At 34.9% G+C, this 71,310-nt stretch overlaps 7 protein-coding genes across 10 annotated transcripts; 3 read left to right on the top strand and 4 right to left on the bottom strand.

The window, feature by feature from the left end:
* Nucleotides 1–393: 393 nt before the first annotated feature.
* LOC114515641 lies at nt 394–5,673 on the top strand. Its single transcript, XM_028534938.1, has 6 exons — nt 394–775; nt 1,129–1,288; nt 2,899–3,092; nt 3,218–3,362; nt 3,756–3,821; nt 4,814–5,673. Exons 1-6 carry the CDS (start codon nt 617–619, stop codon nt 5,593–5,595), a joined length of 1,506 nt encoding a protein of 501 aa, XP_028390739.1. The 5' UTR covers nt 394–616; the 3' UTR covers nt 5,596–5,673.
* A 3,048-nt stretch (nt 5,674–8,721) lies between these two features.
* LOC114515643 lies at nt 8,722–10,884 on the bottom strand. 2 transcript variants are annotated; one of them, XM_028534941.1, is made up of 6 exons: nt 10,696–10,884; nt 10,481–10,549; nt 10,327–10,396; nt 10,158–10,226; nt 9,895–10,082; nt 8,722–9,475 (listed from the first exon to the last, which is right to left on the bottom strand). In XM_028534941.1, the coding sequence occupies exons 1-6, from the start codon at nt 10,763–10,765 to the stop codon at nt 8,802–8,804; spliced, it is 1,140 nt and encodes a 379-aa protein (XP_028390742.1). In that variant the 5' UTR covers nt 10,766–10,884; the 3' UTR covers nt 8,722–8,801. The 2 variants fall into 2 exon arrangements, with proteins under 2 accessions (XP_028390742.1, XP_028390743.1); XM_028534942.1 differs by having other exon boundaries at nt 9,931–10,082.
* Nucleotides 10,885–10,887: 3 nt separating this feature from the next.
* Nucleotides 10,888–11,711, bottom strand: LOC114544884. The gene is made up of 4 exons (XM_028563380.1): nt 11,624–11,711; nt 11,438–11,546; nt 11,195–11,278; nt 10,888–11,076 (listed from the first exon to the last, which is right to left on the bottom strand). The coding sequence occupies exons 1-4, from the start codon at nt 11,644–11,646 to the stop codon at nt 10,888–10,890; spliced, it is 405 nt and encodes a 134-aa protein (XP_028419181.1). The 5' UTR covers nt 11,647–11,711.
* Nucleotides 11,712–11,932: 221 nt separating this feature from the next.
* On the bottom strand, nt 11,933–14,493 carry LOC114515648. Of its 3 annotated transcripts, XR_003686212.1 has the most exons (6): nt 13,843–14,493; nt 13,608–13,716; nt 13,272–13,497; nt 12,415–12,464; nt 12,118–12,202; nt 11,933–12,039 (listed from the first exon to the last, which is right to left on the bottom strand). XR_003686212.1 is itself a non-coding variant. In XM_028534947.1 (5 exons), exons 1-3 carry the CDS (start codon nt 14,329–14,331, stop codon nt 13,430–13,432), a joined length of 666 nt encoding a protein of 221 aa, XP_028390748.1. In that variant the 5' UTR covers nt 14,332–14,493; the 3' UTR covers nt 11,933–12,039; nt 12,118–12,202; nt 13,272–13,429. The 3 variants fall into 3 exon arrangements, 2 of the variants coding, with proteins under 2 accessions (XP_028390748.1, XP_028390749.1); XM_028534947.1 differs by lacking the exon at nt 12,415–12,464; XM_028534948.1 differs by lacking the exon at nt 12,415–12,464 and having other exon boundaries at nt 13,392–13,497.
* An 8,520-nt stretch (nt 14,494–23,013) lies between these two features.
* Nucleotides 23,014–29,647, top strand: LOC114544874 (dorsal-ventral patterning tolloid-like protein 1). The gene is made up of 5 exons (XM_028563372.1): nt 23,014–23,092; nt 27,624–27,769; nt 28,149–28,353; nt 28,867–29,012; nt 29,398–29,647. Exons 1-5 carry the CDS (start codon nt 23,014–23,016, stop codon nt 29,629–29,631), a joined length of 810 nt encoding a protein of 269 aa, XP_028419173.1. The 3' UTR covers nt 29,632–29,647.
* Nucleotides 29,648–31,674: 2,027 nt separating this feature from the next.
* LOC114544863 (cubilin-like) lies at nt 31,675–44,093 on the top strand. Its single transcript, XM_028563360.1, has 12 exons — nt 31,675–31,723; nt 31,949–32,287; nt 35,199–35,438; nt 36,375–36,485; nt 36,602–36,718; nt 37,181–37,252; nt 39,521–39,760; nt 39,864–39,887; nt 40,229–40,312; nt 43,170–43,315; nt 43,526–43,727; nt 43,960–44,093. The coding sequence occupies exons 1-12, from the start codon at nt 31,675–31,677 to the stop codon at nt 44,091–44,093; spliced, it is 1,758 nt and encodes a 585-aa protein (XP_028419161.1).
* A 24,009-nt stretch (nt 44,094–68,102) lies between these two features.
* LOC114544852 (ATP-dependent DNA helicase PIF6-like) lies at nt 68,103–69,489 on the bottom strand. The gene is made up of 2 exons (XM_028563349.1): nt 68,925–69,489; nt 68,103–68,626 (listed from the first exon to the last, which is right to left on the bottom strand). The coding sequence occupies exons 1-2, from the start codon at nt 69,487–69,489 to the stop codon at nt 68,103–68,105; spliced, it is 1,089 nt and encodes a 362-aa protein (XP_028419150.1).
* Nucleotides 69,490–71,310: the final 1,821 nt, after the last annotated feature.

Raw genomic sequence — 71,310 nt, 5'->3', positions numbered from 1 at the left:
CTGGCTTGAAGAGTTGATAAAGAACAACTAGAATCTTGTAATAAATTGGAAAAAGGTGGAATGGCTTGCGTCTTATTAATATAGTTGTATGATTTCCAGCGTGCGGTATTAAGTATATATTCCAACTTAAATAATGTCATAATGTTCGTACCTTTTTGCGTGTTATTCCAAGCCTATAGAGAGCTCGGCACAGTGTCTCCGGGCCAAATGCAGAGCCAGTAGCATTAATGATATAGCTTGCTATCTCATTCAACTGTATTTGCGGCGTTCGCAGTAAACAGTCCATGATGATATATTCTTCGTGTGGGAATAAAGATACGCTCGCTGTTGGGCGACCCATACGGCGGCTTCACATCACCCGTGTTCCAACACCCGTTCCGCGTGTTCTAAATCACATATATTGAGAATTCTAAGTTTTAGAACATCGGATATATGTGACATGGGATGATCATCTGAGCCATCTAACGCGTTCGCTGTTTGCTGTACTGGGAACGAGTTATTTTGTAAGCGCACAATTAGCATGCATATACGAGCGTGTATACATTCTCACGCGCATTCTTGCCCACTGTATATTGCGCTTACCTCTTGGACTCGTCAAAATTTCTAAATATTGCTGATGGCCACTAATTTTAGAAGCTACAAGAATTTGACGGATGATCAAAAGATCATTCTTAGGGCGTTTTATGACAATGGAATGAACACGACGGCAAAACATATGCAGGAAATAATACTGAGAGCTGCTGAACAAGCTGGGGCAACCTACGACCAAGTAAAGGTATGTACTTCCAAAATACCTTAAAATATATAAATATAGGATGCCTTGTATTGATTGGAACTTGACATGAAGTTCAAAGTATGTATATGAGCCAAAATTGTTATTAGACATTTGCGATTTTGACGTCTAAATAAATAATTTGCATTTTCAAAATGGCGACTGAAAGTTTATAAACTAATAAAGGCTTTATAAAGTTTATAAGGACTGTCACTGTTGTCAGTATTATGTGAACCAAGAGTCAGATACTTTATCTTTGGCGTTTTTAAATTTCCGAGTATTATACATATAGTACCACCTGGGTAGGTGTAAAGTTGTAAACTGTATTTCACAGTTGATACTGAAATTTTGTGTAGAAATGGATTGGAAATGAAAAAAGGAAGAGAAAGCTAGGTGAAAGTAGGACAGAAGAAAACAAGCATGAAGATTCAGATGACAATGTACTAAGAATAGGTCCTCCACTTAAAAGAGTAGCATCTGGCTACAACATATTTTCATCAAGCATGCTAAGTTCAGGTAAATATTAAATGCTTCCTTATCATCAGCAAAAATGTCATATACCCTTATCCATCCTTTATTTAACGCTCCTCCAGCAGTTTCTGCCCTCTAGCAACCCTCCCCTCACAGGCCTCAAAATAATGTTGGTCGTTATTCCATTATGTCTGATTAACTATGTATAAAAGTTACCAGTCGTGAATGCTTTGATAATGCTTTGATCAACTGTTAACATTTTTAAGTTATTACAAAATACTGTTGTTATAAAATTCAAATTACTGTTGTTATAAAATAACAGCTTGTTGCTTTTTGTTAAATGTCATTAATTGCATTATTGTAGGTACCCAGCTAATCTAATACATCTTATATATGAAAAATATTGTTTCTACTACATAGCTTTTTAATCAATTGTTTTTGCTTTTTTACTCTGATCACAAGTATGTCCAGTAAGTGAGTGAATCTGCCAGTGAACCTGCAAAATTTTATCTGTCAATAAACAGTGACTGGTGCCTATTTTTTGGGCCTGCCCTCTCAGAAACCATCAGAAAGATATAAGCCTTAAAGCCCTACAGTACAACATCTACCAGTATTTACCAGTGAAATCTAAGAGTGTCTTATCCAGACCAGAAGTTACAAAGACAGTTGTATAGTACTAAAATCATTCATGCTATTATGATGTTTACAATGAAGAAATGCAGTTTAAAATCACTTGCACTTGATTGAATCACTAGTACAAATTATTAGAGCCTTCAGTTACAAAAGGTTTCTGAATTTGACTTGTGCATGTTCACACTTTGCATCAAATGTTTGTGGAAAGTGATTGAAAATTGGCTGTTCTGTAAATCACTATCCTTGGCTCAATTACAAAAATTCATGTTATATTGCAATTTGTTCTGTATTGCATTCTTTCACTGTTGCCTGATATGAAAAATATCCTTCTGACTTTCAAATTCCAGAAAGGACTCTTCAAATTCCTCTAATGGTTTTGGTAACACATAGCCCCACACTTTAGATATAGTAGGTAGTTAAGGTATGTAATATAGGCCCCTGGGGGCTAAATTGAGAAAATATGGTACCTTGAAATATAGAATGATTCTTGAATAAATGTCATAAATGTTATTTATTATTCAGCAGAACAAGAACCATATGTGCATATTCCTACTCATAGTTTTCTGTGACTTTGTCTGCAATTTTTCATTAACCCCTGGAGGGGACATGGAGGCTTAAACATTTACAGCTTTTTGCAATCAGTTGGAGTACCTTCCTCAACGATTCTCAAACTTTTAATGTTCGGCTAGAATTTGAACCCATGCCACTGGCTTTTGTATAAACAAATTATACACTCCATCACATAAAAAATATGACAAATTTCCTGGAATAACAAGACTAGTATATGCCAAAGTTCAAACACTTTTATTTAATATGATACTCACAGAACATAATTTTATTTGTTATTGAGTTTTGCTTACCAAAATTTAGCAGTCAACTGGCTGTTTTATCTGCCATACAAGGAGTCAGGCTGCAATTCTAAGTATAATCTGTTTTATACCTCTAATTTATGTATGTGTCCCCTGCATCTGTTTAAAATAACAATGAAGTTAATGTATATGTTTAACTGCATTATGTTATAGACTTGTGCAAGGCTATTGATTCAAAATCGGAGAAAATGAGATTTGTTTCGTCACAATGGCAAGCTCTTAGTGCTGAAGAAAAGAATGATTGGAAGAGCAAAGCCAAGCAGGTTGACAGAATACGTCCACTAGAACTGGGAGAAGACGAAAGACGAAAACACATTGCCAAGACAAAAAAAAATCTCATGAAAGAGGTATGTAAAGTAGATGAAGAATAAGGAATATGGTCAATTAATTCACTGCTTGCATTGCTTCTCAAGATGGTGAGGAGACCCAAGTGGTAAATTTCAATTCAATTTATGAAGACTTTTTTTTAAAGATTTCTTATCTGGAAAACCTGGGATGCGAGGTGGCTGTTGTGATGATAGAACCAAGTGGGAACATCAATCAGCATGGTTCAAACAAAGGTGTTCAGTTTCTCATGCAAAACGAAGCAGTGGCAATAAAGTTCATGGAATTCTTTGGTAATTTATTAAAATGTACTGTAGATTAATTTAGCTTATGCCTATCAGACAATAGTGACTCCAAACAAAATAGGCGTTTTACCAATTCAGAAATTCAATTTTATACATAATAATCAATTTTCAATTTTATTAAAATGTTGAAACATTCAAATTCCTACTTTATTAAAAGTTGACATGTAGAAGCCCAGTAATATACGGTAATTTACGGTAATTTATTAAGTTTGTACCTTACAATTTTAAATACAATGCAATGGAGCATTTGGAAAATTGATTGACTATATTACCTGGAGTTTCCAGTGTGTTTTGTTTGTACTACTTTTGTTGATACTGTATTGTTGGTGTCATAGTTGTTGTAGTGTACATGTAGTAAAGTAGTCAACATTAATTCCACAGATCGCCCGGCGGAAGACAAACAACATACCCGTGCCGATGTCCAGAATCTGTTCAACGAGAAATATAGTAAGTGTTTTGTATAAACCACACTTATTTCCAAAATAATGATCGCTTGTGTGAGAGAGGATTGCCTACACGTGTGTACTGCTTGTAGATTGATATCTTACCATGGCTTTTAATTATTTATTTTGTATTGATGAACTAAAATATAGCTAATTTATAATTTATATGTTTAAGGGACTTTTGTTTGGTCATAATGGAGTAGTAAATACAATCATTGACAAAAATATTGTGACGAGCCGTCGCCCCCCCCCCCTCCCTCAACCACACCCTTCCCACACACCTCCCTCACCAACACTTCCAAATCAATGTTGCCTGGATGAAAATGCTAGAGTATATCGCAGGCAAGATGCGCTAAGGCTTCAACATAACAATTCAACATTGATTTGGGGGAGGGGGGTTATTTGAGCAGCAATACTGTCGGCAAAGTTATTTTATATACTGTAAATTACAAGCACTTTTGTTGAACATTACAGCGAAATTTTTCAATGATTGTACATTATATTGTGATGATTTCTTTCACTGCAAAATAACTCACACACTTTGAATTTACATCACATGAACTATCCAATGGTTGAAAGTACATTGGTAGAATTGGTATTATTAATATCCATTATATGGAATGATTGCGGTACAATAACAAGACATTAGTTACATAATTGGAAGTAGAAAGAAACTATGGAAGAATTAAATAAACTAGAAATAAAAACTATACAAAATAATTATTTTAAGGAAAACTGTAAACAATCGATTTGAAGTTCTAGGCCTATTGACTTTGGTAGTTTCTGAACTTTTTACACTTTTAATAACTTTATATAATGATAGATTAATATTTTTTAATTGTAAAAAGCCTTTTGTAAATTTATGATGTAATTTAACCTGTCGGTTACATTATACAGGTAAATCTGTCAGGTACATACATGTACATCATCAACTTGTTAACAGATTGCAATAATCGGAAAGACTTACAAAACCTTCCGTCTCTTATTTTACTTTAGGTGAAGCATGTGGGATTCCTGGCAGTAGAGTTCCTTACAAAAAAGGTGGTTTTACAGTTACTGGACTGCCTGAAGGAATTATTTTTAAGAAGCCGCTCAATTATGGAAGTGATCAGATAAAGAAAGTAATGATGAATGCGGAAGAAATTATCTTTCACATCACACGAGAACGAAACATAAACGATTCAAAACTAACCCATGACCCACTGGCTAGTACATCTGTACCATCAGACATTCAGAACTTGCTTTCTAAAATTATTGAGAAGGAACTGATACCTGAAGTCGTTTCTGGCAAGTATTCAATAGAAGAAAAAGATTTGGAGGTTAAGGATTTGCAAATTACCGAACAAGAATTTCAACATCTCACTACCAGGTTTCGAAAGTACTTCACTGAAGATGGCTGGAATTCCCTGAAAGGAAACTATGAAAGTGCTTGTAACCATGAGGGTTACATAATACCAGTCTATACCGAGTCGGATAAACCGTACTGGCTGTTCTATTATCCTGGAAAAATATCCAATTTGCTAAGTCTGGAACCAAATGCCGAAGTTTGGGGCTACTGGTTGAATCAGACAAAAGAGCAATGGCAGTATGAGTTAATATTTTCAAATAAGAAAATGTCAATCAATGCCATTAACATCATTAGCGTCCAAGAAAATGGTTCATCTGAACCAATTCTTCTCAGACGAAAGATCGTTCTAAAGAGAAGGAGTCAAGTTGTTGTGTGCCAATCATTCCATGATAGAGTCATTGCGTGTTTGGAAAATTATGGATATGTGTGAATAAGTTTTAATAGTTATTGTTGCATTGAAACTATATCTGACTGCGTTCATTCACTCTATTAAAGGCTTATTACGTTACATTTGCATTTGTGTTTGTAATGATTCGTCAACGCACCTTGACCTTGTCATCATCAGTCATCTGGACACATGCATAATGACATGCATTTAATTAAAAGTTCACCTGCAATAGAGCGTATTTTTGAAATGTGAAGTCATCAAATTATTTTGCCTTATCTATTTGAAAGCTGTTACCTCAAAAAGTTTCCGACAAAAATTCTATCACATTGCCCGCTATTTCTTTCGGCTGCTAGAATGTATTAATTTATGTGCAAACCGGACCAAACCAACAACTGCAGTCTAATGAATCCTGGTAGTCGCATTTTCCGTTACCAACTATGAAAGGTGTACATGCATGGTTTGAAAAGGCCCCTTTAGTTTCAAATTAGAACAGATCTCATGTTACACTACGATGTTTATATCCATCTAAAATAGGTTCTTACCCAGGAACTGCCCGCCTGTATTCTAAAAGCTCACTAACACTCAAACTCATTGAGTGGGAGATCTTAATCTTCTCATAACGTTTCAATGGCGGTATTTCCAGCCGAACAGGGGCTTGATTTTCAGTGATTTACCTTATATCTTTCCATCTGTTCAGAAAAAAACTTTCTCATTGATCAGCATTAACGAAATTTATATGTCACACTCGATGAGTATGAGTGTGAGTGAGCTTTTTGAATACAGGCGTAAGTCTCTTCTAGTTCACGTCCAATCATCATGAATTTCTCAATAACTCACAGTTCTTTGCTTTAGTTCTCTATTTGTGCAAAACCATCTCATAATGATGTTCAATTACTGTAGAGAGTTAAAATTTCAGATCAATTGAGAGATTGGAAGTGTACGATGAAAAAATAGGCTTAGCTTTTCTAACTTAGGTGTAATTATAAGGTGTCAGAGCAGATCATGCGTAATTGAATTCAAACTTCACGAAGGAATTACTGCTTGAAACTTTGCACAACTATTTGTATCACAAAAATTCTACACAGTTAAAATTTCAGCTCAATTGAGCGATTGGAAGTAGGCGATGAAAGAATAGGCTCAGCTTTTCTAACTTAGGGGTGTAATTAATATAGGGTGTCAGAGCAGATCATGCGTGCTTGAATTCTAACTTCACGAAGGAATTACTGCTTGAAACTTTGCACAATTATTCGTATCACAAAAATTCTGCACAGTTAAAATTTCAGCTCAATTGAGAGAATGGAAGTGCGCGATGAAAGAATAGGCTCAGCTTTTCTAACTTAGGGGTGTAATTAATATAGGGTGTCAGAGCAGATCATGCGTGCTTGAATTATAACTTCACGAAGGAATTACTGTTTGAAACTTTGCACAATTATTCGTATCACAGAAGATGATACACAGTTAAAATTTCAGATCAATTGAGAGATTGGAAGTGTACGATGAAAAAATAGGCTTAGCTTTTCTAACTTAAGTGTAATTATAGGGTGTCAGAGCAGATCATGCGTGATTGAATTCAAACTTCACGAAGGAATTACTGCTTGAAACTTTGCACAACTATTTGTATCACAAAAAATTCTGAACAGTTAAAATTTCAGCTCAATTGAGAGAATGGAAGTGCGCGATGAAAGAATAGGCTCAGCTTTTCTAACTTAGGGGTGTAATTAATATAGGGTGTCAGAGCAGATCATGCGTGCTTGAATTATAACTTCACGAAGGAATTACTGTTTGAAACTTTGCACAATTATTCGTATCACAGAAGATGATACACAGTTAAAATTTCAGATCAATTGAGAGATTGGAAGTGTACGATGAAAAAATAGGCTTAGCTTTTCTAACTTAAGTGTAATTATAGGGTGTCAGAGCAGATCATGCGTGATTGAATTCAAACTTCACGAAGGAATTACTGCTTGAAACTTTGCACAACTATTTGTATCACAAAAAATTCTGCACAGTTAAAATTTCAGCTCAATTGAGAGAATGGAAGTGCGCGATGAAAGAATAGGCTCAGCTTTTCTAACTTAGGGGTGTAATTAATATAGGGTGTCAGAGCAGATCATGCGTGCTTGAATTATAACTTCACGAAGGAATTACTGCTTGAAACTTTGCACAACTATTTGTATCACAAAAAATTATACACAGTTAAAATTTCAGATCAATTGAGAGAATGGAAGTGCGCGATGAAAAAAATAGGCTTAGCTTTTCTAACTTAGGTGCAATTATAGGGTGTCAGAGCAGATCATGCGTGATTGAACTCAAACTTCACGAAGTAATTATTGTTTGAAACTTTGCACATCTATTCTTATCACCAAAAATGATACACAGTTGAATCAACATAATAATTACTTCAAATTTAATTATAATAACTTGTAGGTACACCACGTAAGTATTAAATACTGCAAAGCTTTCGGTCCGTTAACCCGGACCTTCATCAGTGCAATTACTTGAATACACGTTTGCGCGTCACTTAAATATCATGTTAGTCGTGATTAGTTTGCTCGCGCTATTAATTAAACGGTTTCATTTAATTAAGTTCTAATTAATGCGCGCGCCCTAGACAAGTATTTGACGGTTAACGGACCGAAAGCTTTGCAGTATTTAATACTTACGTGGTGTACCTACAAGTTATTATAATTACTAAAGTCGCCATGCAATCATACAAGAAAATTATTACTTCAAATTTCTTAATTAATTTAACTTGTAGGTACCCCACGTAAGTATTTAACACTGCATTAAACTTGCTGTATTTTAAAAATACTTAGGTGGTGCACTTACACAAGCTAATTTAATTATTGATGTCACCAAGCAAACATACAAGAATATTATTCAAATTTCTTATTTAAAAAAACAACAGAGCTATATTCACCAACAAGAGACTATCACTTCAAACACAGTGAATTTTGAGCAATGAGGATGCAGGAAAAATCAATAGTCACCTGGAAATTTATACTAAAGCGTAATATGCGAGGGACAAATTATTTCAATTGTTTTAATAATTTAATTTAATATTTGTTGTTATATAATTTTTTAATTTTTCTTTTAATAAATTAAAACATGCATGTTTCCACACATTAGACGGAGACTATGCTTGTGCACTAAAAATAAATCAGATTGTATAGACAAGATATATAATTAAAAAACCTATTATGTACATCAAACATCATGCAAAATGATACAGAGAGCTTTGCATTTATTTAGAAATCCATTTCAGATTCATCTTCAACCTCGTCATCTGAACTGTCTAAAATTGACAATATCTCATCGTCCTGTTCTTCACTCTGTTCCCTTTGGTCATCTAGTTGATCCAAGTTCTCGAAAACGTGTTTGGTAGAGGGCATGGTGCTTTCATGACTCCATTCGATTTTTGGAATGGACGATGATACATTATCTGGTAGGTGATTGCCAAACGTTGCACCAAGAACAATTAGTTTGTTTTCCTCTTCCAGAATCTTTCTTTGAAGTATGCACCGAATTCCTCGAATGAGTACGGTTGATGACGAGTCATTGTTGTCCTTCAGCCATTCTAAAAAACTTGACTTTTGGGTTTGGTGATACGTAACAAGCCTACACATTTCAGTTTTCAAATAACTTGTTTCCTCCTTGCATCTTTCGATGAAATTATGCAAATCTATTGCGCTTTTCTTCACAGAATATGGAACTTGATCCTCACTCAAAGTGCTTTCTCTGAAATCCTTATATAGGTCGGATTCTGGATCTTTTACCTTGTCAAACTCTAGCTCTTCTGGCAACCCAGTTACATTGTCTTTCCAAGCAGCAAGGCTAGCGTTGTACTTTTCAACAACTACTTTAGCAGAATTCGTCCTTTGTGTTATCTGCTTAGAAACTTTCTCTGCAATTGCTTGGCCGTCTATTAATCGATAAAAAAACACAAACGAATGAGTCATGTCAAACTTAGAGTGGGAATTCCCATTTTAAATTAAAGCTCATCATTACAAATGAAAGTAATGTCGATTCATAGGATACGGCACACCGTGAATAAACATGTTGAAAACTTAAAACAGTTTTACCATTGCAGTATTAGCATACGAACTTCAACTTCCATTATAACATATGACTACTAAAGGGGTCGTACGCGTCTACGCGACGCAAGCCTTTTTAATGTTTACATTATTTTGTTTTGCCTTCATTTTGAATAAAAGGCAGTTTATATTGAATCACTAGTCCGCTTAATTGATAATTATATGGTGCCAACCTAAACTAAACAACCAAGCATAATTCTTGGATCATCAAACGATCACAATTTGAGTTATAGCAAAAAAAAAATACCTGCATATTTTCGCTTCAAATTTAATAAGAACATACGTTCGACTGCAAGTGAGTATAATTTTTCTAATGCTTGGTTTCGCCTATCCCGAAGAACAGACAATGCTGCCACGTTGAATTTCTCCTCGCCCATTCTCCATCTTGGGTGAACCTTGTAGCTTTTTTCAATTCCCATGACAATTTTTAAAATCCTGAAGTTACATAAAGGTATATATGACTTTTAACACCAAAAACAATTCTATTCGGTCGCTAGTTCCAATACTTACGCTTTCTTCCTCTTTACAAGCTCGTTTATGGTTTCATGATTTTCAGCTTCTGTTGAAGCAATGCCTTGTCTGTAGCATACCATTATAAGTATTAGAAAATATTTTGTTAATTAAAAATAAATGAACAATCAGCCAGGAAATGCACAAAATATATCATTATCAGTCTAACCTCAGTTCCTGCAAGAAAACTAAGTTCTGTACGTATTTAGCCTCCCACGACATGGGCGATGGTTTTCTCTCTACAACATCAACAGTTTATGATAATATTACACATCTTGTTACAAATGAACACGGTATTTCCTTACGTTATAATTGGTACATACTGCCTCTCATTAACAACATATTCTCTTCTGCTTTCATCCAAGAGTTAATTACATCAGTACCATAGGAAACTGAAATTGAAAGACTTTTCTATTATAACGTAATTCGACCTATGACAGCACTATGATACTAACACTTACATTGAAATTTTCCGCATATACAAAAGCCTCATCCAATAACTGTTTAATACTATCAAATGTTAGATAAGATGTTCTACCTTTTAAATCTGAAAAGATCTCCTCCAACTGTACTACTGAGTTTTCCATTAGTTTCTTTGTTTTTTGCATTTTAGACAACAATGCCGGACCTGTGGGGAAAAATCAAGCATTGAATTACAAATATATAGTCGCAAAAAAATTACCAATACTGTAATGATATTGGTGGCATAAATCCACCAAGGCAGAAATATTCAACTAGCCAAACTGTAGAAGACATGTCTTGCATGGTGAAGAAGCGCATCTGTTAATACGTCAACCCTTCGACCAGCTGTCATTTCCTTTGTCATTGATGAAAATCCTCTGAGGTAAGACCAAAGTCTTTCAATTCCTTCACCGTCAGTAAGGCCAAATCCCTCCTTTCTTCTAGGACCAAAAGCAACCTACATTTCGGGAAATTCTGAGATAAATAACAACATGCGACATACTGCATTACTGCACCTAAGAATGACAATTAAATTTTTGATAACAAAACCGACAACTTCTAAACCATATATTGACCTGGCAAGAAGATTTATGTCCATATGCATGGAAAACAGGAATTGCCAAGTCAATGCGTCCAAGAATGGTATGCTCTTCGTTTTTCTATCAAAAATAAAAATATATGCAAATGGATATTGAAATTCATATATAATAAATATTCAATACATGTAAAATTGCACATGAGATTACATCTCCAAATGACAGAACTTTACTTCTTCTTAGAATTTAAACTGTAATCAGGCAGCTATGCCTATACCTTACCTTTAGGTGGGCAGACAAAGTACATGCAATGTCATACATTATTTTAACATCAGTATCCTCATCATAATGACACAGAAGCTTTTTAACCTCATACACTGAATATGCTATCCTAAAATATACAGTATGTTGCACTAAATTACTATCAACATGTACACTTGCACTTTAATTTGATGACTGTTTGCTCACCTTTCTCCATGTTTGATACTCATAAATCCCCTTGGGTATTCATGTCTGCATACTCTACCAAACACTCCCTTCTCGTCAAAAAGCTTATTTCTTCCTTTGATCGTAACATGTTACTAACCTCACCAGATTTAAATTCATTGCAATCCTAGGAAAAACAGTGGATTCTTCTATAATATGATAATATTCAACAAAACTACTTTTTACAGTACAATCACCAGTAACCACTTACAGTAGGGGCTTGCTTTGCCTTCTTTGAGTTGTCATCAACAAAGCTATCGACATCATCCTGATTGGCAAAAAAATGTACCATTGTGTCTGGCAGGTAAAAGATTCGCACCAGCAGACTTTTTTCTCACAAGCCCAAAACATCCATCCATGCACTCAATGGCAACATTCTTGTCAGTATCAGTTTCACTCTACAAAATTATCACAATATGTTAAATACAAAAAGGAGAATGTGACATAAAAGAAAAAATACCTGTGGAGTTCTATACCTGCAAAGGACATAACGGGCAAACATTGTCAGGTTTTTGTTGCAAGACAAATTGTTTCATTGTTTTGAACAAATGTTGGTGATATCTACATAAATAAAAATATTATTGTTGGTATTGTAAATATATATATATATATATATTATATATATATATATATATATATATATATATATATATATATATATATATATATAGAATTGAAGTTTAAAATTTATCATAAAAAGTTGCAAAAACAATAAAATAAAATATTTGACAGAACAGTACTGTGTCATGCAGTTAACCAAAATACGCCCCTACCTAAATTCATCAAAAGAATCATCATTCAATATTTTATAGAGATTCTTAACCTTAGAAAACCAAAAAAATATATAATGTATGAATAAATTTATTTATCTATGGTATATAATTAAAGTGTACCATATATGACATAACATTGATTATTTTATAACACAAAAGAAATCTTTAATATGTTTCACATGTATATATAACTTATTTTCTAGTTTCTCACTTCATTTCATGGTTTGCTAACGAGACATTCCAATTTGTGTGATATGTAAATAAGTGTATATTTGCACGTCCACTAATTATGAAATTTTAAACTTCGCTCGGAACATGAGTATCTGCACTCTGTAGACTTTATAGTTACTGTATACTAGTTAGCTGGCAACCAAACTAACATCATAATTAGTAGGCAAATATAATTTAATGTCTTATATATCAAACAAATTGAAATATCTCATTAAAGCTGGAATCAATAATATGTAATAAATTATAGTTATTTTCTTTATCTATTTAATGCCCATGGCATGACTCTAGTATTTTACTCTGGCTAACCCTATATGATTTTACTTGTCCAATGGAGATTCCAAGCATCAAAGTGTTAATAAAACAGTCAAGTTATTGTCATTTAGAGCATTTAGAGTTTATATAGTTAATCCCATGTCATTTTCACACAGATAAATATTACACAGTATATAATATTTATACTTGGTATGCAGTATGCTATATTATTATTATATTTTAATCAAGAATTGTCTATTTAGAAAATATAAAACATAAAGTATTTGGAAAGGTTAGGTGTCAAGAATTTGTTCTGAATGATGTTGAAATAGCATGGAATTACTCAGCTTCAAATGTATAACAAAATAACATACCCAAACAGGAAGCATATTGGACTTATTGAGGCCCAACACATCACAAAATTTCTTTAACGATACATGGCATTCCAATAGAAGTGTCTCAGCAAGTGTAACCAACTTAAAATGAAATGCAACCTGAGGTCTAACAGCTGATCCTGGCCATAATTGGAACTTTACAAGCTAAGTGTAACTGCAGCATCTTCACAGTTACAAAAGTTGATCCATTTCAAGTGTTGATGCCCTAATAAAAATGCACCAAAGGAGAAACTTACAGAACTTTTCTCACAATTATTTTAGGACTGAAAACAAACTTGAATACAGTTATCAAATCCACAGTACCAATAAACCCACCTTTTTCATCAATACAAATAATGTTTTGTGCTTGTGCAGTTGGACAATTTCTTTGGTGATCAAGAGTCAAAACACCATGATTAACAAATAAAGGAACAAAACAACCATCCTGAGAAAATAAGCAACATTAATTTTTAAACAGTTGGGTCTGGGGTAGGGTCAGTTCTGAATATGTAATATACATATAAAAGATATTGAAATATGTTATATTTTACGCCAAAAACATCACACGCACCTTGAAAATTTCAAGTAGGTGAAAGACGTTGCGTTGTTCGTGGATAGTTTTCGCGCAGTTGATGCAAAACAACTGTCTAGGACCACAATCCACGCAGCGACAAACAGCGAAGTTGTTATGGCACTCGATGCACATTATACTTTCGTCACAAAAAGCTTCTTCCTCAATGCGTGCTTGCAAAAGAGACCCCCTCACATCTTCCCAACTGTGATACTCTTTTACCCGGCGCAAGTGATATCGTGAAAGACTAGAAAAAGCTTGGTCATCACTTTCATGGCTGCTATTTATATCGTCGATATTTGAACCATCAACATGTTCTTCTTCCATTCCCGTTGTGAAAGACTTCTGCTTACTCGAACTTGACTCCTGAGAAATCTTGCAATAGTTCTTTGAATTTAAACGCACATGTCTTGTAGTTTTTTTTCCCTTTGTTGACTGCGTATTAACGCGAATTTTGCATGCCTTAAAACGCTTGCAAGAATCCGCCATTTTGGCGAACTTCTATTTAGAATTTATAATACGCAATAATAACAAATAGCTCGTTCCCAGTACAGCAAACAGCGAACGTGTTAGATGGCTCAGATGATCATCCCATGTCACATATATCCGATGTTCTAAAACTTAGAATTCTCATTATATGTGATTTAGAACACGCGGAACGGGTGGTTCCAAAAGGTGCTGAGAGTACGATAGACGGTTTTTGAACAAACAAATAGCTGTGCTGCAATTTCGTCGATGATTCTTTCGTAGAACAGTCGTTGATAAACCATTCTCCTGCTTAAATCATCCGAATATGGTCTTGGCATTTTCTAATCGTTCACCTTGCTATACTCGAACTCGCAATTAACACGCTTGTACAATCCCACGCGTGTTGATGCATAATAATGTCACGTGATCGATATATACATATACTTGCTCAGGACAACCTTTTTGACAACGACAGTATATATATATATATACATATATATATATATATATATATATATATATATATATATATATATATATATATATATATATATAAATATATATATATATATATATATATATATATATATATATATATATATATATATATATATATATATATATATATATATATATATATATATATATATATATACATATATATACATATTGTACCGGGAAATAAAAAATGTATATAAACATTTTTGTATATATATATATATATATATATATATATATATATATATATATATATATATATATATATATTTATATATATATATATATATATATATATATATATATATATATATATATATATATATATATATATAAAATGTGACTTTGTTCTTAAAATATTATATTAATCATTTCAATAAATAGTGTACTACACTTATACTGTAATAATTAGGAGGAAGTCTAAATACTTACTAATACTTTCAAATTATGCTGATGTTCATCTTTGTGAATACAGAGAAAATTTGATTGGAAACATTTGCATTGTTTTTTTTTATGGTTGAACACAAGGAAATGTAATGTAATACATAATCCTAGCACATTTCTTTCAAGTGAAAAAAACGTAACAAAGCCACCTTAACTGCATTCGCAACTACCAAAGTAATTGTGCCACTAATTATTGTTCTCACAGCAACTCCTTATAAATAAAAATATCTAGGCTTTTCCATTATATCAATAATATTGTTAATACAGGTGCTTCTTCAAACAATATCCTTCGCAAACGAATATTCTTTTTCTTGTTTTACTTTCCTTTTTTCTTTTGTTTCCACTGGAAAAACTTCGGAAGGTAATTTCTGACCTCCGAACAGAAGTGCTTTGGCTACTACGTTGGCTGCATTGTGGGAATAATTGACGAAGTGCTTGCCCAACTGGCATTGCTGAGGATGAAATTTGAAGTGATTCTTCGTTGTTAACACGATTATTTTGTGCCAGAGACGATGCCGCAGTTTGACTGCTGGACGCTGAAGCTATTGAAGCTAAAATTCTACTTACTGCGGCATTTGAAATATCTCGATTATTGCCTGCCATATTTACATAAACGCAAGGCTTTCGCATGACTACAATAACATTAGCAGACTGGTGCGAAGACTGGTGCGAAGTTGGGTCATGTCGCAGTCACTGTATCGCAGTGCACAGAAGCTTTCATCTAATTAGTCCTACGGACCAAAAATTTAGTCTTACTGGCGGGTTTTTGGCCTTACGCGCAGGAAGTCGTACGGAAGTGTTATAGGCGACATATTTAGAAATGGTGCCATGAAGTCTTATACGCCGGAAGTAGAAGTCTTATACCAACAAGCGTGTGATGTTTTAAACGCGTGCATTTTGTTTGATATTAAGAATTTTCTACTTTGTATTGAATTGTTCTCTAGATTCAATGGCTCATCTCTACGCTGATTTTTGTATAAATATTTTACAATTAAAACACGACATGCACAAAGTAAAAAAACCCTCTCGTACAAAATTTCAGTAAAAAAGTTATTTCCCCTTGTGGGTTCGTTTTCACTACGCAAGCGCCATACTTAACAAATTTAACTTCCTTATACTAAATATATCACTTCTCACACACTCCGTTGGTCAACAATCCTAACCCAAAACAGTCATATAACTCAATAATATCAATTAATAAATTGTTACAAAGTTCGATCTTAGTTCACATATCTTCAATCTTTAAAGGTCCTTGATCCATTTCATTGATCGATTTCGATCGCTGCCGCTTTTCTGTGTCTCGCTCTCTTCAATTCTGGGTTGTCGCGCGCCTTGGCTTCGATTGGCGAGCGACTCACTTCCTTTTACTGTAGACCTGATTTCCAAGGGATAAAGTCGCTGTACTGGTCGTTTTATAATGGTTGACCTTCCCTTCTTTGACAACACCCTCACTGCAGCTCCTCTTGTCTGTTCATCAACTCCAGAGATTAAACGTTCGATCCTTCCTAGTCTCCAAAATCCCCTGGGGCGTGATTCTTTGTGGACTACCACAATATCCCCTGGACCGTCTCATTCCCATCCTGTTTCTCGACTCGATGAGATTCTCGTAACTCTAGCTAGCAAGTACTCATTTTTCCTTCTCACCCAGAAATGATTCATAACATTGCTTAAATGTCTCATCCTTCGTGCCAAATCACTGGCATCTAAGTTGATACCAAAATCTGGATCCTTCTCGTCGTAGTTAAGTTCTGGCAAACTCAATAATCTTCGTCCCATTACCAGATGAGCCGGCGTGAGCGGCTTTTCGACGTCCTCTGTGGAGATAGAGGACGTGAATTGAGAATCATTTCGACTTCAGCCTTTGCCGTAAGGAGTTCCTCGTACGTGAGTTTTGCCGTTCCCAGGGTTTTCTTAAGGCATCTCTTCGTTGATTTGACTAGTCTCTCAAAGAAACCTCCCCACCATGGGGCCTTTTCCAAATTGGAATGCCATGTTATGCGTTTTCCAGCAACGAAATTTTTACCTCAGGATGAGTTAAAATGCTTGTATTTTCCTTCGCTGTGGGCTTAAATGTGCTACCATTGTAGTTGATGGTATTCCTCTCCGGGCGGTAAATCTTCTGAAGCTTTTCATGCAATGTTCGTTGCATTTCCCTCATCCACAGAGCGTAGGCTTCATCCATTTCCTTTGCACTTAAACTATCACCTTCGTTGGTGCTACCTTTCTTGCGTTTCACTGCTTTCAAAAATCGTAGAACGTAGGCTGTAACATGAAGGAGCCGTTGCAGAGATCCAAATCGTTCACACTGTATTATCTCGTTGAGAACATGGGCAGAACTGCTCGCCGTAAGGGTTGATAAACTTGGTGGTTTCGTTACCTTTGCATCAGCTAAACACCCTTCCGGTGGTACACATTGCTTGTCACCATCTTCAAATTGTTCAGCATTAGTTTGACTTAGCGAATCTGGACCGCTGCTCCATAGTATGCTCTTTGCTTGCTCCGATGGGTTTCTTCCTCTTGAAGGTATATCGGCAGGGTTATCCTTTCTTTGGCAGTGACGCCAAGACTTAGGTTTTACTAAACTACGAATTTCCACTGCTCGATTCTGTTAACAGTTCTGATCACTAAATGCGCCACCGCGGCGTATGTCATCTTTGATGCATCGCAAAAACCATGGATGGTGGTGGAAATCACATCCTCGCCTATATTATGGAAATAGCAACGGGGAAGGAGGATTCGGTTCATATCCTGTAGCTCTGCTACCAGCTTCTCCAATCTGCTTCTGATTGGATATGGGATCTCATCATCCCAACCAACCTTGCTCTCACATAGCTCTTGGAACATGTGCTTAATTTGGACCGTTATTGGCGACATATGTCCCAATGGATCGTAGAATTTTAAATCGAATGATATTTCGCTTGGTAGGTTCGCAGGTTTTGGCAGCTTCAGCTATACTAGTTAAGTCAAAAACGAGTTCATCCTCAACGAAGTTCCAATTTACACCAACGACTCGTTGTTCACTTTGAGAGGTTGTAGTCTCAGCACCAAGCGTGATCCTTGCATAGGTCTCATCTTCATCGACAACGTTGGGTTGCCCAGAGTTGTTGCTTGCACTAATTTCTTTTTTCAGCTTGCTGGATGACATAGATTCGCTCCGTTCAATCTTCTCCATCAACCCTGGCGAGTTAGTAACAAACTTTCGTAAATTGAAACCCCCTTCCGCTAGCCGATGCTTTGCCTTCTTATACAACATGTAAACAGACTCATCATTCCCTCCACCAGAATTCAGATCGTCGACGTAAATGGCTCTCAAGAACGCCTCCACAAATTCGGGATCTTCGCTCCGGTACCGTTCAATGTGGTGTCTTATGGTAGCGTTGAGTAAAAACGGACTTGATGATACCCCAAACACAACCCCATAAATCTTCGAACCATAAGAACCTGAGGACGTTTCGATCTGCCTTTGCCACTGCTACCATAAGAAATGCCTTCTCAATGCCCCCAGCTAATGCGCCTCTGTGGCTCCGGAATCGTAGAATGAAGTCCAAGATGTTCTGTGTCATTGCAGAACCGGTGTACAAACAATCATTCAGGGATGGACCACTCGTCTTTGCTTAAGAATCATACACTATTCTTAGCCTTGTGGTTTGCTTGTCTCTCCGTATCACCGCATGAAGTAGCGCAGGTAGTAGGGCAGGTAATGGACCTCTCCTATCTCGTCAACATCCTCCTCATCAATGATTTCTACCACACCCTGATTTAAGTGATCTTTGATTACAGCGTCATATTCCTTAAGTACTTCTGGGTTCTTTTTGTAATCGTTGTAGTAAGCTCATTAATCGTCGGCGACTCATCTCAAAATTATCTGGTAAGATTTGTTGCTGTTCCCTCCAGGGAAGATTTACTTCATACTGCCGTCCTTGAATACGACGGTGCTCTCGAATTCGTCGTGAACCGACTTTTCTTGCTTCAATATGCACGGTGTTTCTAAGTCCCAGAAATCTCTCAGATCCTTTTCAATTCCTTGACGTCGGGTTTGAGTAGGGGACGTTGCACATCTTAGGACATGTGTAGTGGCTAAGGTTGCAGTGTGTTTGGAGATTGGCATCTACTCATTATCGACTGGACGAGAGAGAACCCATCCCAATCTAGTATTAACTGCTGTGGGACAACTTTCTCCCCCTCTAACCTCCCTTGTCACGAGGTCCCAATACTGGTCGCATCCGATGAGAACATCGACTTCCAAGTTGGCCATTCCAGTCGCACAATCAGCCAATTCTAGGTCTCGCAAATGATCATAACTTTGTTGGGCTTGAGAAGTGACCTAATTTTGTAGAGGTTCGCATATCGTTGGTACCACATAGGCGGACAGACATATCTCATCTTGGTCATACTGCACTTTTAATACAAACCTTACTGAATCACAGGTTTGAATTCTTTCCTCCTTTGAACCAAATGTTTTTATTGACATCGGTTCTGTTTCCTCTAGGCAAATTCAGCTGATTTCTTACTCGATTTGATATAATTATATAAGCGCTGGCTGGCGCTATCTAGAATGACTCTTACTTTTGCACTGCCCCTTGTTGCATCTTCTTGTGTAATGGTTGCTTGACCTGTCTGTATAGATGGACAGGTGTCTTGGAGCTCACAAACAGATTTGTTCCATTGGTTTGTTGTTTGGGTGGATTAGTCCCCGATCCCGGGTTTGGTTGAGCTTGTACTCCTTGGTCTTTTTGGGTATCCTTCTGATCGTTCATAGAGTAATCAGTCTTTCGCTCATTGTTATCTTTTGTTCAGATTTCGTTTTAGAGTTGCAATCTCGACACAAGCTGTAACATTTGAAACAGTTTGACCACTGTTAGAGGTATAATGACCTTGGCAATAGGTACAAGTACTTGTTGAGCACCCCGTATGTAAGACTGCACCAGCATAGGCAGCCCAGACATGTTTTTGTTCTCGTGGCGCTTGCGCGTGTACACGAGTCTACTTGGTCTATTATTATGACAAGGTTAGCAAGTATTTTTACTAAAATATACTACAACGTTTGCTACGGCCTGAATATCTTGCAAATTACAAATAAAAATAATATAGAAATTACATCGGTTTAAACGCCGGTATTTTGACTACATTCTCCCGACGTTTTAACTTAATAATAATAATATAAAAAGTATTTCTATAGCGCACAACCAAATTGTGTTCTGTTCTAGGCGCTTTACAGTAAAATCTAATATTAAAACTATTAAAATATCTAAATCATTAACAAACCTAATAATATAAATGTTAAGACCAACGTCATACATTATTCAAAAATAAGTTAAAAAGATATGTTTTAAGATTTTTTTTAAAAACAGTAATTGATTTGCACATTCGAAGATTAATGGGTAATTCGTTCCACAATCGTGGTCCCGCGACACAAAATGATCTATCCCCAAATGTTTTCAGTCTAGAACAGGGAATCTGGAGCAATTCACAGTTATTTGATCGAAGTGAACGCTGCGAAGTATGATAATGCAAGAGTTCCTTCAAATACGGTGGAGCAAGGTCGTTCATAGCCTTATACACATGAAGGATAATTTTGAATTGGACACGATATTGGACTGGTAGCCAATGCAATTCAATAAGTACTGGTGTAATATGTTCCGATTTCCTAGTACGAGTTAATAGACGTGCTGCAGTATTTTGGACTTTCTGTAGCCTCTGGAGTAAATATTTTGATACACCATATGGCAGTGAGTTACAGTAATCCAATCTTGAAGTTATAAAAGCATGAATGATTATTTCAAGACAGTCCCGAGACAAATACTTCTTTATTCTTGAAATGTTTCTGATATTGTAAAAAGATGACTTGCAGATACCATTAATATGTTCCTCCAATTTAAAGAACTCATCAAAAATAACCCCCAAATTTCTAGCTGAACCAGTTGGTACAATTCTGTCATCACCCACCATGATATAATTCAAGGGAGGCATAGGGCGATAGCGTGAATGGACTAATATAAGTTCTGTTTTTTCACTATTTAGTTTCAATTTATTCAGCATCAACCAGTTTCTAATTTCAAATATACATTTTTCCATACGAATCTTAGATGAAATCAATTCACCAGGATCATTTGTTTTGAATGCAATGTAAAGTTGTCCATCATCAGCAAAAAAGTGAAAACGGAGATCATGACGCCTAGCCACATCTGCAAGCGGGGCAGTGTACAATGAATATAACAGCGGACCTAATACCGATCCCTGCGGTACACCACATTCAAGATCACGCCCTAGCGAATCTGTTCCCTCAACACGAACAAATTGTTTCCTAGATATAAGATATGAAGTAAACCAATCCAAAACACGACCCTTTATACCAAATCGCTTCCATAATCGTGTTAATAAGATCGAATGATCTACGGTGTCAAACGCTGCTGGCAGATCCAGTAGAACGAGAATGACAGAGTTTCCATTGTCGAGGTCTTGGAGAATATCGCTTTGAACCCTTAATAATGCTGTTTCTGTACTATGACGAGGCTTATAGGCAGACTGGAACTTCTCATGTAGTTTATTCTCGTCAAGATAATTCATTAATTGTACAGCAACTGCTTTCTCAATAGATTTCGAAACAAATTTCAAATTAGATATTGGACGAAAGCTGCAGAATTCTTCATAGGAAAGACCACACTTTTTTAATAACGGTTTAAGAACAGCAATCTTTAGAGAGTCAGGCATTAAACCATTTTCCAAAGATAAATTAAATATCTCGTTATAATGGGCACGATGTCTTTTAGGCAATGTTCCAGCATAACCGCTGGAATAGGATCTAGAACACATGATTTCATTGCAATCTGTTGAATTAAATCGAACATCTCATTGTTACCAACTTCCTTAAAAACACGAAGTTCATGGGGACATGAATCACCATCGGGAAATGGGTTTTCTATATCATTAATTAAGAGGGTGTCATTGATTTCACCTCGTATTTTAACAATTTTCTGCGTGAAAAAATCACAAAATGAGTTTGCTAGTGACATTGGGTCAGGAGATGATGGATATCGGGTAGGCGTATTTTTGTGCAGCAAATTACTTACGGTCTTAAAGAGAGTTCTTTGATCAGATGACCCATCCTTAATTAAGTCAGTATAGTAAGCCGATTTTGAGGAGTAAATCAGTTTATTCACAACATAACATTGTTGTTTATACAGATTCCTATCAGCATTCATCTTTGTTTTACGCCATTTTCTCTCAAGTTGTCTCCGTTTTCGTTTTTGAACATTGATTTCATCAGTATACCAAGGTGCCTTTGGGCGCAATGTAATTTCCCGGAATTTAGCCGGTGCATGTTTATTTAAGATAGTATGGAGACAGTTATCATATTCACGTACCAATGTTTCCAGATCCATAGTCATAAAATCTTTAAGGGAAGAATTTAGAACATCTGCTTTAAATTTACGCATATCAATCGCCCGCAGATTACGAGAAAGCAAACGTTTCTTCGCAAATTTTGGTTTCCTAAACAAGAGATGTAGATGCACAGCAAAATGATCAGAGATCGAAGGATCAACGATGTCACAATGGTTAACAATATTTTCTTCTGATCGCGTTATTACCAAATCCAGGGTATGACCACCAGAGTGCGTCGCTCCAGAAACGTGCTGCTTCAAGTCAAATGAAGCTAAAAGATCTAGAAACTGCTTAGCAAGAGGGTCATTTGAATTATCCAAATGAAAATTGAAATCTCCAACGATCAAAAGTTGTCTGGGTGATGCAATAATTCCTTCCATGAAAGATGAAAACTCTTCAAAGAATAAAGTGGATGTCAGCGAGTTAGCCGATGAAGGTGGCGGTCGATATACCCAACGTTAGTTTTAAGGATGCTAGAACAGCAAATGTGTATCGATATTTTGACAAAATTTTGTCAAGACTATGCTAGTGGCACGTACCTAGTGGTGTCGTCATCATTTTGAATTGCAAACAAGAAACTGACTTTAGATGCGTGCATTTTAGTCATAGGAGAACGATGGCGAAGAATACGCGCAAAATAAGTTTTATTTAAATGAACAGGGAAGTATTTTTGTCCACTATGGCGTTCCATACATTTGGCTGTACAATGCCTAAAGTATATATATACAACATATGGTTGATTTTAAAAATGTCAAAAAACGACCACGGACCTATACCACCCAAATTTGAACAAAATTGTATTTTTTGCACACTACAATAACTGGGGCTTATCATAAAATATAAATTAGTTTGATCGGAAACAGGGCATTTTTTAACTGTATAACTACTGGGGAATTTTCCCCAGTAGGCCCTGTGCCTGCCCCAGTAGTGAACCTTGATTCCCTGATAGAATGGGCCCTTTTGTCACTGTAAAGGGTTGGTAATTTATCAGTGGTAACATATGGGTCGTGAAATTTGTTCGAAGAAATAAACACCTATGTAATTACGTGAGACATCTGTATGTATAATAGACGATTCCCTTTATTGAGATTTAGTAGCGCTTTGCATCATGGTTATAGTAGTATCTTTGATTGCCAAGCCACATGTAAATTTTTTGTCTACACCTGTGCAAGAGCGTTTGGGAAAGTTAGGGCAGGTGTATAAGGAATGACCAACAACAAAATCGTGAGGAAAACATTGAAACATTTAATATTTTCATTCAAAACTGTCTTGAATGTCAGTGATAACACCATAACCATAATGCAAAGCGCTACTAATTCTTAATAAGGGGAATCGTCTATTACATATTTGTCTTGTAATCGTCTATTACATATTTGTCATGGGCCCTAATACACACTTTACCCCACTAGTCAAAATTCCTTAAAAAATGCCCTGATCGGAAACAATTCTGCACTGAATTTTAATGGCTAAACTTAAGGTTTGCATAAAGTCCCTTTTTGACAAAAACGACCTAAATAAAAACCTATGGATTTTTTAGATGAAAATTGTTTATTCAGTAAATTAATTGTTATGGATTTTGTAATATGAACTAAGGAAGGTATCTATATGGCTCAAAGTATCTATATTCAAATTCTACTCAAGAGGCTCACAGCAAAGAATCATTTTCTTATTCTAACTTGTTGCAGGAAATGTTTTCTTCAAACAAGAATTTTTTTGCTAGGGAGAATAGAGAGAAAAAAAATTCTAACTAAGAATTTGTGCAAGAAAATATTTCTCATCATGAGAAAAATAGATTTCTTGTTTTTAGAAAAATATATCTTATAATAAGAAAAGATAAGAAATTTTTTAGCACTCTTTTTCTAGAAATAAGAAATTATAATTTCTTAATTAGATAAAATTAATCCTGAAATAAGAAAATGTTTCTCCTCATATAAGAAAAAAAAATTATTTCAAGAAAAACATCCTTCTTTTAAGAAAAAGTTTCTTCAAATGAGACAATTTTGACAATTAAAAATAGCTGAAATTCCTATTAATATATGCTTTTATATGAGTAATAATATACATGGATAATTTACTTACAAAAGTTTAAAATACATCTTATATGACTTTAACATGCTGATACAAGCTAAACTGATCATGATGTCTTGTGCCACTTGAGTATCTTTGAAAATTATAAATTGTAGGACTGTTAATTCTATTTCATAATGTTTTGGATAGTCAAAGTTCGATCAACAAATAGATTGAAGCCAGGAAGGCAACAACTGCATCAGATATCTTTTCAGCTGCTGCCCACATCAACATGTTTTTCAACAATAAAGTGAAAACTTTCCTGGTCAATCAGGATGATTGGAAGATTTCCAATTCATTTTCCACAAAATGCTTTGGATCTTCACGGTCGACCTATTTATACAATACAAACAAAATAAATGCTCATATTAACAATTTAAGTTCACATTATAAATTATACCTGAAAGCCATTTGTGAGCTAGCATTTATACATGTTATATTGTTTAATACCTCTGTATAGAGTTATATGCAGCTAATTCATGGACTAGCTAATTCAATTATCCCTAATTTTGAGGACTTTTGTCAGGCAATCACAGAAATCTTTTTTAGGAGATATAGCATGTTACAATTAAAAAGCCTCCTGGATGCTTGGGAGATGGTTATGTTATTGATATTATTGTGATTTACAACAAATTGAATTTTACTATGCAACAGGGGAAAAGTATTAGTTTTATAATGCATTAAAAATCAATGTAAAATAAAAAAAATTAATGTTATAGTTAACATTACACTGGTAAAAAACCTGCAACTTTAAAATAGTCTTACTTTCAAGGCTTTTTTTTTTCCATTTCCAGAAAATTTACTAGTATATCTTTGATATACTAGTATATCTTTGATATATAGTATATCTTTGATAGATATACTAGTATATCTTTGAGCAATTCATATTTCATAGCATATATAAAGCCTGCATGCAGATCTTCATCTTCTACCATGCCAGTTCCTATAAAAAATTGAAATATTTACCAGGGTGTACGACTTTTCAATTGCAATATGTGTGGGGAGAGGATCTAGATACCATGACGCCAGGTCACACAGCACAAATATCGGATAATAAACGTTTACATGTTAACAGTATCTGAGTATAAAAACGCAAATAACATACTAAAATATGATTAAGCTAATTATAAGACAGTCTTAACTCTTAAAAGTGCGATATTTCCTATTCGTAAAATGGGACTTATAATTATTTTTCCAGTGGCAGAATTTTGAGTTCAGTTCGTAACGAATTTAGAGTACGTTCGGTTTAGTGTTTACTATTAAATTGTATCAATACTCAACAAAATTAATACCTTCCAATATCTGCCCGCATTCTTCGACCACACTAGCGATTTGTTAGAGCAAACTGGTCGTTTCTTGATCCATATTAAAACAAATGAATTGAAAAAAATCGATAAATTATCAGCCATCAGTGAAAACGCGTTACACAACAGCGAAGAAAATTTGAAAAGGACGCGCTTCTTACCCACAATGCCTTTAGCAGCGCGATATGTCCCGCACACGAGGTTATGTTGCAAAAAATGCTCCTTTCCATGATAATTTATGAAAGGAGGCGGATATTCGTTCATTGTAGTTGATAATAATTCTACTGTATAGTACTTTTTTATTATAACCCATTCAGCTTTTGTTTTCTTATTATCTTATTCCAAGAAATTATTTTCTTGAAACGAGGATCAGATAAGGCAAGCTTTATTAATTTTCTCATATTGAGAATTTCAGAATTTATAATAATCTTTCTTATGTAAAGAAATTATTTTCTCAGTTTAAGAAAAAAAATTCCAATTCATAAGAATATAATTTCTTGTGTTAAAATCGGAAAATGTGTGGGTTGATTACATTCTTATTTTAAGAAATTACTTTCTAAACGAGATTTTATATCCTAGAGTTAGAAAAAAAAATCTCAGTTAAAGAAACATTTTCTTTACACAGGAAAAAAATCTTAAAATAAGATATATTTTCTCGATAAGAAAATAATTTTTTGCCGCAGATAGCTATTCTGCGGATGTCAGGTAAATATGTGCTGCGGTAATTGAAAAATGGCTTTATTTTGAAAATGTCAAAAAACGACCATGGACATACCACCCAAATTTAAATCAAATTATACTTTTTGTAAACTACAATACCCAGGGTGTATTGCAAAATATGAATTAGTTTGCTCGGAAACAGTTTTGGGTTTTTTTTTACATAGGTTTTAGCAATAGACTAACGTTTTAATTTCATGTCAAATCAAGCAAAACCTCAGCAATTATTTTAGGTACATCTAATGCTTGGATTTGAAAACTAATGCATGCTTTTACATGAAATACATCTTTTAATTGCAAAAGAAAATCACGTGCAATACAGAATTTCCGTCTAATATTTAACATATACAGTCAAAAGTCCTGATGGTAATACATTTTTCCAATGGCAATTCCAATATTTAATTCTTTGTAAAATAAGATGGTATATTAATAAGATTAGGCACTAAAAGTTCTACGAAACGGCAATTTTTGAACACTGATATGTCAAAGGATTACATTTTATCTTATTCATTGTGATCACAGGCAGTTACCTAGCTAAAAAAAACAGTAAAATGATAATCATACAATCCTAACTTCTATATGAACTGCACATAGCGAATTATTGTATAACATTCCACCGTCCTTAATTATTTGGCAAACCGTAAATCCATTTCTTTAGATGATCACATGCTTTTTATTTTCTGTTAATTCTCATAACTTTCCGAGAGTTATGGTTGTGAAAAAGGCACTGAAACACTCGTACTATTTGAAATCCGGCCGCCATGTTTACATGGAATTGCTTCTATCAACTTCCCATGCTGACTCCAGCAATCTGTGAGCGCTCAATACGCGAGTTTGTAAAAAATCTCCTCTTAACATTGCCGCATTGTCTTAACTATATAAAATTTTTTTTTCTTGCAGCTCCATGTGGTAAACGCCACCTGTATGATCTTGCTACACTTAAAAGTCCTCTTTATCCCAGTTACTACCCTAACTCTATAGACTGCAACTGGACTATTTCTGGCACCAATGGATCAAGGATTTTGTTAACGTTTACGTCTTTTTCAGTAGGTCATAATTCAGTACATTTTACTTTAATTCGAATGAGGATATAACAGGCCTTTTATCTTGCAGAAATCACAACGTATAAGCATCATCTAGGTTATGAATAATTTCGAATTGAAACGCTCCAGTGCGGATTTTTCCAAATGAAGATCAATAAATATACTTGTTCGTTTACTATGTTAAACATTATCTGCTCTCTCGTGTTAAAAATCTCAATTGATCATGAAAACACTAGTTTTTTTAAGGTTTCAAATGTTATTAATTCTTTTGATATGCACATTCGCGCTGCTTTCTTCTATCGATCAATTCCGCCAGTGGAATTATAATGCTTTTTATGTACTTTGATATATACGGCCAGCAAAGTTTTTTTTTTACTTTTAGCTGGAAAGACATCTAAGTTGTAATTATGATTATTTGGACGTTTATGATGGTGACTCCCCGAATGCATCAAAAATTGACCGATATTGTGGAAACGAATTACCACGAAGTCTGATATCATCTGGATCACACCTCTTTATTGCGTTCCACTCGGATAGTAGTGAACGAAGACCAGGATTTGTTTTGAATTTAATCTCAAATAAATTTCGTAAGTTTACGTACAGCTTTAACTCTAAGATAACATGACGAACATTGAAAATCCATATACATGGAAACTGTCTGATTATCCAATAAAGTTGTATTATATACCATTTATGAACCGAATTTGATGTCCGTTCCAGGAAAATATCAGACCCAGGTCTTGACAGTACGCACCGAGCGATAGCGAGGTCCGTACATAATTATAAAGACCGAAAAAAGAATTTGTCGGGTCGCATTATTTTCTTCTCTTCCATGTGCCCCACTAATTTTTCTGTCTTAGAAAGTAAGCGTAACAAGGCGTACCTTCTTATCAAGATATTTAACATTACGCATTGTATTAACTATATAAAATATAAATCAGGATTATTATTTCTTTTTTTTAAGGGCACCGCTACGTCGTTAACAACTCCAGCTAATTAACACTCCGTATTTTTTATTAAAAAGTAGCTAGCTCATAAAATCAAATCAAACTTGAACAGAAGTTTTCATTGCAATACATGATTTCTTACTTTTGTTGCAGATCCATGTGGCAAAAGCCACCTGTATGCTCCTGCTACACTTAAAAGTCCTCTTTATCCCAGTTACTACCCTAACTCTATAGACTGCAACTGGACTATTTCTGGCACCAATGGATCAAAGATTTTGTTAACGTTTACATCTTTTTCGGTAAGTCCTAATGAGGTATACATATTTACTTTAATTCGAAAGAGGATATAACAGGCCTTTTATCTTGCAGAAATCACAACGCATAAGCATCATCTATAGGTAATGAATAATTTCGGATTAAAACGCTCCAGTGCGAATTTTTCCAAATGAGGAAAAATAAACATATACTTGTTTGTTTAGCCTACTATGTTAAACATTAATTGCTCTCTCGTCTAAAAATCTCAATTGATCCTGAAAACATTAGTTTTTTTAAGGTTTCAAATGCTATTAGTTTTTTCGATATGCACATTCGCGCTGCTTTTTTTTATCGATCAATTCCGCCAGTGGAATAAATGCTTTTTATGTACTTCGATACGGCCAGCAAAGTATTTTTTTTTACTTTTAGCTGGAAATACATTTAAGATGTGATTATGATTATTTGGACGTTTATGATGGTGACTCCTCGAATGCATCAAAAATTGGCCGATATTGTGGAAACCAATTACCACGAAGTCTGACATCATCTGGATCCCACCTGTTTATTGCGTTCCACTCGGATAGTAGTGAACAAAGACCAGGATTTGTTTTGAATTTTTCAAATAAATCTCGTAAGTTTACGTACAGCTTTAAGATAACATGACGAACATTGAAAAGCCATACATAGAAACTGTCTGATTATTCAATAAAGTTGTGTTATATACCACATATTAACTGAATTTGATGTCCGTGCTAGAAAGATATCAGAACAAGGTCTTGACAGTACGGATGTAGCGATAGCGGGGTCCGCACAAAAAAAACGAGGTCCGTTATTTTTTCCAGTACGGACCGAACGTATTCGGTTAAAAGGGGATTTATTAATGGCATACAGTATTTAGTTTATTTATTTATACTATGCGCTGCAGCATTCTTGCCGGCTCTTTCGCCAACCATTCCCCAAGCAAGCACTGAAGTGGCTTCCTAAACTTTGTTTTTTACTCGTTGAATAAGAATGATAGAGTATGCAGTAATATAAACAACAATCAAAGATGAATAAATATAGTATTCACATGTACCCATAAGAAGCCCAGACAAATGAGTTGAAGTTAATAAAAATCCGTAAAACAGGTGAGATATGTTTTAAAAAGAATTAAAGTATGTAATATGCTACAAAACTATTGTTAGCACCATGTATGTAGCGTTCTCCACTGGCGCTGCCATTTGACTATGGAACTAGTGACGTAACTTATTTTATTATTGGGAAGGATGGAAACTCTTGTCTCAATTTTCAACATGCTGACAAATTAAAACACAAATTACTATAGTAAAACGGCACGCCAACTGCTAAATGCCTACCGTAGGTTTAAGTTAAATAATCAAACTATACTTTCATAATAAAAATAATGCTGAATTCAAAGGAAAGCGCTGGAAAAACGTACACAAACTTTGTAAATTTGCCAAAATTTTCGTGAATACATGCGGGATGTAACTACCTGCCCAAAATGGCGGCGGCAGAAGAATCTGATTGGTCGAGAAAAGTAAACAAAGTATGATCGACCAATCAGATTGGTGGAGAAAGGTAAACAAAGAATGATTGACCAATGAGATTCTTCTGCTGCCGCCATTTTAGGTAGGTAGTTATATCCCGCATGTATTCACAAAAATTTCGGCAAATTTACAAAGTTTGTGTACGTTTTTCCAGCGCTTTCCTTTGAATTCAGCATTATTTTTATTATGAAAGTATTGTTTGATTATTCAACCTAAACCTACGGTAGGCATTTAGCAGTCGGCGTGCCGTTTTACTATAGTAATTTGTGTTTTAATTTGTCAACATGTTGAAAATTGAGACGAGAGTTTCCATCTTTCCTAATAATATAGTAAGTTACGTCACTAGTTGCATAGTCAAATGGCAGCGCCACCGGAGCACGGAACATACATGGTTCTAACAGCAGTTTTGTAGCATATTACATACTTTAATTCATTTTAACACATATCTCAAGTGTTTTACGGATTTTTATTAACTTCAACTCATTTGTCTGGGCTTCCTATGATGTACCGAATAATTATTCGTCCATTCTCCATCGATATTTTTCGTGTCAAAAAGAAAAGTGCAAGCTTGTTTTGGCTCAGAAATACGAGACTTGGACCGTTTCTACAGCAACGGTCTAATGCTGGGGGATTACAGACCGGCAAAGAACCAATCAGCACACCCCATTTAGTCACAAGACCACGTGCCATATATAACAAAAGAAAATATTACTACTATCGATGATCCATATCATTGACTATCATTAAACAAATCCATGTGTTTCCATACTCACGGTCATGTCTCTAACCGTCGCTTAACTACTTATACTCTAAATATACTAAGTTAACTTAGTATCCCCCCTTTACACTACATTGGATTTAACTGCCAAAATTTGGCTGTAAAAACATGAGACGATTAATAAAATAGACATTAAAGCTTTTTTTACACTGTGCACTCAATTTATTGGCACGAGGCGGCTAAAATGGGCACCCGTGCATATTTCTTCCGCGCTTAGCCATTGTTTTGGTGGCCTGAGCACTAATAAAATTGGGCACGGATACCCATTTTAGTCGTGCAGTGCAGTTAATGAATAAAAATTATCGTTATAAACGCGTATAAAGAGTATTTTGACGACTCGATAATTTCAAAAAATGTTTAATCGAAATGTGACATGCACTTATGAGGGGTCGGTTGAGAGACGTCGCTATTTTCAAGACAAGTTGTATCGGTTTGTGCTAAATTTTGAAAGGGGAAAGTTGTGATTTATGGGGGTGATTCCTTTTCTTCTTGTGATCCGCTGCTTTTCATCGCAATTCCACTAAATTTTCTTTTTAAATAAATGTTGGTCACAAAATCATTTTAATCACTCAAAACAAAAAGTTATAGAATGTTTAGTATCAATTCTTTACGCTGCACTACTTGCATCAAATTATAGTGTGCTGATACGTTTTAGGTGGAAATCAAACACAATGCAAGAAGCGAATCGACCTTGGATTTCTATTGGACAGTTCTGGCAGTATCGGGCTGACTAATTTTGATAAAACAAAAGCTTTTGTAAAAGACCTTATTGCCTATTTCAAGATTTCGCAAAATAACACAAGAATATCCGTGATATCATATGCGTCAACGTCAATATTGCATTTCTTCTTTTCTCAAAAATTTCTATCGCCACAAGATCTTTATACAGCAATTGATAACATTTCGTACAGTGGTGGAGGAACTAACACCCACGAGGGGTTGATGCTAGCCTATAAAGATATGTTTAATGGCAAGAATGACGTCCAGTCTCCAGGTTTGTAAACTGTCAATATATGAACGAGGTTTATAATACTGCTTATTATATACAGCGCACATTAATCTATTCTGTTTTTATAGTTATAATAATGAACGTTTTAAAACGTGGTTAATTTTTCTATATCGATGATATGTTTTGTATAGAATCTATTATTATAACCTTACATTCATCAGCGCCGCGATCAGTTCTGTCCTTAATTCGCATATTGCGTGGCAATTGTGTAGCGATTCATACTTTCGAATCAACAAAAAAGTTTTTAAATTGTGTTACGAAATGCGAATATATAATGTAATTTAGCATTGTTAAGAAATAGAAGGTCAATATAGATGAGGAAATTACTTGGGAACATGTCACATAAAATGAAGTGTAAAGTAAATATTATTATGACCCTTCGGAATCACAAAATTACTTTTCCTGCCACAAGTGACAGCCCATGGGATTTCCTCCGAAACAATAGTATGTCGTACAAAGTACAAGTGTCACGACTCAAGAACATAAGTTCTAGGCGGATACTAGTTTATGTCAATCATGTCTTTGTTATATATTGCTCGGTTAAGCACTTGAAGCCTTACGTCACTAAAAGCTTAATTCGATGAAATTATTAGTAAAATAGTTTATAAGTTGAGATACGGTTCACAGAGTAATAAGTTGATAATTGTACTTTAAGTTGATGATAAATATTTTAAGTTGTGAACAAGTTTTAACAGTGATCGATTAAGTAAAAGACCAACTTGACTAGTGCGTCACCGGCCTTAAGTAAACAAAGTATGAGAGCTGAACCGAGCTTCTAACGCCAACCCACACTTACAACCTACAACGCTGATTGGATTGTGTGAATCACATCACCTTGCACAGGGCGTCTCCAAGATCCCCTCAAATTTTATTATAAAAGGAGGCGCTCAGCAACAGAACAGTCAGTGGACTAGCGGAGTAAAGATTAACTTATGAAACGTTAAGAAGCTCAACGACAGAACTGACGAAGAAGACAAGAACAGAAAACAACGAGATCCGAAAGGACGAATAATCAGAAGAGAAGAGAAGAACGGAGTCAGAAGAGAACATTAGTGAACTTTAGTAAAAGCTTGTACAAGATCTCCTACCTCGCGTAAATACAAATAAAAGTTACTTAACAATTGCTTTGAAATTATAATGTTTTTCCTACGCTTTCTGTATTTATTAAAACCTTCATTTAAAACAAATGTAACCACTTATGAATGCGCAATATCTTAGCATTTGCCTTCTACTCCCCCCCCCCCCTCCTAGTTCCGTAGGAAGCACGATAATTGGCGTATGAAGCACATATTTATGCTGCCCAAATTTACGTGCTTGCCTTAAAAAAGTCCTAATCTTCACCATCAGAAGGAGCATTGTGAAATGTCTGTTTAAAGTGCCTGTATCACTCGTTGGATCTTTATGCATTTGAAAAGAACGTAAAAAGTTGGCTAACATATTTAAAACGTTTTTTGATTCAGTGCAATAATTTCGAAGATACAAGCCTCTAAACTACCTGCGGTTCCAGAGTCCCAATCTCCTGGGTTTAAACACGGCTATTTAATTTTAAACTGCACATTGTTTACAGGAGCCTGGGACTCAAGAACTGCAGGTTGTTTAAAGGCTAGAATCTTCAAAATTATTACACTATTTCAAAAAACATTTTTAATATATTAACTAATTTTCTACATTCTTTTCAAATTCATAAGAATTCCACGAGTGACATAGGCACTTTGATACAAACGTTGATCAACCACAAAAAGTGGTATGTATTAATTAAACATGAGAAAAAATCAGCTAGTGGTTTTTAGAAACCCCTTAGGTATATAAATTGATAACAGAAAGATTTCAAAGTAACAACGTCCATATTATTGTAATTAAAAAGTGGGAGGCAAATGATGCACATATTTCACGGTGCATGACGAATATTGTATGATAGATGATAGATAGATAACTTTATTAAAGGTGTAAATTAAAATATAGCAGTACTGAAACCACTAAATAAGGACACAACAGAAAAATGAATAAATACTATACTACACTAGTTAAAATGATAAATATGTTTAAAAGTAATATTAAAAATTTAGTTGATTTAAAATATATACAGTATTTCCAATTAAAAATAGTTATGACTGATATGTACATGTACAGCAGCTCTCACAGCTGTTGCCATTTAATAAATCAGTTAGATTTAAGCGTCTAACGGCTTTTTTGAAACATGGCAATGAGGTTGATGATCTTACTCTAGCTGGTGATCTTACTCTAACATTATTTGATATTTTACGTTACGTATATCGCTGTATGACCAGTAGGGATGAAATTACAATAGCGACAGCCATCCTGCCACTATAATTTCAGGAAATGTATTGCTTTTTAGAAAAAAATGAATGTTACAAATGCGATAAGCAAGCGTCGTGTATTAATACTAATGGCACGCTGCACTGCTCTTGCAACAACGGTGTCACTGGAAATGGATCTTCATGCACAGGTCCGTTCCTCTGTAATCTTTAAAAACCTTCATTTCAAACAAAGCATGTAACCACTTATAAATGCGTCCTATCTCCAATATCTTAGCATTTCAGTTTAGGTAGGGGCCCCCAAGTTCCGTAGGAATCACGGAAATTGGCGTAGGTAGCAGATATTCGTATACTCGTGTTAAAAGAATTGGAAAAAACGATCAATTTGAAAGAAATTAAAAGTAATTAATCTCGCACAATATGAATATGAATATATGCTTTCTAATTTTCATGCTTCCTACACCACCGATCCCGCTCACCCAATTTCTAAATGACTTTTTAAATCGTAGCTAGCTAATCTGCCTTGTATGCCGGCCAATATCCTATCCGAAGAGGAAGAAAAACGTGGAAAAGTGCTTGTGGCATATTTCCCACCACTTTATTCTTGTTGATTTTTTTAGAAACAAAGAAAATTTTGATTGTTTTTACGGATGGCCAAATTCATGAAAGTTTTGAACAACCTTCGCAAGAACTAAAAAACATTGGTGTCGTAATATATTCAATTGGAATTGGATCTGGAATCGATGTCTCGGAGCTGGAAACAATGGCTTCTCCCGCTTCAAAAGATCACGTGTTCCTTTTGCGAAACTTTTACGAATTATCTGCTTTGGAACAAAATATATCTTATTCGGCTTGCAATGGTAATTTTTGGAATATGTTCAGACTGATAACTAATATATGGAAAATAGTTTCTAGTTTATATTGTATAGATGCCCTCTCTGAGTATATTGTATAATCCCCAGTGGAAAATCTGGACATTGATAATGCAAGTCATTTAAATGATAAGATATTTTGACTTCACCGCACCTATAGTATTTTGATTTGTAGCGAATGCACATATAAACAAAGACATTAATTCTTGCAGTGGCGTATCGGACGAAGATGAGGCCCTTAGGTATATTGGGTGTGGGGCCCTAGTTGTTTGTCATGTTTTTTTCTTTTGAAAAATAATTTGAGAGCTGAAGCTTGTAAATTTACATTAGTGTATTACTTCATTAGTTCGAGCTTTTATCATACACTACAGAACTGATTCATATATAATCATGTTGATAATGAATGATTTTGTAACTTAATAATTGTAGATAAGAAAAATGTAAACGTCAAAGTGTTTAATACCAACCGTCTTTTTTCAGCCTATTTGGCCCCAGATTTGTACTTTCGTTTTCCAGACATTTTGTTTTAAATACAAAATTTAGGACGCGCAGAACTTCCTGTAAGAATTAATAAGAATAACTCTGTTATGTTCGCTATGGAAGTAATAGAGCATGGATAATAGAATAGAAAATTCAGCTATGGCCGATGGATGCTCTATTATTTAATCTACCATCATTATTGCTGCATTTTCCTTTGCAATCAACCTCATACCCTGGACCTATCTTTCGCATAACAATTTTTTTCTGTGATACACTGACACGTCGTTTTTTTTTCTTTTCTTGGAGGCCCTTAGATCTTGTGCTAACCCTATACCTTACGTTCGTTACGCTACTGGGTTATATTCATTTACGAAAGGAAGGAATTAATTTTAATTTCAATTATTTTTTAAAGTAGTTTTAAATAATTTTACTATTGCATTCCAGATGATTATGAATGTTACCGCTGCGGTATTCATGCATCGTGTCTCAAAACCAATGGCTCGCTTCACTGCATATGTAACGTTGGTTTTGTTGGAGATGGATATTCATGCACAGGTACGGTATAATCAAAAGCTAAAATTCACGCAAGAATTTTTTCCATATCTACTAAATATCTTATATTTATACAAAATTGCATGACGTTTGTATTTGTTGCTGATCTTATATTTCAGATGTAAATGAATGTCAAAATGGAACTAACGTTTGCAATCGTAATGCGTCGTGCAACAATACAATTGGCTCTTTTAACTGTCTTTGCAACACCGGCTATATCGGTGATGGAATAACATGTACGGTATACGTAGATAAATATTTGTTTAACTTAAATATAGTTTTATAAATCTCAAATATGCATGTATTTCAAATGATTTTGTATACGGTGCAAACCTCTCAAAACCCATCCCATCCAGTTCCTGTGTTTTTGCGCTACGGAGCATTTCTTGCTGCCACTTTGAAAAATCCGCTTGGGACACTTAGGTGATAATCACGTAATAATCTGAGGTCGCTCGACCAATCAGCGGCCAAAATTTTTATTGATCACTTGTTTAATAATACTAAATAAACATTAGCGGCCAAAATTTTTATTGATCACCTGTTTTATTATACTAAATAAACATTAATCTATTAATTATCCCCATAATAACCATCTAGAGACGAGTCTGCATCTTTTAGCGTTTCGAAGGCCACTACATGTAACTGTACTATTAGTGTGTTGTTTTAATGCCTAATGCCGTTATCTATACGTTTTACAGGTAGAAACGTTACAATCTGCACGAAAAAGATCGACCTTGGATTTTTAATGGACAGTTCTGGCAGCATTCGACGTTATAATTTTGAAAATACCAAATCGTTTATAAAACATTATACGGATTATTTCAAAATTTCTCAAAACGAAACAAGAGTGTCGGTGATAACGTACGCGACAAAGCCAACATTACATTTTAGATTTTCTCGAAAATTCAGGACCCGACGGGATCTTTATTTGGCAATAGATAACATCACATACAACGGAGGGGGAACGAACACCGCGAGGGCTTTATCAGAAGCATATATAGATATGTTTGATACCCAGAATGGTGCTAGGATTTCAGGTATTTGATCATTTGATTTTCGAATTATCAATCCTTTTTTATTTTTTTTAAATCGCGTGCTACCATTATATTTAAGCTTGTCTTACAAATATATAGCTAGGTTTTAAAAAAATAATTCCGATACAAATTTCAATTTTTTTTTCTTGTTTTCAATTTTTTTTCTTGTTTAGTTTTTAGTTTTGAATCATAAACTATATTACTTAAATCATGATAATATATATTTCGAGAAACGAGACGTTCAAAAGAGTGTTGACTATCTACTTCTAATTAAAGATATTGGAATCGCGCGACCAGGATTGAACATAACAGAAAATTGAAACATTCTCTGGTTGTAAATATTTCATTTGTAACAATCTTTCGTCTGCCAGACTGCAGACTTCAACAGGTAGCCAAAAATACAACGACTGACAACAAATACCTATACGGTTTACATGCCTAGGGCTGATATTTACAATATGACAGAACATACAAATAAAAAATATCAAATTCGCCTACATATAACTCTAACAACTATGTGTAAAAAGTTCTATTTCTTCAATAAAAACCGGCATTAATATTGTGCGAGAAATGCCCGGTATGCCACCACTCAAGTGTCGCTCTATTTCGGTAATATGATTAGCAATATTTGAGCCTATTTTATGTGTCACGAAATTCTTGATGTGTTCTGTCTTTCTAGTGATGAAATCCCGCCCTGTCTCACTGATGTAATTTGTCTGCTTTTCAGGTTATCATCTGTCTTTCAGTGATTTGTTGAAGCGTGCGTAAAGGTTTATTTGGGACTCCTATTCCATATTGTTTAAGGAGCCGTTTGAGAGGTTCTCTTAGTCCTTTGACGTATGGTAGAGTAGTGTAGTCAACATTTTTGCATGGCTCAACGTTTCCAAAAAACTCACGAACAAGCTCTTCAGGTGATGTAGCTACCTTATTATTGCGCCCGTTTCTTATATACCTCTGTCAAATTCTATTCCTGCCAGAAGAGCTTGTTCCTGAGTTCTTTTAAAGAGTGGTACCATGCAGAAATGTTGACTACGCTACTCTACCATACGTACTAACAGAACCTCTGAAACGTCTCCTAAAACCATATGGGATCGGAGTCGCAACAAAACCTTTACGAACGATTGAACAAATCATCGAAAGACAGAACATCGCCTGAAAAGCAGACAAATTTATTTATTGCATAAATTGCGCTGACTGTCCGTGGAGTAACATCGTCGAGACAGGGCGGGCTTTCTTCACAAGAAAGAGAAAACACATGAGGAATGTCATTAAGCTTAATTAAAATAGGCTCAAATATTGCTCTGCATGCTTGGTGTTACGACTTTGATAACAGCCCAGTTATTGACAAAGCTATAACTACCGACATAGAGCGACTTGATTCGTAGCATACCGCACTCACAACTAATACCGACAATAATGTTAAGCATTTACGCGATCAATACAAATATTTGTTGAAGAAATAAAACATTTAATTTTACACTGTTCTTAGAGCTATATGTATAGGCGCATTTGATATTAGTTGTTTGTTTCTGTTATATTGTAATCATCAACCCGTAGGCGTGTTTATGTAATTGTAGCTAAACCGTAGGTATTTTTGCAGTTGCCGTATTTTTAACTATAACCGTTGAAGCCTGAAGGCTACAGTCTGGAAGCCGAAAGCTCGTTACAAATTAGATATTTACAACCAGAGAACGTTTCAATTTTTATTATTTACTAATATTTTATAGCAAACTGCAAATGGCCAGGCTTTAGTACAAAAGTTCATTTTATTAAATTGTATCCGGGAGCATAACTCTACCATTTGGCACCAGCCATCAAATCCTGTGTCACACAATCACTGTGTTTCGCGATGGGACGAAAGGGATAAAATATATTAGCCTGATAACAAAATTTAGAAAAAATCGTTGTCATATACATATAACGTATTAACCGAAGACAGATCAGTAAACGTAGTTGTTGCAAATCTTCCGTATTTTTCTTCTTATGCTTGCTAATCATATTTAGGAATAACGAGAATTTTAATAGTTTTGACTGATGGCAAAAGCACTGGAAATGTTCATTATCCTTCTCAACAACTCAAAAACATGGGTGTCGTAATATTCTCAATCGGAGTTGGTTCAGGAATCGATATTTTAGAGCTCGAAACAATGGCTTCCTCTCCTGCAAAAGACCGTGTGTTCCTAATCCACAATTTCAATGAGTTCGCTGATTTGGCTCACAATATGTCATTTGATACTTGCAATGGTATGTTATTAACATCTGTTATGCATTAAATAGAATTGGTAAAATGGTATTATATCTCCCATTCATAAAGTGTTAAAATTAAACGGACCCCTTTCTGTTACAGGCAACACCACAAACATCACGCGAGGTAACTTTTAAAAATAATTTTATTATGTCTAGTAATTTTAAAAAACTATATAGAAAATGGGTAAAAAATATTTCAGTCATGGGTGTTTCAGTAAAAGTATTTAACTGAAGGGAATGGATTAAATATCACCGAAGAATGAATCCGGTATAATTTTTTTTTCTTTTTTTTTTGATTTGTCTCCACCACATCAGGTCCCATCACACGAAGTCGAGGTACCATATGATAACTCATGTAGTGAGTAACTTTCAAATATACCTTTTCACCTAAAAATTCCATCCAGCTTCATATTCGCCGCAAGTAGAGTTTTACCCGTTCTACTTTCCTTTTTTTTTCTTATTCAGGTTTATGTGGAAATACTTCACTTCATACTCCTGGCAGACTCACAAGTCCTTTATATCCTTACTATTACGCCAGAGACACGGATTGTACTTGGATTATTTCTACAACCAATGGAAAAGTTATTTTAGTGCAATTTTTATTCTTCTCGGTACGACACATTTAGCTACGTTCGTAATAGATCTTTTCCAACTTCCATAGTAGGTATATTATTTTTGCCCTAGCCTTAAAACCTAGCTTTGCTGGGTTTTCCAATTTATTAGTATTTTTATTGCGAGTGCGCAATAAATGTCGATGATAATAACCTAGCATTTTTTGTCCATAAAGAAATAATGATAAATAACAATGATCACTCTAAATTCTAAAAATAACGTTATTCTTAAGAAATAATCTTCTCTAATATCTTCGCCTATTATTCCTAACTATTTCCACATAAAACAAAATTTCAACCAAACTTGTTTTTAAATCTACTTGTTTCCCAATTACAAATAACGCATGCTAATTTACAAAATTGTAACAAATTTTCACCTTGTCATCTTTTCCTGACCACAACGAAATGATTGAAAAAACAAATCAGTGAATAACTTCAGCCTCATCCATTTTAAAATGTCAGGGGCCGTGGAGTATCCTTGATTGACGGCGCCAATATTTATATATTCACGTTTATTTTATAATTGATTGTATTCCTGTTCTGCATGTTCACATGCATGAATATATGAATATCATCCCTCCTCCCCCTCTCGGCTTCTTTTGTCCTGTTGTTTAATTTTCTGTAATATCTAGCCGTATCACATTACTTCTATATGCATATGTTCTTATATGTTTCTAATACATGTATTAAACATAAAACCCACGCCAAAGAAATATTTTCCTGGTACATTAAGCAGATTATGTACTCTCGTAACTTTTGTATATATATATATATATATATATATATATATATATATATATATATATATATATATATATATATATATATTATAAATAAATATTATAATATAATATATAATATTATAATATATATATATATATATATATATATATATATATATATATATATATACAAAAGTTACGAGAGTACATAATCTGCTTAATGTACCAGGAAAATATTTCTTTGGCGTGGGTTTTATGTTGATATGATATATGAATAATCGTAACGAATTTAGAGTACGTTCGGTTTACAATAAAATTGTATCAATACTCAACAAAATTAACCTTCTAATATCTGCTCGCATATGATAAGTGATAGAAACTATCGTGATTACGGTACTAACGCATACAAAATCGTCTGGACAGAGTGCTCAATGCTTGCGCAGAGAGATATAACACGGGATGAGAAACACGAGTTACTTAATACGAAACAGTTCTGTAGTAAATACAAGTACGATCGTACTATAATGGACCAGGAACTGCGTGACCGAGTTTCTGAACTGCATTGTATTTACAACAAATAGAGGACAATGTATTTCTATAATCGTTTGCGTATTCTTATATATAGGCTGAATATTAATGATATATAGGCTGAATATTAATGATATTTATATATATTATTTGCTGCACATATAGTCAAGAATTGCTTGTAACTTGCTTCAACGGTCAAAAGTAAAAATTCGAACTCCGTCAATCGATGCGGAATATTGGTTAGAATAATTGTGCCAAGTTGCATTCCGATCAAACAAGTAATGATAGAGCCTTAGGGTTTTTTTAAAGAGCGTCGCCCCCTAACAACAACAACAACAACAACAACAACAACAACAACAACAACAACAACAACAAACACAACAACAACAACAAAAACAACAACAACAACAACAACAACAACAACAAGATTAGCAGCGGTTAGGGACCAAAAATTGGATGAAGTAACTCCTGTTTCTCATCCTGTGTATAAATATATACATTTTTAATTTCCCGGTACAAAAATAAATATAATTGTCTTTTTTATCTGTGCAAAAACTGAAATCATTTCATGCTTTGTCAAATAATATAGTTTGTAAAATTCATATAATGTCAGTTAATATTTAACACGTAAATTTACTGATTGAGCTACAAAAAAAATTTAAATGGTGGATTTACAAATTCGTCATGAAATTTCTTAATTTATAGCTGGAAATCGGTTCGAGTTGTCGACATGATTATTTGGACGTTTATGATGGTAATTCTACGTCTGCAGAACAACTGGGGACATTCTGTGGGGAGCAATTGCCAAGAAATTTTTTTTCAAGTAGTTCAAAGCTCTTCTTCGTATTTCATACGGACAGTAGTGTTCAGCAGCAAGGGTTTGTTCTCGACTACACAAGCAGAAATGGTACGAAATGGTTTAGGTTTATTCCCTTGTACAGCTGAAGTTTTTTACCATTATAGTCTTATATTTTACTTCAACTTTATCTTCATGTCATGCATTCTTACATTACCTGCAAATTTCCCAGGTAAAAATTCGCCATATTCGTTTCTACGAGTGCTTTCTATACTGGAGAACGGAAATTCTGGGGATGAATTTTTAATATTATAGCATCCAAGCTATAACGTGTTATATTTTCTTATATTATTTATAATTTCCTCTTGCCTTAGGCGGGTAACATAGGCATTGAAATTTCTTATCCTATAGTTGAAAAATTTCTTGCACATTGTCTGTAATCATTTGATATTACTAATTGTCAAAAATGGATAGCCTTTATAACTGGAAAATCTATTCTGACCAAAGAACGGGTTCCTTGACTCTTATGCGAAAGCTGTGTTGTATTTTAAACTTTAGCTATTTGAATGCCACGGTTCGTTATTTCTGCAGAGAAGAATGTGTGATGACGGATTTTCGAAGAATTTTGGCTACTTAAACCACAAAAAATGAATGCTGAAAATAGAACAAAATTAATTTAATCGACTATTATTATGAAAAACTAGCATGTAAAGTTTTATCCGTTCTACTTAACTTTTTTTCTTATTTAGATTCATGTGGAAATACTTATCTGCATACTCCTGGCAGACTCACAAGTCCTCGTTATCCCTACGTTTATCCAAAAAACACGAACTGTTCTTGGGTTATTTCTAGTGCCAATGCAAAAAATGTTTGGCTGCAATTTTTACTCTTCTGGGTATGCCATTCACATTTAGCTGCCTCCGAAATATATCTTTTTTAACCTCCATGGTATGGGTATATTATTTTTGCACTATGAGTGTGTGCGTGATAAACTTCGTCCAAGATTATGATCAAGCAAACTTTGTCCAAAAAGAAATATTCTTTCAAATAATGAGGTTTTCAATTGTGGGAATACAAATTATTCATGAAATTTCTCTATTTATAGATAGAAGACAGTTCAAGATGTCAACATGATTATTTGGACATTTATGATGGCAATTCTGTGTATGCGAAAAAACTGGGGAGGTTCTGTGGGAAGCACATACCAAAACCTCTGGTTTCATCTGGTTCAATGATCTTCATCGTATTTTATACCGATTATAGCATTCAGAAACAAGGGTTTGTTCTCAACCACAGGGACACAAATGGTATGAAATTCTGACCTCAGAACGGGTTTTCGACCCGCTGTATTATTATTTTGAACTTTTGCTATTTGAATGCGACGGTTCGTTATTTCGGCAGAGAAGAATGTGTGATGACGGATTTTCTGAAAATTTTGGTGACTTAAAGCAGGAGGAAACGAATGCGGAAGATATAGCAAAAAATTATTGGAATATTAGTTTTAAACTACTAATGTACATTGTTTTATTGCCTTTAAAGATACCAATAATTGTACTGGAGCTTCATGTGGTCCCTATGCAAACTGCGCACATATTAATGGTTCGTACATTTGTGTTTGTAAACCAGGATATAAAGGAAACGGAACAAACTGTACAGGTATTACAGCCACCTAGTTATTTCTATATCAAGTTCCATTAATATACGTTTTGTTTGTGGACTGATTCTATCATTAATTTTTTTGATGCCCTGTGTCCAAAACAACTGAAAGACCGTAAGAGATTTCAGGATTTGAAGCATTATTTCACTATTCACAGCACAAGTGTATAGTGTACATTGAACAAGTTTCTGGAGTGTGGGAGGAAACCGAAAGTTTTTTTCCAAATACGAATTTGAGATTTCGGTGCATGACGTAGCATGGTTCTTTTTTTTTTGCGATGGACAAACGGATCTTATTGAAGGACAAACCGGGTTCCTACGCATTTCTCACGCCTTCAGACTTTCCTGAATAACATTATTATATGCATGCATGGTTAAAAAAGCTAATTGCATGGTTTCAAAATAAAAGCGTAGGATACGTTGTATATAGTAAACCGCATAAATTAGGAATTGAAATTTGTCGATTCTTCATACTACAGCAATATTAATCCATTTTAGATTAATCACTCTTCCGTTTCATTTTGACACTTCAATAATTTCTTCACCATTGTTATATAAGTTTTATTGGAGATAAAAGTTTAATCGTTAATCACAAATATATAGCAGAAATTCTATCCTCACTGTTATTTTCAGGGTGTTATTTTAACACCACTTTTAAGGGATTCTAGGGGTGTAATAGGGGTGTTAAAAAATTCCAGCTAAATAACTCCATAGTTGGATTTAAAATAACACCACGTAAGGGGGTTACGCGCAATGTAACACCATTTTGGGGGTTAAAATAAGTACATTACACCACGTGATCAAGCTGATGCAATCATGCAAAACGAGCTATTTTTCAAAACCTTCGCAAGCACTGCTGGTTCCACAAGAGAATTGCCTGTGTTTTGATAAATTACGACTAAAACCGAAATAAACGAGAAAGAGTCAAAGAAAGATTGGCAGATTTGCTGTATGCAGTTGAAAACGGCCATGTACGTGTTTGAATATCATTTTCATGCCTCTCGGAGTGCGACTGTTTACCTGCCGATTGTGGATATAAATTAAACTGCAGTTCGTGAGCTAAATTCCCTGTCTCAAGAAAGTGTACAGTTGCTCAGCTATCCAGGATACAAACACAATTGCGCTGGAGAAAAGTGTGTAATATATTTTCAATATCTCTACAGAAAAGCTTCAGCAAGTGTCGACAAAATAATTCAATACAAAACTAATGTAGGTTGGTAAAAATATCTTAATATGGAACAGTTGACATGAAAAACATTTGTCATATTCTCATAGTCTAAAGGAAAATAAGGACTTATATGAATTAAATATATTTAATAATAGGATGAATATAGGTATTATATAGTGTAATATATCCTAAGGTATGTAGGCAACTTCAATCACCATATCGAGATGTACACATGAAAACAATCCGAAAATATGTCAATTAATACCTAAAACTGATCTAAAATAACAAGTGAAATGAAATCTACAATATTTTTACTATATACTGCCTATGTTTTAACTTTGAAAACAAGTTATAGAAGCGAGAAAAATGCGAAGTTTTTGATATTTTACTCATTTTTTAAATTAGCCGTTGCTGGACCCGCGCTGTTGACGTTTGAAAATGATGAATTCGTAATCTCATTGGCTGTCACAACAGCGAGAATAAAAAACAGCCAATGAGGTTACGAATTCGTCATTTTCAAACGTTCTTAAAAGTCTACAGCGCGGGTCCAGCATCGGCCTATTCCAAAAATGAGTAAAATATCAAAAACTTTTCGCATTTTTCTCGCTTCTATAACTTGTTTTGAAAGTTAAAACATAGGAACTATATAGTAAAAATATTGTAGATTTTGTTTCACTTGTTATTTTAGATTAGTTTTAGGTATTATTTGACGTATTTTCGGATGGTTTTCATGTGTACATCTCGATATTGTGATTGAAGTTGCCTACCTTATGATATAATTTGTAAAGTTTTTAGAATGCCTTTGTTTGTTCTTTAAAAGAAAAATGTTTAGATTTCTGATGATTTATTATACGAAACTTTAATATGAAGTTGTATTTATGTTGTAAATATTGTAGATTGGATATAAAGTAATAAAATTTTGCTCAAATTTTTGTATGATTCTTTATTTCTTTCCGGATATTATAGCGGGATCCTGAAAACGGGGTTATTTTAACCCCAAAATAGGAGTTAAATGTAACTCCCAAAATGGGGATTAAAATTTAACTCCAGAAACGGTGTTATTTGTAACCCCAAAAAAAGGATTATTTTCGATTAAATCTCGTAACCCCTGTTTTTGGTGTTAAAATAACACCCTGAAAATAACAGTGCTGTAGTAGAAATAAGAAATATCAAAGCCTTAATTACCAAAATGAATTTTATACATCTCCCTTTAGATATCAATGAATGTCAATCAAATCCCTGCAATGAGAAAGCAATTTGTGGCAACATTGCGGGTTCGTATAATTGTACTTGCCATGTCGGTTTTGAAGGCGACGGAAGGAGGTGTACAGGTACACATTATCAGTGGCGAAGTCAGCCTGCATGACGATTTATTCATGCTACGCAAGTTTTATGTTATTATCATTATGTATTGATTTCTTTAGAAATTCATTGTTTTCACAGTCAATGAACACCAAAATATTAGTATAGCATGACTAAATTGTCTGGCTGGTTACGCAACTGCATATTATGAACAAAAACTACGATTATCATAGTGCATAACCAGAAAAAGTCGCTCTATAATGGATGTCTAAGCCGGGCGTCCTTGTAAGCTTAATAAGGATATAAAATAATTTAGTGCATTAGGTGTAAGATGTGCAAACTCTGCTCAATATGAAAAATTCCTATTGAGTAGAGTTTGCGCTCAATACGAAACACATTGACATTAATTTCAATAATTTAAATGTTAATCAAATTATTATTATGCCTTGAGAAAATATTAGCAAGAGAAACTATTATCAGGTACACATTATCATGCAGTGGCGAAGCCAGCCCTGACGATTTATTCATGCTATGCAAGTTTTATGTTATTATCATTATATATTCATTTCTATCATTTCTTTTAAATATGTCAAAGATGGCTTATCTAACAGTAAAATATCTCTGGCTTGTATAACAGTAAAAACTGGCGGAAAAATTAACCTCGAAAAGTGGGAGAACAGTTTGTAATACCCTCATTTTTAACCGCTTGTGCAAAGAAAACGAGAGAATGAAAATCCAAGTTCATTTAGAGAGGTGAAAGTTTGGACTCTTGCGCAATGAATCACAACCTCATTTTATTCGCACAAACGGTACCGGTTAAAAATGAGATTTTTACAAATCGTTCTCCCGTTTATCGTTTTTTCCAATACACCCTGTATAATCATAAAAAAGGCTGTTGGTTGTGCACTGGCGTAGCCAGCGTGACAATTTGGCAATGCTATACAAATTTCAAGTCATTAGAGTAATTAAATTCTTTCAAAATTCATTGTTTTCACAGTTAATGAAAACCAAAATATTAGCATGACTAAAATTGTCGGGTTGGTTACGCCACTGTGGTCATGTAATATTTGTTTTCACTCTAACAATCATATACTAAAATATATACTTCAATTAAACCCAGAACTACGGCAGTGTGGCGCCAATTCTGTTTGCAACACCAAAGACGATCCTGTAAATTGCCTGCTGCTAAATCAAACAGTTCGTTGTAAATGCGATGGAAATTTAATTGGAAATGGAACGCATTGCATGGAACCAGTGAATGGTAAGGAACCTATAATTTATAATTGTTTTGATTGTGGGCTTTGTCTGAAATAAACCAAGTTGTTGTTCAAGAAAATTTCCGTGATGTTTTCGACGACGAAATTTACAACTAAAATAATTATATCAATAAAAAACTTAACTCCATTTGTAACGGCACGGTGTTGCTACTGGTCCAAGTGAATTCGAATTAGAAATTTCAACTTCAGTTACATTTTTATGTTTATTATTCTATTGTTATGTAAATTTCAATCCAACGCATGTATATAAAAGAGCCTAGTATTTAGTAATAAATTGTTAGTCAATTGAAGCGTCTACTGGTGTGAGAATATAACAACTGGCGACGAGGATATTTCAGATACTTTCTGATGGAGAATGAAGAAGGGCATGATGTGGTCCAGCCAAATGTTGGTTTTAATCTGTCGTTTATGGGGCATATGGAAGAATATTCGCCGAATACCAACTGGAAGCAGTACGTGGAACGGTTGGAAATATTTTTCGAAGTAAATAATGTACCCGCGGATAAACAAGCTGCTAGTATACTTACATTACCTTAATGGCTAGTAATATGTATACTTTGGTTAGATTAATTACAGGACTGAGAAGACCAAAAGAACTAAAAGAAGTTGTGGACATTTTGACCCAGCATTTGGAGCCAAAACCGATAGTTATTGCCAAGCGGTATAAGTTCTAAAGGGTGAACAATAACCGTCTGAATCGATAAGAGATTACCTCTCTAAGCTACAAAGATAGGCCGAGACGTGTGATTTTTAAGGCTATCGGGATGAAACGATTCGAGACCGATTCGTTTGTGGGTTGAAAAGCCGGGCGATTCATCGCAAGCTACTTGGGAAAGCAGAATTAACTTTAAAACTAGCCGTGGAAAAAGCTTGTACAACAGAATTAACCGACCGAGAAACATCTGCATTGCACGGAGAAGACAATAACAAGCTCGAAACAAAAGAGAGTTTTCGATGTGGGAAAAACAATCATGTTCCGATGAGTGTTTTTTTCGCAAAGCAAAATGTCGTGGGTGTCAAAATATCCGTCATATTGCTAAGAAATGTCCCGAAAGACCTGACCACAACGACTGTAAGCTTGCAAAATCGAAAGGTTAATTATTATTACTCTCGTGCAATGCTTCTTCATAATATAACTTTGGGTACGCGATTCTTAACGCTCCAACAAGTTCTGCTAGAGATTTAGGAAGTGCAGACCACACTGGAGGCGTATTCCAATTGAGATCTAGATCTCAATAGATAAATAGATAAATAAAAACAATATCTGTTGGAATATTAGGGCTTACAGTCCGTCTTTCTTTAATAGTCGTAGAGGCATAGATACGTGAATTCGCTTTCTTCAAGGTTTTATCCACATGTATATACCATGAGAGGTTATCAGTCAACCACACACCTAACAGTTTAAAGCGGGGGACTCTTTCTACCACATCACCGTCAACATAAATAGGGTTTTCAATCAGTTTTATACTTAAGAAACGTGATGACCATTTCTTTACATTTTTTTGGATTTAATTTCATACCTCGTTCATCTGCATAATCGGATATATCGTTAACGACGATTGGTAAAACACTGTGTGAACAGTGCGGGACGTATCATCCACAAATTTAACTCTTCCAGGCCAATCATTGAGCAATGAATTGACAAGTACAGCAAAAAGGAGTCGATCAAGTTTTATTTCCTGGGGTAAACCACCATTTGTCTTTCCCCACGACGAGTACGAATTAACAATCCGAACACACTGCTCACGGTTACTAAGAAAGGCCTGAATCCATCTCACTATAACAGGATGTACACCGAAATTTTCTAGTTTACGCAGGATAACATTATGGTCCACAAGATCAAACGCTTTTTTAAAGTCAGCAAAGGACAGTCTAGCAGAACAGGAACCATTTTTGAGAGCAGATAGAATACAATGTATAAGGTATATTAACGCATGAGTCGTAGATTTTCCTGGTAATGCAAACTGTCTTGTATCTAGTTTGTTCTCGACTTGGGAAAATAGCTTGGTCAGGGTAAACCCCTCCATAACTTTAGAGATCTGTGGTGTTAATGATATAGGTCTCAAGTCGTCTTCCACGCTATGAGGTATTGGAACTTTAGGTATTGGGATTACAATTGCGCGTTTGAGATTCGTATTCGTTGGAAATACACCCTGGATCATAGATGAATTGTAGATCTCTGACAATTGGGGCGAGTTCATATGCGAATGTCTTCAATATTTATTTGGTAACATATCTGGTCCAGGACTCTTATTAATTCTGATATTGCGAAGTACCTTATACACTTAGTTAACGCCGGTAAGGTAATCATTTGGTACACTAAGATTTGACTGGTTGTTCTGACCAGGTGGAGCAAAATGTGATGTAAGACCACTAAGAAAACTGTTAAAGGCTTCGGCCAATTCGTAACAATTAGGGACGTCATCTGAGAGTAATTGATGAAACCAACATCTTTTGGAAGATAAACCGCCTATTGACTTAATCTCCTTCCACCATTACGAAGGATTAGACGTTTTAAGTTTTTCCACTGATTGGGTATAATATTTAAATCGTGCTGATTTAATCGAACGTTGGACTTTATTTCGCCAAAATCTATATGCATTCGAATTTTTTCGATAATGATGGAAAGCTCTTTGTCGTTTAATAATCAATTCTTTTATTGACGAAATCATCCACGGTTTATCGCATTTTCTTACTTTAGTTTTCTTCAAAGGGAGTAAGATGTCAATCTTTTCACTCATTATCTCGTTGAATTTTTCATATTTAGCATCACACGAATTGTTATTAAAAACGACTGACCAATCAAGGGATGTTATTCAACGGCCAAAGGGCCGTAGTGAATAGTCCCTCAGATCTTGTTTCCAAACTTTAGTTTTATCTGGATTTTCAGAGGATATTTGAGAATTTAGAAACACCATATTATGGTCACTGTTTCCTAAAGGCGAAAATTGAATAGACTCGTAGAAGCTATCTTTATGGTTAGTTAAGCACCAATCTAAGGTTACATTGTCTCTAGTGGGCACTTTGATTATCTGGAAAAGTCCAGTTGATCTCTGAATATATTTTGCGTTAAAACCAGTACTCTTGTAATTAAAGTCGCCAGTTACCAGAACAAGTGCATCAGGATGGGATTGCATGAACGCATTGACATTAAATTGAATATGTGAATATAGGATTGTATTTTCCGTATGACCAGCGGACGTAGAGTGGTAAATCACGGCCACTAATATGACTGAAATAGAGCGGGAAAGCCATTTTAGTCTAACAGGTAACACAAGGATTCAATTGCAGGATGTTCAAAAGCAGACAAACGCTGGCAGTAAATATTATACTGTTTATAAAAATACAAACTCCACCACCACTAGACTGTAAACGATCATTTCTAATAACATTAAAATTTGGGAGGAATATAGCAGCATCGGGAATCATTGGGGAGAGCCAGGTCTCGGTAATAGCCACAAGGTCAATGTAATTAGTAGAAGCAACAACGGGTAGCTCATATGGGACTGAAAAATTGAAAAACTCATTCTTGGTGGAAAACCCGTGGACGGAAATGGCATTTGGTCCTTAAACAGAGGAGGTACACTGTATGATTGATAAGGTTTAGTGGATCGATGAGGGTCTAACTGATGGAAAAAAATCGCACCTTGGGCCTTTTAGGCAGTGGCCTTTCTTGCGTAGAAAAGGACACGGTACCAGATGGTACTAGTGGTGGATGCAAAGTCGAAATGGATAGAAGTGCTATCAATGTCCTCATCCACTGCAACAGCAACGATCCGTGCTTTGTGTTTTTTGTTTTCCGTTCATGGACTACCGGAAGAAATGGTCTCGGATAATCCTCCACATTTTGTGTCACAAGAGATAAAAGATTTCACAAAGTTTAACAGAATTCGACAATGTTTGTCATTCCCAGAGAGGCAGAAAGAGCGATGAGAACCTTTAAAGAGGCCATGAAAATTCGCAAGGATTAATAAGGGTCAACAGGGGAGAAGTTAGCACGTTTTCTGTTAGGGTATTGAACTACCCCGCATTCCGCTACAGGTGTTACACAAGCTGAAATCTTGATGGATAGAAGACTCCGCACCAGACTTGACACATAGGCATAATTGGAGGCATAATTGTAGAACTAACTTAAAATTGATGACTTAACAGTTACATTTTTACAAAAAAACCTAATTTCCAAAAAAAAAACGTAGGATATAAATCTAGTTTAAATACTATTGGAACATCGAAGGTTTTGTTTAGGACGGAGGAAATGTTATTTTTATTGTCTTATTATTCATGTAAATTTCAATCAAACGCATGTATATAATTAAAAGAGCCTAGTATTTAGTAATAAATTGTTAGTCAATTGAGGCGTCTACTGGTGTGGGAATAAAACATACACTAGAAATACATGCATGCAGCAACCCCTCGCCATTTTAAACGAAGCAAAATATTTCGTGCGCTACTCAGAGCTAACTTTCTACGCTAATATTATGAAAAAACTCGTGCAAAGTTTTTCGGAAACAAAGACAGTCGTAAAGGTGAACAGAAATAACCTGTTTGCCTGCTGCATTACGTTGCAGTTTAAGTGAGTGTTAAACTTTTCTATGGCGGAATTACACCCGGGACCCGGGAGAACATAGCGGAATCCGACGTTGCCCAAATATCATGGACGTTCAATGGTCATGGTAGTTGTGCGCATGCGCAAAATTTGAACGAAGAAAGAACGGTCGTCTACGACTTGCTGATTGGCTAAGACAAAAAGAGAGCATGCATGATAGTGTCAGCATTTTAACCGTCATTTTGCAAACTATTTTTTAAAAATATAAAATGAAATCACGGAGTCAAATATTAAAACAATAATAAACGATTTAAAGATCATCACAGCACAGAAACAGTTGGTGAAATAGGAACGACTTGTAGTTTATATAATCTTGGAAGTGGTAGGTGTCTATATTTTGCTTATTCAGTGTTTGCTGTAAGAATGCATTGTTTTTTTGACAAGTACGAGCTTGCTATGTCGTTTTACAAGGAGCTAACCGACCGTTTAAGGCTTTACATTATCGCTTAAACTTTAAAAAGAGTTCTGAAAAGTGTACTTCAGAGTTTTGATAAAACAAATATCACTTTGCAGCTTATGTAGTCGCTAACATCATTGAATAAAATAAATAATCGAAAAACAACATTCGACGTGTAGTGTTTCTATGGTTATAATAATTATTTGTGCTGTTTTGATGTTTTGAAGGTTTAGCTATGGAAAAGTTTAAAACTCACTTAAACTGCGGCAACGTAATGGCAGGCAAACATTTGATTTCTATTCACCTTTACGACTGTCTTTGTTTCCGAAATATTTGCACGAGTTATTTCATAATACTAGAAATACATGCATGCAGAAACCCCTCGCCTCGGTTTAACAAAATAAGTTATTAATGAAGCATAGGGATGGTAACATGATTGTTAGAAAAAATAAATTACGTTTGTGAGAAAAAGAAATTGAGAAAAGTGTGGAAATATTTTTCTGCACGTGGAAGCACTGTAGTCATAGCAACTCGCAACGGCCGTATATTTTTAAAGAATCAAAGTTTACCCTCGTATTTTGGTGGAAAAATGGCAAAAATACGACAAGATTCTTACCTTTTTCTGGAAGTTAAGTTATTCATCTATAGTCAGTGTTATGGTAAATTATTTTAATTATTAATTACCATGAAATATAACATCAGACGTCTCATATAACTTCCGAAGTTTTATGTTACGCCTCGACTGGTTTTTGCACGGGAATGTTTTGATTTTCTTTTTTTTTGTCATTATGAAAACGGAGTTTATAAATGAAATTATAATGTCGTTTATCACATAACACATTCAGATTTATAGTGAAATACATTTGAGAATATTAAAGTTTTGTTTACCACAAAAGAATTACTTTTTAAAGCTGTGGATGAAATATTATCAAGTATCATCTACTGTATTATACACGGTGAATTCGGTCAAAAATTTGGTCTTGTTATTCGTTAAACCGTGAAAAGTCCTGACCACATTCAAGTTTCCCTCTAATTTAATTAAAAATACATATATTCTTTACTTATGAAAACATAAAATTTATAAATTTCATCAAAATTTTGTAAAATGACAGTTATTTATTGACGTTTGAAAAAACAAATTTTTGTCTCGACCAATCAAGAGCTTAGTGGTTCACTCTGGCGCATGCGCATAACGTAGAAGACCGTCCATGGCGTGAGGTCCAGTGCATAATGGCGGACAACTTTGATTTCGCATTTGCATATCGTAGGTGTAAATATCCGAGCGGAATTAGTACCCTCGCACAGTGCTCCGCACCGGCTAAGGGAATTGGCGTAGAAAGTTAGGTCTGGGTAGCGCACGAAATATTTGCTTCGTTTAAAATGGCGAGGGATTGCTGCATGCATGTATTTCTAGTATTTTTAAAATATGGTTTGAAAATTGACGTTTAAATGCTGACGCTCTCATTCATGCTCTTTTTTTGTCTTAGCCAATCAACAAGTTGTAGACGACCATTCTTTCTTCAAATTTCGCGCATGCGCACAACTACCATGACCATTGAACGCCCATGACATTTGGGCAACTTTGGATTCGCCTATGTTTTGTCAGAATACCCGGGTTTAATTCCTAATCTCTGGGCGGGATTAGTACCTTCGCACGGCGCTTTGCGCCGGCTCGGGGATAATTATAACTCTCCTCATTGGACCTATTGCATAATAGACCAACTTATTATATAGGCATTCAGGAAGAAATAAACCAGCACAGCTAAAAAGAGCATAACAAAATTAGTATAATTGCCAAGTTTGGTTGCAAAATGTCAACTAGTACGGAAAATATAGCGACGCGAATTTGGCAATTTTGTATACTTTTTTACTACGACCTGAAGCGTGTAATTAATTTAAGAGGAGATTTTTTAGAAAGTCGCGTATTTTTGCCCAAAATCGCTCAAAACTTAGCAACCAGGCCTTCGCTAAAATATGCTTCGCAGCCATTTTGAATTTACAAGTTTGGTAACGTTTTCGTGTCGAGAGACAGCTGTTTTACTAACTTTTGGAGAATTTCAAAAGGCGAAAAGCTTCTTGAAATAAAGAAGAACAACAGGTGAGTGTTCGTTCAATTTTTTTAGTATTTTGAATGATATAATTTTCCATGCGTACATTTTTATTCGTGCGAAGGAGTGACACACAGTCACACACTAAAGTATAAACATATTGAAATATACTGATTAAGTTTGATTTTAGTGATTTAGAATTAACCTTGTGATACAATAAAATTCTCAAATGTCAACGTATTTATTCCTAGGTCTCCAACACATATTGGAAAATATGAACAATAGTTTCAGATACCAGTAAACTACTAAACTCGCATAGTGGATGGTTATGTCACTTATGTGTAGTAGCTCGAAGATACAATAATAAAAAAGACCCTAAATAATCTATTTGAAGAAACAACACAAGAAAGAAAACAACTGCCCTCTAAAAAATCTATTTCAAAAACAACTGCCCTCTCTATTTTAACAATGAATTCCTTGTGTGGTGGGTACATAATATGGGACATGTAGGACAATTGGTGGGACAATCATGGGACATTCATTCCAAAATTATGCAGCTGTTCATATAGTGATATATGTGTACATATAGCTGAACATTATAATGTGACTTTGTTGTTAAAATATCATATAAATAATTTCAATAAATAGTGTACTACACTCAGTCTACACTTATACTGTAATAATTAGGAGGAAGTCAAATACTTACAAGTGCTTTCAAATTATGATATTCATCTTTGTGAATACAGAGAAAATTTGATTGGAAACATTTGCATTGTTTTTTTATGGTTAAACACAAAGAAATGTGATGTAATACATAATTCTAGCACATTTCTTTCAAGTGAAAAAAACCTAACAAAGCCACCTTAACTACATTGGCAATTACCAAAGTTATTGTGCCACTAGTTATTGTTTTCAAAGCAACCCCTTATAAATATAATTGCCTAGGTATTTCCATTGTATCAATAATATTTTTAATACAGGTGCCACTTCATTTGGTATACTAATGCCTAAAGTAAATATACAACATATGGTTGATTTTAAAAATGCCAAAAAACGACCACGGACCTACCACCCAAATTTGAGCAAAATTGTATTTTTTGCACACTACAATAACTGGGGCTTATCATAAAATATAAATTAGTTTGATCGGAAACAATTCTGCACTGAATTTTAATGGCTAAACTTAAGGTTCGCATAAAGTCCCTTTTTGACAAAAATGACCTAAATAAAAACCTATGGATTTTTTAGATGAAAATTGTTTACTCAGTAAATTAATTGCTATGGATTTTGTAATATGAACTAAGGAAGGTGTCTATATGGCTCAAAGTATCTCTATTCAAATTCTACTCAAGAAGTAGATAGCTATTCTGAGATGTCAGGTAAATATGTGCTGTGATAATTGGAAAATTACTTGATTTTGAAAATGTCAAAAAACGACCATGGACCTACCACCCAAATTTAAATCAAATTATACTTTTTGTAAACTACAATACCCAGGGTGTATTGCAAAATATGAATTAGTTTGATCGAAAACAGTTTTGGGGTAATTTACCAGTGTTGAACATAGGTTTTAGCAATAGACTAATGTTTTAAGTTCATGTTAAATCAAGCAAAACCTCAGCAATTATTTTAGGTACATCTAATGTTTGGATTTTAAAACTAATGCATGCTTTTACATAAAATAACATCTATTGCAAAAGAAAATCACGTACAATACAGTATTTCCGTCTAATATTTAAGATATACGGTCAAAAGTGCTGATTGTAATACATTTTTCCGATAGCAATTCCAATATTGAATTGTTTGTAAAATAAGATGGTATATTAATAAGATTAGGCACTAAAAGTTCCACGAAACTGCAATTTTTGAACACTGATATGTCAAAGGATTACATTATATTTTATTCATTGTGATCACAGGCAGTTACCTAGCTAAAAAAACAGTAAAATGATCATCATACAATGCTAACTTCTATGAACTGCAATCATAGCGAACTCTTGTATAACATTCCACCGTCCTTAATTATTTGGCAAACAGTGAATCCATTTTGTCTAGGAGTTTCATATCTTTAGATGATCACATGCTTTTCATTTTCTGTTAAATTGCATAACTTTCCGAGAGTTATGGTTGTGAAAACGGCACTGAAACACTCATACTATTTGAAATCCGGCCGCCATGTTTACATGGAATTGCTTCTATCAACTTCCAGCAATCTGATTGGTTTTGAGCGCTCAATACGCGAGTTTGTAAAAAATCTCCTCTTAATTACACACGTTCGGCCGTAAGTTCAAGATATACAAAATTGCCAAATTCGCATCGCTATATTTCCCGCGCCTTACAATATTTCGCAGCCAAACTTGGCAATTTTACTAATTTTGGTATGTACTGTTCGGAAATTCCCTTTTTGTCACCTAAATAAAAAGTTGGTCTATTATAAAAATATAGCGATGCGAATTTGGCAATTTTGTATACTTTAACTTACGGCCAGACGTGTGTAATTAAATTAATTTCACGCTTCCGGTCGTAGTAAAAAAGTATACAAAATTGCCAAATTCGATTCATTCGAAGCACTTGTAATTTGTGAAATATTCTTTGAAGATTCGTTGCTAATCGCATGGCAATAATCCGTAATCCATTTTGACTGACACTGCATGGATCTGCCAGTGCTTGTTATACCGGTACCAATCAGGGTTGCCAGAATTTTGAAGGACAAACTCGATGGCAATGGCAATGACAATGGCAAATTGTGACAATGGCACTTTGTTTTCTTTGTATTGGCCTTTTGTTTTCTTTTTTTTTTCTTGGCCGTAGTATTGATAATTTTGCATCGAATATTCACATTTCTAGCAACCCTGATACCAATAATATTAAAGATTAACGCGATTTACTGTCAATTCCCCTGGAATCAGAATTAGCACGTATATCTCCATTCTGCATATTAAACAATGCTGACAGATTGGGAAAAAAGGTGCAGAACCAAATACAGTTAACTCTATGTAAATTTGTGGTCTGTCTATTTTAGATATTCTAAATAAGTTCAGCAGTGAAGGAAATACAACTAAAGTCATCATCGCTGTCGTTATTCCAACTTTCGTTTTACTTGCCGGGCTTCTCATTGCTTACTGGCTCTACCGAAAACGAAGAAACGCACGGCAACAAGAAGTATTCAATATCCCTATGCACCAGGTCAGTTTTATTTACCTACTCTATTTAGTCCGTTTTACGTTTAAAACACGATTGAATAATTGAATAATAATGCATTGAATAATAAAAGTGGACGGCCGCGAGTGTTGTAAGCAACTTGTGGAAAGAATTTGTAATCACTAAGATTTGAATAGATATGGAAATCAGTTACAAACACTATTGGTTGTCCGTTGTATTTTTCCGATTCATCCACTCATGTTTGTAACTGGAATGCACATTCATTCAAACTAATTTCTATGGGTATACAGGGTGTGCATGTGACCTAATTCACGAAATTTGGTTGGGCATAAACCTCATTAATTATTTATGAATTCACAAACAATGTTAGTAATTGAATACAATGTGGATCATCTCGTTACCACAAGATTTTTAAGGCAAAGGTTGTCCCCACTTCCCCGGGTTTTTTCCCCATAGCTATTGAAAACTTTCACCCCACAATTAAGACAAATTACAATAGCCTTAATGAAATCATAATGAGTGATTTAAATCAAACGAGACCCCCGTTCTGGCGTTAACTCCGGCGCACGTACGTGCCAGTTTTCAATATAAAAATTCTGAACATAAACAATACAGTTCATATTCATTTAGATGCCTTGCGAACCTAAATGTTCGATCGCAAAATTCAGAAGAACATCGTACTTTAAAAAGTATAGATTAGGTTCAATTGTTCAAAAATATAAATTTTACTTTATTTATATATTTATTTATTTGTTTATTTATTTAACTTTGCCAATACAAATGACAGGACGTCAAATTGGCGTCTGGACAAAACAACTGGACAAGAATGGCAGGGACACCACAACAGTGAAAACCAATTACTGTGTGCCCTTTAAACAAAAATACACACAATTAACATAATATACCGGGTGTCCCAAAAAAGTACTCCGGTTTGATCCATAATAGCTTCTAAACTGGTTAAGCTATTAAACTGAAATAACTTTCACTAGATAGAGGGAAGAATAACTTAGATTTTGATATATTACAGTTGTATTTTACTAAAAAATTTACGGAGATATCAATGTTTAAAATTGGTAGCATAATTCTGGATGTGTCTATAAATTATGCAAAAAACGCCGTATCAGATATAAATCAAGCTTTTCTCAACTGAAACATGCACTATTAGCAGTAAATAAATGATACTTGACAAATTGTTTATTATGAAACGAAGTATTATTAGTTACAGAAAACAAGGAAGATTTATTCGTTCGGAATCGCGTGTCACCCAACACGAATGCATTGCCTAGCCCGTGAGACCATTGCGTCGAAGGAGTGATGGATCATTCCTTGTTCTAGATTACGGCATGCTGTTACGATTGAGTTGCGAAGCTCTTCTAAATTCTGCGGTTACTGATCGTGTGGTACATTCCAAATTTGCTGCTTAAGGAGTCCCCAAAGAAAAAAGGCACATATTGCATTAGGTGCTGCTAATAATGCATGTTTCAGTTGAGAAAAGCTTGATTAATATTCGACACGACGTTTTTTGCATAATTTAGATACATCAATCAAATATACTACCAATTTTGAACATTGATATCTCTGTAAATTTCGAAGTAAAATAGAACTGTAATATATCAAAATGTAGGTTAGTTCTCCCTCTCTCTAGTGAAAGTTATTTCAGTTTAATAGCTTAGCCAGTTTAGAAGCTATTATGAATCAAACCGGAGTACTTTTTTTTGGGACACCAGGTACAATATTAACATTATCAATATTATTATTATTGTCAATATCGATATTATTAATAGTCTAAAAACGACAAGTTAATTTAGAATATAAGAGACGGCTAGTGTTGCACTTCAGACAAATAGTCTTCCATGTCCTCGGATCTTCTTCATTGAAGCATTCAATCAGGGCTGTCAGGTAATAATTTAGTAAAGCGGTTTTGAATTGCTTAATATTAATGCCAGGAGATTTTTTTGTGGTTGGTAAGGAATTCCAGGTTTTAGTTACACGAATAAAGAAGGAGCGTTGGTAGGTAGTGGTTTTGCATTTGGCTGGCCGAAAGGAGATTTAGTTGCCGCAGGAGGATCTGGTCGATCTGGTTTGAGATATGACTTCAGGGAGGACGTCATGGGTCACGTCTACCAAGCCGTTCACTGCTTTGAAAAGGAACAAAACACCCAAGTATTTACGCCAATAAGATAGCGGTAAGAGGCCCAAACTGGCTAGTCTTTCCTTATAGGTCTCCCCGCACATGTATGGAAGATTGAAAATGTACTTCGTCGCCCTCAACTGCATGGTTGACCTTGTCAAAAGCCTTTGACATGTCCATGAATATTATATCAATTTGTTTACCACAGTCTAAAATGGATCCAATGTGGTGCAAGACTTCAACTAGCTGGGTTGTGCACGACTTTCCAGGAATGAAACCATGTTGGGAAGAGTTATTCAGGGACATCAGATGGTCTCTCAGCTTTTTCAGAACACATCGCTCAAGAACTTTAGATATTACACACCAAAGCGAAAGTGTACGGTAGCTTTCAACCTGAAGATTTCTCACTTTTTATGGATGGGGATGATATTCGCGAGTTTCCATTCCTCCGGAAAGGAGCCATTTTGGAGTGATCGGTTAAACAACAGACGTAATGACGTAGAAATTTGGTGAGCACATTCTTTCAGTATTCTTGGTGGTATTTTATCTGAACCTGTGGCTTTGTTGGTATCGAGGATGAGGAGAGCAGCTAGAATATCAAGAGAAAAAAGAGTTCTCTGACAAGGTGCAATCAGATATTGCAGAAGGACTGACTGAGTTGTGTTGTCACTTCCGGATAGGATGGAAGAGAAGTAGTCGTTGAACAGTCCTGCTATGTTGCGAGGGCATGAAGCTGAACGGCCCGAGTCCGGATCTAATCCATTCGATCCCAATGTTATTGTTCCCGGTTAAATAAACCGCATGATACATTCGCTTTGCCTTGTTTAAAATGAGCCCCAAAAAAATTCGAGAAACTGTATCGAGCCACCTTAAAAGCCGCTTATATAGTTACATTAAATCTTCAACCTGTGCAAACAACGACGTGTCAACGGCCCGTACACGACCCAGCCACGTACCCAGGCGCTTTAATAGTAAAATAGATAACTTTGCATTCAGGTCTTATCCCCGAGCCGGCGCGGAGTGCCGTGCCTTTGGAATTCGCGCTTAAGGTAGCTCGATACAATTTTTCGAAATTTTTAGATGCACTTTTTAAACAGGGATATTAAGCACCTAAATATTTCACTATAGGGCTAAAAGTTAATATACTTTGCAGGAAACATATATAGAGCGGATATATTCTCAGAACTTTTGCATTGCACCCGTTACCATGGCAACAGAGACGTTTCAAAATGGCCGCCAAACAGGGTTTAATCGTGCTTATATCACAAACGAGTTCGGTGACCCCCAAATTTTTTTTTTCATTAAACATTTGCGCCATAAATGCTTTATCTTTAAAAAAGTGTAACATGTGAAATTTTTTCTATTTACGAAAACGTTATTTTTGGTTATTTAAAAATTCCCCCATTTTAGCATTTTTTTTAAATTTTTCCATTGATAAATAATCTATAGCGTAAACGTTTAATGAAAAACAAAATTGAGGGTCGTCGAACTCGTTTGTGATATAAACACGATTGAACCATGTTTGGCGGCCATTTTGAAACGTCTCTGTTGCCATGGTAACGGGTTCCCGGCAAAGGTACTAAAAATTTTTCCGCTCTATATATGTTTCCTGCAAAGTATATTTAACAATTAGACAACGAGGCGGAGTTGTCTATGAGCGAATAGTCAACGAGGCGAAGCCGAGTTGACTATTTGCTCATAGACAACGAGGCCGAGTTGTCTAATTGTTTTAGTATAAACTATAACATTAATTTTTCCATTTCTTTAATTTGTGTACAAAATTCTTGTTGGCTTGCAAACCATTCTGAAATTTATTTCGTATATTAAAGGGAAGAAAATATTTTAATTGTTGTTCGCGTAAAATGTTTTAAAATTCAGTTTAAATATAAAAATTCAATTGAGTATACGTTATTTTTATGTATTTTCTTACCCTTAAAAATTGCAATTCCGTATTTTGTTGCTTTTTTTGTTTTTTCTGGTACGGAATTGTCCAACAAGTCGTCCAAAAAATCTTCAGATACTTCGGCGAAACGCGAATTTTCCGCCATTGTTTTGAATTTTGCTACTAGTAGGCTATCACTAATAGCCTACTAGTAGCGTAGCCAATCAGAACGCAGGAAAAGTGATAGCCTATTAGTAAGTTTATACTAATAACTTTTAGCCTTATAGTGAAATATCTAGTTGCTTAATATCCCTGTTTAAAATGAGCCCCAAAAAAATTCGAGAAACTGTATCGAGCCACCTTAAAAGCCGCTTATATAGTTACATTAAATCTTCAACCTGTGCAAACAACGACGTGTCAACGGCCCGTACACGACCCAGCCACGTACCCAGGCGCTTTAATAGTAAAATAGATAACTTTGCATTCAGGTCTTATCCCCGAGCCGGCGCGGAGTGCCGTGCGAAGGTACTACTTCCGCCAGAGATTAGGAATTACACCCGGGACCCGGGAGAACATAGCGGAATCCAATGTTGCCAAAATGTCATGGACGTTCAATGGTCATGGTAGTTTTGCGCATGCGCGAAATTTTAGCGAAGAAAGAACGGTCGTCTACGACTTGTTGATTGGTGAAGACAAAAAGAGAGTATGCATGATAGCGCCAGCATTTTAACCGTCATTTTTCAAACTATTTTTTAAAAATATAAAATGAAATCGTGGAGTCAAATATTAAAACAATAACTAGAAATACATGCATGCAGCAACCCCTCGCTATTTCAAACCAAGTACACAATTTCCTGAGTTGAACTAAACTTATATTATGAAATGACACAAAACTCAAATCAGTCTTATTATATTTTACCGAGTATATTATAGCTAATGTTTCCATCATTCAATACAAAAATAATCATAAAGCTAGTGTAAACATTGCCCGTTCAATTTTGCTGCATTATACCATGCCAGCAATTAAGTAACGGTTTATAATCGAAGTTTCAAACGATTAAAACAGTGCAAAATCTTCACAGACCAAGCAAAACTTCAAATGTTATTTTATTCTGTAATTGCAGTCGACGCTGGCGGGTAAAAGTTTTATATAAATATAGTGTGTATTTTTGATACCAAAATTCAAATTACACTTTCAAAAACACTTTTTGAAGTTAAAGGAAAGGTGTAATAGCCTTTCACAGGTTTATGCGTTTGCAAAAAAAGCTGAAAATTTAACAAATAAACGTCATACAAAGCTGAAAAGTATACAAATACAGCTCATCCTTACCGCGAAACAAATACGAAATAAACGAAGTAAACACCAACCCTTTGTCTTTGCAAACACTTATAAGCTTGCAGATTATGAATTATTCCTCTTACATGGCTTTGTCTTGACTGTATCCACGTTCATCTTTGCTATCTGTCATGCTTCATATACTGTATCTTGTTTCTTCTCGTTTTACTTTCGTTGCACCATGGATAGTTAAAAGACTGGATAGGAAACTCATGGCGTCAGCATTTTAACCTTGTTGAAAATCGTGACGTCACGCATGATATAGCTTGCTGCTTGCCTCAAGTCGCGCCAAGTTGATCAGGTCTTCTTGGAATATTAAAACAACTTCTGTGATTGATTTTTATAAAATTATAAATGGGTTTATCTTAAAGTTTATAAAGAGCACAAGAAATATAAAGAAACTTTGTCAGAGACTAACTAAATGTTCTTGATCTACATGGCAAGGACAGCATCAGAAAGGCATTAATGTGCAATAGCTGTGCCACATAAATGTGTTTTTGAATATTTTTTTGAATCTTGCAAGTTTTATCTTGTTGAGCTATTTCGTCCTTGTGTATAAAATAAACTTTATTGTCTACATTTCCAAAAGTTAATATTTTTATTTCTGGTTTCTCTAAAAGTATTATTTGACTATTTTTCTGTTGTTTGAGCATAGTATAAATTGTGTCATGTTCCAGGACATAACAGGTGAAATTGCATACAAATATTACACAATTAAAGTACATTAGATATTCAGTATTGAAATGAAATCTTTTATTTATAATAAAAATCACACTACAACTTATTTAATATACTTACAATCATGGATAATAAAGTCTTTTAACTATCCATGTTACAATATAATGTAAAACAATTGTCATTGCATGTAATAAAATTATTTCCAAATTTAGCCATTTCAACTAGTATGCAAGAAAAATTATTAAAATTATTAACAGATTAATTAGAATTCAAATCAATAAAAACTTGACATGTAAAAAAGCATGCAAAAACAGCCAATTTAATCTTTTAAACTTTGAATTTAGAGTACTTTCTCTCTCTTGCCAACTCTATTATTCCCCTTCAGGTTATTTGAAAAGTCTAAAAATGCAAAAATAATTAAAAATCAATGAAAATTCTATATGACTTTGTATTGCTTCTAGCTGCTTCTAGACAAGAACAGACAGTAAAAATAACGAAAAACACACTATTTTGCGACGCGTTTTTCGCAAAAATGAAGCAATTCTTTTGTAAACAAACAACGTTTAGACGTACCTTGACTATTGATGTGTGGCGTAGGCTAGGTCATATCATCCGATAAAAAGAAAAAAAATAAGAAAATGTTACACAAACCAAACAAAGGTGAAAATTTGAAAAAATCTCAGTCAAAAACATAAGGAAATCAATGCTACTTACGTAAATATTCGCCATCCGTGACATCAGATTTTTCAACAAGGTTTCAGCCATTTTAAAAACATCAAAAACGGGTTTCGACCAATCAAAATGTTTCTATGCACCCCACGTAACTATAGTTTCCTATCCAGTGATTTTATTAGGGAAGTTAAGATCTACTTCCACTACCAGTACCGATACAAAAATACATGACGTATTACTGTTTGGCAGCGCGGAAACTTTAAAGCGTTAAGATTGTGACTTCCGTAAGAAGTAAATAAACACGGCGGAGTATAGCGGCTATATTCACATCAAAAACTCTGATCACAATTCTTAAGTCTTATCAAACAAAGCAGAAACATTACACAACTAAAAACTAAATGATATTATTAGAAAAAACTGCAGGAAATGCAATAATACAGTAAATATAATTCGGTACTTCGCCTACCTATCCACTTCCATTTTCAGCCCCAAAACGGTACTCGCGACTTCCGGTGTTATCACATTTTGGACGATTGTTACGTCTGCGCATGCGCGTGACTGAATATTGGTATCGGTACTCGTAGCGGAAGTCGATCTTAACCTCCCTATTATCCATGGTTGCACAAAGTTTATGAAACGCTTTTACGTATACAACAATGTTTACGAAATGACAGTTAAATTGCTGACGTTCTCATTGCAATACAAATTTTCTGTCTGAGCCAATCAGAACGTTCGTTGATTACGAGACGTTACTCGTGCATGCGCATAACTTACAAAACCACCCAACGTCGACCGTCAATGACAAAGAATTTGGACAACTTTGGATTCGCCTATGTTTTACCATGTTCCGGGTGTAATTCCTAATCTCCGAGCGGAATTAGTACCCTCGTAGGCGCTCCGCGCCCGCTCGGGGATAACAGATTTAAAGATCATCACAGCACAGAAACAGTTGGTGAAATAGGAACGACTCGTAGTTTATAATCTTTGAAGTTGCAGGTGTCTATATTTTGCTTATTCAGTGTTTGCTGAGAGAATGCATTGTTTTTTTGACAAGTACGAGCTTGGTATGTCGTTTTACAAGGAGCTAACCAACCTGTCGTTTTACAAGGCTTTACATCATCGCTTAAACTTTAAAAAGAGTTCTCAAAAGTGTACTTATTCTCAAAAGAGTTTTGATAAAACAAATATCACTTTGCAGCTTATATAGTCACTAAAATCTTTGAATGAAATAAATAATCGAAAAGCAACATTCGACGTTTAGTGCTTGTAAGATTATTATAATGATTAGTGCTGTTTTGATATTTTGAAGGTTTAGCAATAGGAAAGTTTAACACTCACTTAAACTGCAACGTAATGCAGCAGACAAACAGGTGATTTCTGTTCACCTTTACGTCTGTCTTTGTTTCCGAAAAATTTGCACGAGTTATTTCATAATATTAGCGTAGAAAGTTAGGTGTGAGTAGCGCACGAAATATTTTGCTTCGTTTAAAATGGCGAGCGGTTGCTGCATGCATGTATTTCTAGTAGAGAGTTCAGCTGAAAAAAAGCAAGCGCAAGGTTGTACACGACCACCAAAGGCGAAATAGCAGCGATATTATTAAAATAGGACCAGAATCTACATGTATTAAATATAATCTTATATAGCCAATTCAATCTAACTTAATCCAACAGCATGAAAAAAACGGTTTATTTGTTCCTCCTGGAGAAACTAACGTAACATAGGAGCGAAATCGAATCGCGCATCAGAAAATTAGCCAAAGCTGTGCACCACAAGTCTTGAGAGACAAGACTGGGACGTAGATAAATACGGTCACATACACATGCAGTATATATTTCGCGCCATAACACCCTTGCGACGACGAGAAAGAAAAAAAAGCTGAGGCGAATTTTCACTCCGTCGCTGGAGCCGGAGTAATTATTAAAACTAGGAGTTACTATCGCAAGGAAAATGCTGCCTTAAAGACGTATAAACTTGATGCAAAATTGTATGGTAAATGAGTACTCATACAATTTTACGTTTAATTAAAGTCTTGATGTGCGTCATTGGTAAAGGTAGTGACGTACAGTCATGCTATCCATGAGTGACGATACGAAGCCAGTGCATGTCTATATAGCTAGTGGTCTATAAACCAATACGCGTGGTCTTCTAGTTTTCACGACAATTTATTACATAAGAAAATTCTTAATTAGAATATATCAAACATGATTGGAATAAGAAATTTTTCTATAGGAAGTTTGTCCTTCGAGACCTCCCGTTTTTCGAAGTATAATTTTATATAAATAGACCAAGAAAAATAACATTACCCATCACACATTACATTACATTACATTATATTACGTTATATTAGTTTACATTACACATCACACACGTCACATTACATATCAGATTTATTACATTATATCACATTACATTAATTAACATTATACATAACACACGTCACATCATAACAAAAAAGAGGATAACACTGTATGTGTTTATTTTGTCTGAGGTTTAAACTACGAATGCTTGAAAACAGTTCTCTTTAAGTTCTTCTTATCATATTTAGTATATACCATTAGTTCATATGGATTACTTGATGAACTGTTCGTTAATCCCATAGGTTAACCTCTTCTGGAAAGTGGTAATTATCGTATTGCACCCTAAAATCTCTTCAATATAAAATTGTTTATTGCTTGAGAATTAGTTTTTTTCTTTCTTTGATCAATGTTTTTGTAGTAGAACACTGTCAATAACAAATTAATTAACGTTATTTGGAAATACCAGGTCCACGACTCTACATGAATTTGGTTAGGTTGTTCAATGATAGCACAGGAGTGACAGATAATAGTATAGTGTACACACGTCTTTTCTTGCATTAATCTATAACTCCTTTTCCACGTAAAATAATGTTTCTTCACTTTCCTGCAAGAATCTTCTTCGAAAGATGAGTGCACATCATACTGTAGTTGTATCGCGCATTCATAGTGTTTTCGTTATTGACTGTCATCCAATTGTTTGAACAGGTTAAATTCCAATGTTTTTGGCAAACAGTGCGAACTAACGCGGTTGTATTTGCTAATCCACTTGCTCTTTCATATTTTTATCCAGAAGTAGGTATCTACAAGACAAAAGAACATAATTTTTAGAATACACTACAATAGCCCTAGCCCAATGAAATGTCGTAAAGCGGGAGTGAAGTATAGAAACAAAATAAAAAACTTACCGTATATCGTCTTGATGATGATATTTTCACACATACAGTGACATAATTATAAAATTGATTAAATGACATGCAAAGTTACAGAATAAGGTTAACACACAGAATAAAGCGTAATGGGATCCATAACAGAATCCCATGTCTGATTTCAAACTTTATGGTTTGCCAATTTAAAATGCACCGTTATTGGTAGTCTGTGCTAAACGATCTAGGCGGTTTTCTTCCTCAAGCCTGAATTGTAAATTAGCTGATGATTTCAAGCTTGTTAATCGTTCATATGTCATGGGTTCAATGACGCAAGATGAAAGCGATCTCACTCTGCTAATGGCAACGTATGAAACTCCAGCAGTTCTTTCTGATTTGCCAATATCTATCCAAGCTTTTGGAAGAGTAAGTCCTTGGCTCTTGTGTATTGTTAGAGCCCAGGCGAGTCTTAGAGGCAACTGTTGCCGCTCATGAAAACTTGTTTCTGACTGTGATGAGACTGTGATTGGACACACTGGAACACAAGATGGTTTGTTCACATTAAAAACAGGACCTCTGTAGTTCTCAAACTCAATAATGACTGCAATAGGCAAGTCAGGTGGTTGGTGGTTGTTCTGATAGACAATATCAACAACTGTTCCAGTAGCTCCATTACAGAGGCCAACACTTGACCACAAATTCATGGTTAACATAACCCTAGCACCTTTTGCTAGAAATGTAACAGGTTCCAACCCAGACATATCATCTGAGACATCTTTTTGGCCAATGGAGAGGAATGGCGAGCATTAATATGAGCAATTGGATCCTCAAGTTTTGTTAGTTGTTCATTATTGTAATTTGCAACTTGTTCATTGCTATAGAAGAGTCTAGTAGCGTCTTCAAAGTCGCATACGTTAGTGACATTCGATGGTTGACGAGTTAGAAGTAATTTCCAGTCGTCGACTGTTGACTCACCTTTGCGAAGTCGTAACAATAAATCTCTGAACGTATTTGTTCAGATGTCATACCTTGCACACGTTGATTAATAGTGAGCTTAACAACTTTGTCAAACATAGAGTATGCTTGATAACCTTGTTCGCCAACAGAATTTGATGGTTTAGCAGATAAAAGAGGCTTGTCTGCCACTGGTGGCAATTGACCTGGATTCCAGTTAAAATCAATGATTTTTCCACCAAATACTTTGTCATTATAACCAGTTGCTTGTTTGCAACGCTTATCTAACCAACCAAAAGTAACTTGGCCAAGCATTGAGTATTCATCAATAATGATATATTCAATATTATTAACACTCTCTTGTAATCTACACAGGCTTTGTCCTGTTAGATCTTTATTACCTCTTGACCCTATAGGCAACTTTAACAGAGAGTGCACAGTTACACCTTTAATGTTATAGGCTGCTTTACCGGTGGTAGCAGTAATAGCACATTTACTTTGCAAAAGATTTCTAAGAGCATTAATAAGGTAACTCTTACCCGTCCCTGCAACACCATTGATAATTAGACATAATGGCTCTTTTTCAGATGATGTATCGTCAAAATGAGACTTGACAATGTCAAAAGCAAGTTTTTGCATTTCACTAAAACTGTTTACGTCAACAACACATATTGCTCATTAATAGTGTATTCCTCTTTGTTTGTTTTTATCCATGTTGGCATTTCATTGATTTGTTGTTCTGAATAATTGCTTCTATCAAGATGCCAGTCATATGTTGATTCTGGTGCTTGTTCAGGGTTATCAAAAGGAGTGTGAAGGTCTGATAATATCATCCACTCTTCTCGAGTTACGTCCTGTTCTTCAGAAGGTCCATCTTCTGGTTCTTGACTTTGGATAACAGCTTGTAATTTGTCAAACCAGTCTGGAACATTAGATTGTCCATAGGGTGTTTGCAAGAATTCATGCCAAGAATTGATTAGAACCTCGTCAGTTGGTTCTTGGTCACCCCACGCATTGTTTTGCGTTGTTCTCCAGGGTTTATATCTCAAAAGTTGATACTTACAATATAGTCCAAATTTAGGACCTTTGGGATTAGGAGAATAAGTTGGGAATATTCTAGGTATAACATTCTCTGGTAATCTCGTCAGTTCATTGTTAACAACTTTATAAGTTGTAGCAAATTGAAGAAAATTCATATTCATAATATTTTGTGAACTGTCATATTGCTCACGATTAGCGTACACATCAAGAAGTGAGTAATCAGTGCATGAATCACGTTCTTCAATACTTGCAGTGTCACGTACTCTACGTGAACCATTTAAACTAACTGATATCACTTTAAACGATGAGCTATGAAGTTTTAAAGACAACAAATGATGCATTGTTTCCTGAGCAGCATAATCTCGTTCACCAAGAGATCTCATAACTATTTTCTTAACAGCTCTGTGAGGATCAGTGTTGCTGTCAACATTTTGCATAATAGAATTAAAAGCCTGTTTCAATAAAGGCGACCTTGGTTCTCCTTTAGCTGCATATTTTGTGAGATATTCAACACAAGCATAGTGATCGATAACAACCTGAATATCACAGTTTGCTCTCCATCCTTGGAGTTGAAGTTGTTGGTGATTATTTAACCTAGAATCATTTCGTTTAGTCACAATTTTGGCCTTATAATGTTCATTATCACCTGAAGTGTGGATTTTTTCAAATTCTAATTTTGTCTGTGGACAATTATCAAATGGGAAATGAAATCTACATTTCAATTCAGTCTCATTTGACTTTTTTCTTAGACAATAGCTAGTACTACAACGAGTGTGTCGTTGAACCATATTTAACAGATCTACATAATCTGACTGTTTCTCATGTTCAGGAATGTCAATATGACTTCTTTGACATGGATGAGTTTCAGGTCTTACCCAGATGTTTTCATCTGGTGGATTTGGATTGACAGTTGATAATAACCAGTCAACATACTTACACACTGTTTCAGCTGCTTCCTGACCAGCTTCAATATCATTGTCTAATTCTGTTGTATCAGAACAATCATTCTCATCTTTAAATTTTTGAGCTAAGAAACCTTTCAAAGCAGTTTGAGTTAGTTGACACAAACCTGGGTCATTATTTAGTTTAGCAGTACCATGACAATGAATACTACCTCTACCTTGGTATTCATATCTAAACCAGTGCCATTTTGCTCCAAGTGTTTCATAAAGCCAATGTTTTACAAAGCTTTCTAATCTTTGGGTAAAAAACCAGTCTACAAGATGTGGATTATTAATAACATTTTGTCGTCTGACTTGACTGGAAATGTTAGCATTTTCACTATTACTATTAGCATTAAATAAGGCATGTAACTCAGGCCAATGCATATCTGCAGAGGAAAAAGTAAAAAATAATGTTGGTGCTCCAACATTTGTAATGATGGCTTTAAGTTCCTCTCGAACTGTATTCCAGTAAGCA

The sequence above is a fragment of the Dendronephthya gigantea genome, unplaced genomic scaffold, assembly GCF_004324835.1.
Source record: "Dendronephthya gigantea isolate DGI-Jeju-01 unplaced genomic scaffold, DenGig_1.0 000004F, whole genome shotgun sequence".
NCBI lineage: Eukaryota > Metazoa > Cnidaria > Anthozoa > Malacalcyonacea > Nephtheidae > Dendronephthya > Dendronephthya gigantea.
Note: the sequence above shows the minus strand (reverse complement) of the source record. Positions and strands in the feature narration are given on the sequence as shown.

What these genes read in the sequence shown, in the direction of transcription:
- LOC114544863 (XM_028563360.1), top strand. Translation starts at nt 31,675, where the DNA reads ATGAGGGGTCGGTTGAGAGACGTCGCTATTTTCAAGACAAGTTGTATC. An exon ending in CAGTTCTGGCAGCATTCGAC is followed by an intron (nt 37,253 to 39,520) that starts GTTATAATTTTG and finishes AATCATATTTAG; the next exon opens with GAATAACGAGAATTTTAATA. An exon ending in CACCACAAACATCACGCGAG is followed by an intron (nt 39,888 to 40,228) that starts GTAACTTTTAAA and finishes TTTCTTATTCAG; the next exon opens with GTTTATGTGGAAATACTTCA.
- LOC114544884 (XM_028563380.1), bottom strand. Translation starts at nt 11,646, where the DNA reads ATGAGTATCAAACATGGAGAAAG. An exon ending in CTTTGTCTGCCCACCTAAAG is followed by an intron (nt 11,279 to 11,437) that starts GTAAGGTATAGG and finishes TATTTTTGATAG; the next exon opens with AAAAACGAAGAGCATACCAT. An exon ending in GACATAAATCTTCTTGCCAG is followed by an intron (nt 11,077 to 11,194) that starts GTCAATATATGG and finishes CCCGAAATGTAG; the next exon opens with GTTGCTTTTGGTCCTAGAAG.
- LOC114544874 (XM_028563372.1), top strand. Translation starts at nt 23,014, where the DNA reads ATGAAAGATGAAAACTCTTCAAAGAATAAAGTGGATGTCAGCGAGTTA. An exon ending in TAACGTTTACGTCTTTTTCA is followed by an intron (nt 27,770 to 28,148) that starts GTAGGTCATAAT and finishes TTTTACTTTTAG; the next exon opens with CTGGAAAGACATCTAAGTTG. An exon ending in TTTAATCTCAAATAAATTTC is followed by an intron (nt 28,354 to 28,866) that starts GTAAGTTTACGT and finishes CTTTTGTTGCAG; the next exon opens with ATCCATGTGGCAAAAGCCAC.
- LOC114544852 (XM_028563349.1), bottom strand. Translation starts at nt 69,489, where the DNA reads ATGCAAAAACTTGCTTTTGACATTGTCAAGTCTCATTTTGACGATACA. An exon ending in TATTAATCAACGTGTGCAAG is followed by an intron (nt 68,627 to 68,924) that starts GTATGACATCTG and finishes TTACATTTCTAG; the next exon opens with CAAAAGGTGCTAGGGTTATG.
- LOC114515643 (XM_028534941.1), bottom strand. Translation starts at nt 10,765, where the DNA reads ATGCAAAAAACAAAGAAACTAATGGAAAACTCAGTAGTACAGTTGGAG. An exon ending in CTTGTAAAGAGGAAGAAAGC is followed by an intron (nt 10,083 to 10,157) that starts GTAAGTATTGGA and finishes ATGTAACTTCAG; the next exon opens with GATTTTAAAAATTGTCATGG. An exon ending in TTTGAAGCGAAAATATGCAG is followed by an intron (nt 9,476 to 9,894) that starts GTATTTTTTTTT and finishes ATCGATTAATAG; the next exon opens with ACGGCCAAGCAATTGCAGAG.
- LOC114515648 (XM_028534947.1), bottom strand. Translation starts at nt 14,331, where the DNA reads ATGGCGGATTCTTGCAAGCGTTTTAAGGCATGCAAAATTCGCGTTAAT. An exon ending in ACCTACTTGAAATTTTCAAG is followed by an intron (nt 13,717 to 13,842) that starts GTGCGTGTGATG and finishes TTATTTTCTCAG; the next exon opens with GATGGTTGTTTTGTTCCTTT. An exon ending in TATTTGTATTGATGAAAAAG is followed by an intron (nt 13,498 to 13,607) that starts GTGGGTTTATTG and finishes CATTTTTATTAG; the next exon opens with GGCATCAACACTTGAAATGG.
- LOC114515641 (XM_028534938.1), top strand. Translation starts at nt 617, where the DNA reads ATGGCCACTAATTTTAGAAGCTACAAGAATTTGACGGATGATCAAAAG. An exon ending in ATCAAGCATGCTAAGTTCAG is followed by an intron (nt 1,289 to 2,898) that starts GTAAATATTAAA and finishes ATTATGTTATAG; the next exon opens with ACTTGTGCAAGGCTATTGAT. An exon ending in TCTGTTCAACGAGAAATATA is followed by an intron (nt 3,822 to 4,813) that starts GTAAGTGTTTTG and finishes ATTTTACTTTAG; the next exon opens with GTGAAGCATGTGGGATTCCT.